Source organism: Camelina sativa, chromosome 3 (assembly GCF_030686135.1).
Source record: "Camelina sativa cultivar CO46 ecotype springtype chromosome 3, ASM3068613v1".
Classification (NCBI taxonomy): Eukaryota; Viridiplantae; Streptophyta; class Magnoliopsida; order Brassicales; family Brassicaceae; genus Camelina; species Camelina sativa.
In genome coordinates, this window is record NC_141882.1 from 23,544,990 (window position 1) to 23,615,580 (window position 70,591).

The 70,591-nt window shown below is 37.3% G+C and overlaps 8 protein-coding genes and 2 pseudogenes across 9 annotated transcripts; 4 read left to right on the plus strand and 6 right to left on the minus strand.

Moving 5' to 3' along the window:
• Positions 1-17,881: 17,881 nt before the first annotated feature.
• On the minus strand, positions 17,882-22,408 carry LOC147947600 (uncharacterized; annotated as a pseudogene).
• Positions 22,409-23,982: 1,574 nt separating this feature from the next.
• LOC104777562 (uncharacterized) lies at positions 23,983-25,971 on the minus strand. Its single transcript, XM_010501835.3, has 4 exons — positions 25,034-25,971; positions 24,808-24,945; positions 24,329-24,568; positions 23,983-24,238 (listed from the first exon to the last, which is right to left on the minus strand). The coding sequence occupies exons 1-4, from the start codon at positions 25,886-25,888 to the stop codon at positions 24,137-24,139; spliced, it is 1,335 nt and encodes a 444-aa protein (XP_010500137.1). The 5' UTR covers positions 25,889-25,971; the 3' UTR covers positions 23,983-24,136.
• Positions 25,972-30,162: 4,191 nt separating this feature from the next.
• On the minus strand, positions 30,163-31,388 carry LOC104777563 (uncharacterized). Its single transcript, XM_010501836.2, has one exon. It carries the CDS (start codon positions 31,279-31,281, stop codon positions 30,301-30,303), a length of 981 nt encoding a protein of 326 aa, XP_010500138.1. The 5' UTR covers positions 31,282-31,388; the 3' UTR covers positions 30,163-30,300.
• Positions 31,389-33,656: 2,268 nt separating this feature from the next.
• On the minus strand, positions 33,657-34,641 carry LOC104777564 (uncharacterized). The gene has a single exon (XM_010501837.2). It carries the CDS (start codon positions 34,565-34,567, stop codon positions 33,866-33,868), a length of 702 nt encoding a protein of 233 aa, XP_010500139.1. The 5' UTR covers positions 34,568-34,641; the 3' UTR covers positions 33,657-33,865.
• A 2,203-nt stretch (positions 34,642-36,844) lies between these two features.
• On the plus strand, positions 36,845-37,684 carry LOC147947601 (uncharacterized). The gene has a single exon (XM_087507358.1). It carries the CDS (start codon positions 36,845-36,847, stop codon positions 37,682-37,684), a length of 840 nt encoding a protein of 279 aa, XP_087363484.1.
• A 6,280-nt stretch (positions 37,685-43,964) lies between these two features.
• Positions 43,965-46,430, plus strand: LOC104777565 (putative delta-aminolevulinic acid dehydratase 2, chloroplastic). Its single transcript, XM_010501838.3, has 10 exons — positions 43,965-44,277; positions 44,368-44,479; positions 44,633-44,703; positions 44,938-45,006; positions 45,091-45,174; positions 45,260-45,329; positions 45,411-45,466; positions 45,537-45,658; positions 45,743-45,796; positions 45,992-46,430. The coding sequence occupies exons 1-10, from the start codon at positions 44,041-44,043 to the stop codon at positions 46,332-46,334; spliced, it is 1,218 nt and encodes a 405-aa protein (XP_010500140.1). The 5' UTR covers positions 43,965-44,040; the 3' UTR covers positions 46,335-46,430.
• A 1,019-nt stretch (positions 46,431-47,449) lies between these two features.
• LOC104777567 (IAA-amino acid hydrolase ILR1-like 6) lies at positions 47,450-51,217 on the minus strand. The gene is made up of 5 exons (XM_010501839.3): positions 50,510-51,217; positions 49,674-49,799; positions 49,016-49,315; positions 48,802-48,930; positions 47,450-48,088 (listed from the first exon to the last, which is right to left on the minus strand). Exons 1-5 carry the CDS (start codon positions 50,984-50,986, stop codon positions 47,720-47,722), a joined length of 1,401 nt encoding a protein of 466 aa, XP_010500141.1. The 5' UTR covers positions 50,987-51,217; the 3' UTR covers positions 47,450-47,719.
• An 8,398-nt stretch (positions 51,218-59,615) lies between these two features.
• On the plus strand, positions 59,616-60,193 carry LOC104777568 (uncharacterized). The gene has a single exon (XM_010501840.3). The coding sequence runs from the start codon at positions 59,768-59,770 to the stop codon at positions 60,077-60,079; it is 312 nt and encodes a 103-aa protein (XP_010500142.1). The 5' UTR covers positions 59,616-59,767; the 3' UTR covers positions 60,080-60,193.
• A 103-nt stretch (positions 60,194-60,296) lies between these two features.
• On the minus strand, positions 60,297-63,477 carry LOC104777569 (chlorophyllide a oxygenase, chloroplastic). Of its 2 annotated transcripts, XM_010501841.3 has the most exons (9): positions 63,008-63,477; positions 62,620-62,856; positions 62,300-62,404; positions 61,934-62,209; positions 61,707-61,854; positions 61,443-61,627; positions 61,243-61,355; positions 60,856-61,150; positions 60,297-60,778 (listed from the first exon to the last, which is right to left on the minus strand). In XM_010501841.3, exons 1-9 carry the CDS (start codon positions 63,092-63,094, stop codon positions 60,614-60,616), a joined length of 1,611 nt encoding a protein of 536 aa, XP_010500143.1. In that variant the 5' UTR covers positions 63,095-63,477; the 3' UTR covers positions 60,297-60,613. The 2 variants fall into 2 exon arrangements, with proteins under 2 accessions (XP_010500143.1, XP_087362814.1); XM_087506688.1 differs by having other exon boundaries at positions 60,550-61,150; positions 63,008-63,386.
• Positions 63,478-64,326: 849 nt separating this feature from the next.
• Positions 64,327-65,686, plus strand: LOC109130644 (uncharacterized; annotated as a pseudogene).
• The last annotated feature ends 4,905 nt before the right edge of the window (positions 65,687-70,591 follow it).

The following is a 70,591-nucleotide window of genomic DNA, read 5'->3' on the forward strand; positions in this document are numbered from 1 at the left end:
TAATTTAAATTTTAATTAGTTTTATTTTTTATAAACAAATAAAAAGATAAAAAATAAATTAGTGTTCATTTTCATTGTAGACAAAAAATTTATGATGTTATTCTTTAATAAACACATCTTCACTGGGTTTTGATTCAAATTGATTGACTTCTCATTGGAAACCAATGAATCTTCTAAATATATTATCGTCTTCAATTTTACAATTGTCAAATATTTTAACCTTACCTCTGATTCTTCATTTTTTTTCTTTGATGTATTTTTTTTTTATTAATCGTCATAAATAATGAAATAAAATAAAATAAATAAATAAGTATTTAAATCGAACCAGCATAGTTTAACTATTTCACGTTGACGTATATGACTGTTCCGTCACTTTTCGTGGCGATACAAATAGGAAAGTGAGTTTTAAGGTTTAAAGTGTTATCGAAATTATTTTAAAGGTTTATAGTGTTAGTGAAAATATCTTAAGGTTTAAAGTGTTATTTAACAACACTTTTGAAGGTTTAAAATGTAAATTTCTCTAATAATTTATCTTACCCAAAATTATCTTAATCCGAGAAAATTTGAACTAAATTATATCTGAAATCGTTCCTGTGTATACACTGGAAAAACGCTGAAAAGTCCTTAATTAACAAACTGTAACAAAAATCAAGAGAAAAATAGGAAAAATGCTGGAGGAGAAGGATGTGTCTTCCTATATTCAAACTTGGTATAAACTTTTATGCGATTACTTATTTTGTTTATTTGGTTGTGATACATAGCAACACAAATTCAAGAAACAATGTTAAATATGCTGCAAGGAAGTTCTATGACAGATTCCAATTAGGAAAGGTCTATTATATATATCATGGGAATCACTTAAACATGCTAACAAGCAGTTCAAGACGGTTCATAATGATTATTAGATGACACTGAATGAAAATTTAGAGGTTGAGATCACATCTGAATGATGGTATACATAAATCTAGTTACAGAATGCATATTGCAATTGTGCTACTTTTGACTTCAATGAGTTAACCTAGGATACAATAACTCCTATCAATGAATACATAACTCTTTCTTTGTTTTGGTTACTGAGCAAAGAAACTGAAAATGAACACATCCATCAGTTAAGAAAGCAATGACAAAAATCTGTTACCTACCTTTCTTGATGGAACTGATTTCACATTTCCCCTTTTTCCAGGCAAACCCTTTTTTTACAGGAATGGTGGACCTCTCTTTTTTTTTTGTCAAACACACACTCCATTAACTTAAGTTACAAGGTTTTTGGTACTCCACTCTAAGAAGAGTATAATACAACCAACTAACTTATACAGGAGGAAAAAAAACCATAGTACTTGCGAGCAATTACAGTAGAAAGAACGAAAGGTACAATAAATACTAAAACTAAGATAAAGAGGTCTTAAGACCCTATAGATAGTGAGAACCACCAGAAAGATAGGCCACATGAAGTGACAGTAGGCTGCCCAAGACCAATTCATTGGCCGCGAAACGACGATATACCACAGTGGAATGCTGAGATTCCATATTTGCTTCTCCACCACAGTGGAATCGTGGACCTCTCTATAGATACCATATTTGCTTCTCCACTCTTTTCTCTTCTGTTTTTAAAGCTGTGGTAAAGCAAGCAACCAGAGCCGACATTGAGATTGAGGCCAAGCAAGCAAGTCATGTACATTCGGCCTTGTCTTGTATTAGTCAATTTTCGGCTTTCTATTTTGATAAATATTCTTCAAATTGGTTGGTAGGGTGTATAATTATGAATGTTGGGTTGTCAAGTTCGAATCATCTTGTGATCTCTTTTAACATTTTTTTTTTTTTTTTAATTTCATTAATTTGTAGGCCCAATTTTTTTTAGCTTGAGGCATTGATGATCGTGACCTCTATTAACGTTTTTTGATATTTTGATATTTTCATTAATTTTTAGGCCAAATTTTTTTTAACTTGCGGTATTGATGCTCTGGACCGGCTCTGGTCACAACATATTGTAAACTCTTTTGTGGGTCACAACAAATTTCAGACTGTAAATTTTGGAACCACGGAGTCTTCGTAAAATTTTTGATGGGTCTTTTTGGAATTAAATTGGTTCGGATCGTAGTGTGAGACATCTTTAGAGGAGACCCGTTTGTGCGTGCAAGAATATAATTGTGCATGAGAATATTACTTCGTTGTTCTCTTTCCCGGCTTTGTGAGGTTAAAAAAAGCAAAGAAAGTTTTCTTTGCTTCTTCTGATACAACGCTGGACTGAAACTGACTTATTGAATGTCAGCTTTGATCTTTTACATGCATGCCATATAATTCCTCTATTAAGAGGGATTGCATCATCAGCAGGACTGGTCCTATAGTTTATGTGGCTAAAGCAAATTTATAGAAGTTTAATTATTAAAACTTGTAAAATTTTAACATAATTAATAAAAAATATTTTTGTTTCAGTAATATTTTTCAAGTTGTATATGTGATTAATAAAATAATGAAAAAAGGGAAAAAAAACACTAAATTTGTGGAGGGAGAAGATTTTGGAAAATAAGAGGCGAAAAGAAAGAAAAAAACAAAACAAAATAGAAGATGGAAACCATGTGGAATGGAAACTGGGTGAATTAAAAGCTGCGCGTAATGGTAATAATATCACTAGACCAATAACATATTCAACATTGTGGTATAAATTTTTTACTTAATAATATGTGGTCTAAAGCATAGGTTTTGCCTGCCTTATGGTAGGGCCGGGCCTGATAATCAATATCAGGTCCATGATGTAGTTTATGTAGTAAGTCTGTCAAGTCTTTTAGGGATGACATAAGCATCATGATGATTGGTTGTTTTTTTGGTGAAAGCACTTCCCATTTGGAAAAAAAACAAATATATAGGTATTATAAATTATGACAAACAAAGAAAGATTCATAATATCATCCATACGCCAACAAAGGATATAGTTTCTTCTTCTCTTGAAAATCACCAAAGATAACGTAAGAAAATATTTTACAACTTCCTTCGTTTTGCCCACTATGTTTAGTGCTTCGACTATGAATATACCAAAAAAATATTCAAGTAAAATTATATCGCCAGTCATAGGCAAACGAACATGGCCAAGTGTTTGAGAATTTGATATGATATTGGTGGCAAAATCTACTTACCGGGGGAGAGAATTTTCTGATTTCTTGAAACCATCAGAATTTTTAGAGCGGACGCTGACAATTAATGGGCCGCAAGCCCAAAAAAAAATTAGGCAAAAAAGAAGCAAAAATAAGTGACATTAAGATTCGAACCCATTACCTCAGCATCAATGTTTACCCCTTTTACCAACTGAACTGAAGGAAATTTTAAAAAGTTTAGGGCCGAAATATTAGTTATTCTAAAAACGGCCGCAAAGCCGGCTCTGCTTGAAATGTAACCATCAGATTCTTGCGTAAGAAGATCCCAACTAGCTGACTCAGGTAGTAGTTTCTTCTGCCATTGATTTAGTAACTTCGTCAGAAAGAATCTGCCTATACAGAACAACAGCTCTTGAAATGTACTTAGGGGGAGGTATTGGTTTAGGATTTAGAAAGAATTTTAATGACTTGATGTTCTTGCTGATTGTTAGAATCATAGAAAATTGAAAGTTAAAAATGAAGGATTCTGAGAGATTGTTTAGGAAGTTTTTTAAAATCTTGATGATTTGTTTTTTCTAATCTTGTAAAATCTTTCTATTTGATGAAAGAGTTTTTATGACTTTTGTTATTAAGGAAATGATATAAAATCCTAAACCAATAACATAAAATTTGAATTCATTAACAATCCAAGATTCTTTTGTTTTACTTGAATAACATAAAACTTTTAATGACTTTATAAAACTCTTAATCCAATAACACTAGATTTATCAAAATTTTAGATAACTTTTTACAAATCCACAACCAATAACACCAAATTTTTAAAGAGTTTTTAAAAGTCTTGATTGAATAACAACATATTTTACCTAACTTTTAAAGTCATTAAAATTCTTTCTAAATCTTAAACCAATACCTCCCCCTTAGCCTCAATTTGCCACCGTCCGTCCATCCATGTTGCTTGAAGAACACGTGAGCACGGTTGTTGCCACCTAAAATCATTGTCCATGAGTTGTGAAACAACCCATTTTTTTTTTAAATAATAAATACTAGATATAATTAAGCATCCCATACTACTTAACTAAACCAACCAAATCACAACTCATCATTAAACCAGCAACAAACATTATGCACAACGGAAACATACTAATAATACCTAAACAATATATCATCAATACAATATCACTCCTAACCATCCTATCCAACAACCTATCATAACTCTATCCAAGGTTCCAACATAAACAATATAACCAACAACACACAAACAAGACCCTAGATCATCCTCCTCCTCATTGCCATGATTCCACATCACATACCTGCACACCACAAAACAACAATTGAGATGCGTAAGTATTATCAAAAATACTTAGTGAGGCAATCCTCACATCTACTTGGCTATACACACAAGCAATTGAGATTCCAATATTTAACAAACAACAAACAATTCCAATATTTAATAAACAACAAACAAACACAACAAACCAGGAAATCACGAATCAAACAAGTTGGTGTCGACCGATACCAGGTAGGTGTCGACCGACACCCACTTGGTGTCGATCGTCACCGACCCCGCAGACACGTTCCGCTCGAAGCCGATCGTTGAATCTCCGTTTCCAATCATCTCCAATCCGTTCCAAACTCACCCAAAAGCTTCAGGAACCTATAAGAACTATAACACAACCACCACAAACAAGAACAACACCACAAAACACAACAAATCAAGCAAACAAAGGATTCTCAAGCTTAGATAAGCCATGGTCATGCACTCACCTCTTTTGCAGGAAGTATCTGACCCAACAACGACGAACCCAACCCTTAGAAGCCTTCTCCTTTGTTCCTAGCACAAGATCTCCAATCCACAACAACAGATCTCACCAAACAAGCCAATGATCTCTCCAAAAGCCTCCAAACTCTCAAGAACACCTTTCTTCTCTCTTTTCTCTTAGAGCGGCCAAGACAAGCTCTTTACACGACCTAGGTCGAGTTTTTCCTTATATACATGGTCTAGATAACCCAATTAAATCAAACCAAACCAGAATCGACAATTAAAACAAACCGGTCGAACCATAATTCATTGGTGTCGATCAACACCCACTCCCAAAATCCCCAATTTGGTTTGCGGATGTTACAATTCTCTCCCTCTACCAAAAGATTCGTCCTTGAATCTGCAACACACTGCCGCTACACCGCAAAACACATCCAACCACCGCCGCCACGGTTCGCACCATCCAACCATCTGGTCTGCCACAACCATCACACCACTGGTCCACACACTCTTAACCCCACCGGTCAACAAAGTCCTGACCCCACCGGTAGAGCCAAACAATACTCTCCCAATCATCACCACTCTGGTCCCTCCGACCAGCATACACCTGACCCTCCCGGTCAACACATAGAATAACCCGAGATTAAACCCCATCAACCCCGAGATCCGCATCCGATCTCTACCCTAACCCTGAGATTGAACCCCCATCAATCTCATAAATCCACATCTGGTTACCATGCTTATCCCCATGTCCTTCACACTTTTGCCGCCAACTCATCTGCTCTTAGGTCGCAACCTTCAAGCCATACCGATCACACTCTCAGACCCCCCGTCTTCGAGCCATACCGTCTCACCCTCGGGTCGTCACTCTCATGATCTCGGTACCAAGAGAACCCCCATCTCCTCTACCACCCTCAGGACCGCAGTCCTATGAGCTATCGGTATCTAGGGAACCCCCCATCCCCTTAGGAGAACCCCCATCTCCTCATGAGTTGTTCAGGACCCCCCCGTCCCTATAGCAAATGGTCATAACGTCTATAAGCATTTCTCCAACCGGGACCACCCCCATGATCCGCGTAGAACATTTCAATGTCCTACTAACACCATATTCTCTCCAAGAATATTACCACCGCTAAACACCCTTTCTACTAATAGTTTTTCCGCTTGGCAATTATCCACAACAAATCATCAATACGAGCATAATAAACAAACAAGTACCATATGTTCGCATATTCTGATTCACCGCATCAACTGCTTTGCAAGCCGCAACTCCAGCATTTCACATCCTCTTTAAAAAAATAGACAAGTTCTAACTATTCATAGAACTTTCTATTTTTAGAAACTTTCCATTTATGGAACTTTCCATTTATAGAACTCCCGAGCAATTTCCATTTTCACAAGATCCACAATTACAAAAACCAAATAACTCCACTTTATTAAAACCTCAAGTGCAATAAACGTTTACAACTCCAAAAGAAGAATACTTAGCTGAAATAAAAACAAAGAGAAGTCAAACTAAACTCCGGGTTGAGCACCCCGTCCTCCCTTCAGTTGTGCTGCACCCTCCATCATCTGCCTCCACTTAGGACATAAAGGCCTGATGTGCCCCTCCTCCCCACAATGGTAACAAGATCGACGATATTCCTGTGGATCACCTTTCTTGGGACAGTTTGCCAACCTGTGGTTCTTGCTTCCACATCCGAAGCACCCTCGCCCACCTTGCTGCATACATAACGTGTCTTCCCGCTTCCTCTTATGCCTTTGCTCTGATTTGTTACTCTTGCTCGGATTGTTTTGCTCCAAAGTCTCCTCTGTCCGAATTGCTGGACTGACCACCACTACCTGTGACCTCAAGTCATCCTCTATCTTCGCTGCAGTCTACACCAGCTCCACCCTCGTAGCATAACTCCTCCCTCTGCAGTGGACCCTCAAGTCCTCACAAAGCGCCCTCATGAACCTCCTGATCTGAGCCACCTCGGACTCCATCGCCTGACCCCCATAAGACAGAAGTCGACTGAACTCTAAGTCCAGCTCCCGAACTGACCGAGTCATTCTCTGGAAATATATGCGGTTGAACTCCTCCACAAAGTCTGCCCAAGTCATCTCCCTCTGCACTCTCCTAGCAGCCACTGATCTCCACCACACCTGAGCATCACCAATCAAGTGGTGGACCCCTATGTCCACCCAAAACTCCTGAGGACATCTCAGAGTCTGGAAATTACGTTCCACACTGGTCCTCCACGCATCTGCAGCAGTAGGATCTATACCACCCGAAAACCACGCAGTAGCCAGGTTATGCATCTGCTTCAGCATAGACAAAAAATGAGCATGAGCTCTCACATTCGCAGCCATTAGCTGCTGCTCCCCCGCCGCCGCTGGCGGTACTGCATGTGCCTGTGCTGGTACCACACCTGGTATCCGCGCTAACAATTGTGTCAATAAACCCGCAAGGTCAACGCCTCCCCCAGGGGCTCCACCTGCTGAGACTCCCGCACCCGGAACCCTAGCATCACTGGCCACTCTGGCACCGACACTGTAACATCCGCGAACCAGAATTTGCTTTTTGGTCTGAGTGTCGATCGATAGCATGGGTGTGTCAATCGACACCATCATTTCCAATTTCGACTGATTTGTTTTAATTGATGTTTGGTTCGGTTTGGTTCAATTGGAAATCCCTAAACCAAGTATATAAGAGGAGAAGCGACGAATTAATGGTTTGAGGTTGTCTTGTTTTGTCGCCGTTGAGAGAGAAAAAGAGAGAAAATGAGAGAAAGTGTTGGAGAGCCTTTGAGAGTGTTCTTGAGAGATTTTTGTCTTGTTCTTGGTGTTTTTGAGGGATCTGTGGCTGTGGAAGGGAGAGGTGTTATTGGGAACGAAGGAGAAGCTTCCTAAGGTGTTTCGGTCCACTGTTTCTTATTCAAATCTTCCTGTAAAAGAGGTGAGTGCTTGACCATGGCTGATCTAAGTCTGAGATCTCTTTTGTTTGGGTGTTCTTTGTCTATTTGTGGTGTTTGCTTGCTTGAGTTTGTTGTTTTAGTGATTCTCGTAGGTTCTTGAGGCGATTGGGAGAGTTTGAGACGGTTTCGTAGTGATTTGGAATGGAGGTTCGACGTTCGGATTTGTGCAGATCGCGTCTGCAGAGTCAGTGTCGATCAACACAAGTGTGGTGTCGGTCGACACCCTTTTGTGCTATCGTCGATCGACACCAGGTTGTGTTAGCGTCGATCGACACCAATCTGGTGTCGGTCGACACCACGTTTAACCGTTTGTGAGGTGCTTGTTTGATGTGTTGATTGTGTTTGTTGGTTCAACTTAACAATAGAATCTCAGTTGCTTGTGTGTATAGCCCAATAGATGGGAGGATGGCCTCACTGTGTATTTTTAATAATACTCATGCATCTCAATATGTGTTTTTGGTGCAGGTAAAGGCAAGTGTGATCGTGGAATCAGGGCGATGAGGAGGAGGATGTTCGAGAGGCTTGAATGATTGTGGTTTAGCTATCGTTAGGTTGCTAGTGTTGAGTTGATAGAACATTGTAGGATGTTGGAACTTGGTTATTGCATTATTGGTTTAATGGAATTGTTTTGTTATCCGCTGTTGTGATTGTTGCTAGGTTGTTAGTGGGTATGGGACCACTAGTGAATTAATATTTAAAAAAAAAAATGGGAACGGTTGTTTCATTTTGGTATCAGAGCCCTTACGGTTCTAGGACTAGGGTTCACTGTGCTTTTACTGTTGCTGTTCGGGATTTCATGCTAGAGTTGATTATGTGATTTAGTCAATTGTGTTTGGCATGAGATCCTAGAACATCCCCCTCGAGCCTATTTCGTGATTCCACGGTGAGTTGTGTTCTTGTGTGATTATAATTATTTGTTGTTTAGCCTTCTGTTCTTGGTGATACAGATGGTTAGAGGTGAGGTTGCTGTTGGTCGTGGTAGTGGTCGTGGTCGTGGTTGTGGTCGGGGACGAGGTCAGGTTCCCGAGACCAGTGAGAGTGTGATCCAGAGCATGGCCAGTGAGAAGTTAGCGGAGTCTCAGGTTCATCCTAATGTGTCTGGAGACCAGGATGGTTTGGGTGACGGCAGGGCGGATGGGCTGGTGTCGGTCACGGTGTTGCCCCGGGTGTGAGGGTTCCAGCAGAGGGTGCTCCAGGCAGGGAGGATGTCTTGGTGGGCTTGCTAACTCAGGTTTTAGCGCGGCTTCCAGCAGCAGTGCCACCAGTGGGTGGTGGGCAGGTTCCAGTAGTGCCGCCAGTGGTTGGTGGGCAGGTTCCAGCGGTGCAGCCGGTGGAGGGTTTGTAGGCAGGTGTGCAGCCGGGAGCCAAGATAGTGGACGCTCAGTATGTGCAGATGATGGTACAGCTGCAGCGAGTGGAAGCGGGGTCTTTCTCGGGAGGTACGGATCCGAGTGTAGTGGATAAGTGGAGGGAGCGGATGGAGGATCTTTTCCGGTTGCTTCGATGTCCCGATAAGTTTAGGGTGGATTTGGCAGTGCATTACTTGTCAGGTGATGCACATGTGTGGTGGAGGTCGGTGGCAGCACGTAGGGTGCAGCGGGATATGTCTTGGGAGGATTTTGTGAGGGAGTTTAACTCCAAGTATTTTCCACAGGAGGCTCTTGACCGAATGGAGGCACGGTTCTTGGGGTTGACTCAGGGGGACCATACAGTGCGGGAGCTGGATGCTGAGTTCAGTCGACTTGGCAGCCAGAGTCGGCTCATGTGCGGAGGTTCTTATTGGCTCTACGAGATGATCTGAGGATTCGGTGTAGAGTGATGAGCTATGCTACGAGAGCAGAGTTGGTTGAGGTTGCAGCTGGGCTAGAGGACGACTTGAGGTCCAAGCGGTAGTCTCTAGCTGGAGCGGGTTGATGGATTGGATTGTGGAATCTTATTTTTCTTATGTATTTTCGTTGGGATTGAAACGATTATGACATTTTTAAGATTAATAAGATGAGTATTTTTCTTTATGTTTGACGGTTGTTGTCATGGGAAAAAGAGAAATAGCTCGGGTTTCTATTTTTGGAAAGTTTCCACAAAAAAGAAGTTTCCAGAGTTAGAAACTTTCTAAAAAGGGAAATTTTTGTGGAAAGTGTTGAGGTAGATCTAGTCGGGAGATACTCGATGACATCAGGCTTGTTTTCTCAAGGCCGTGAGGGTCCAACTCATGTGATACCGATAGCTCGATGGACTTTGTGGTCAGAGAGTGGGAGTGGTATGTTGCTTCGGATGACGATCCGAGAGCGCGCTTTAGGATGACGACCTAAGAGCGGGATTTTTGAGACTCCCTGGATACCGTAGCTGTGAGCCGCGGCTTGGTAGTGAGCTGGTATGTCTCGAGGGTTGCGACCCGAGAGCGGGGGAAGTGGGTGTGAACGACTCCCTGGATACCGTAGCTGTAGGCGGTGGCCTGGCAGTGAGTCGGTATGTCTTGAGGATTGCGACCCGAGAGCGGGGAGAGCGTTTGTGTGTGACTTCCTGGATGTCGTAGCTTAAGGCGGTTGGCCTGATAGCGAGCCGGCATGATTCGTTGGTTGCGACCACGGACGGGGGAAGCACTGAGTTGCGAGCAAATAGGGTCTTGGATGTGAGTATACTGACTAGAGGGAGACCTTGGGGTTTAGTCGGAGGTGTGCGGGCTGTTGCGACAGTTGCGAAGGAAACATTGGTTGACGGTATTTAAGTCCAGTCGGGGGATATGTGGGCCGTGTTGACGGTGGCACGGTGGTCCTTGACGGATGGACGGTGCTGCGGGATTCGAGGACGAATCCTTATTGGTGGGGGAGAATTGTAACATCCGCGAACCAGAATTTGCATTTTTGGTCTGAGTGTCGATCGACACCATGGTTGTGTTGATCGACACCATCATTTCCGATTTTGATTGGTTTGTTTTAATTGCTGTTTGGTTCGGTTTGGTTCAGTTGGAAATCCCTAAACCAAGTATATAAGAGGAGAAGCGACAAATTAAGGGTTTGAGGTTGTCTTGTTTTGTCGCCGTTGAGAGAGAAAAAGAGAGAAAAGGAGAGAAAGTGTTGGAGAGCCTTTGAGAGTGTTCTTGAGAGATTTTTGTCTTGTTCTTGGTGTTTTGGAGGGATCTGTGGCTGTGGAAGGGAGAGCTGTTATTGGGAACAAAGGAGAAGCTTCCTAAGGTGTTTCGGTCCACCGTTTCTTATTCAAATCTTCCTGTAAAAGAGGTGAGTACTTGACCATGGCTGATCTAAGTCTGAGATCTCTTTTGTTTGGGTGTTCTTTGTCTATTTGTGGTGTTTGCTTGCTTGGGTTTGTTGTTTTAGTGATTCACGTAGGTTCCTGAGGCGATTGGGAGAGTTTGAGACGGTTTGTAGTGATTTGTAACAGAGGTTCAACGTTCGGATTCGTGCAGATCGCGTCTGCAGAGTCAGTGTCGATCAACACCAGTGTGGTGTCGACCGACACCAGGTTGTGTTAGCGTCGATCGGTCGACACCACTTTTAACCGTTTGTGAGTTGCTTGTTTGATGTGTTGATTCTGTTTGTTGGTTCAACTTAACAATAGAATCTCAGTTGCTTGTGTGTATAGCCCAATAGATGGGAGGATGACCTCACTGTGTATTTTTAATAATACTCATGCATCTCAATATGTGTTTGTGGTGCAGGTAAAGACAAGTGTGATCGTGGAATCAGGGCGATGAGGAGGAGGATGTTCTAGAGGCTTGAATGATTGTGGTCTAGCTATCGTTAGGTTGCTAGTGTTGAGTTGATAGATCATTGTAGGATGTTGGAACTTGGTTATTGCATTATTGGTTTAATGGAATTGTTTTGTTATCCGCTGTTGTGATTGTTGATAGGTTGTTAGTGGGTATGGGACCACTAGTGAATTAATATTTGAAAAAGAAAACGGGAACGGTTGTTTCAGACACCGCCCACACCGACCCCCTTAGCACCGTATACGCTCTGATACCAAATTAAAACAACCCGTTTTTTTGTTAATAAGAAATACTAGATATAATTAAGCATCTCATACTACTTAACTAAACCAACCAAACCACAACTCATCATTAAACCAACAACAAACATTATGCACAGCGGAAACATACTAATAATACCTAAACAATTTATCATCAATACAATATCACTCCTAACCATCCTATCCAACAACCTAGCATAACTCTATCCAAGGTTCCAACATAAACAATATAACCAACAACACACAAACGAGACGCTAGATCATCCTCCTCCCATTGCCATGATTCCACATCACATACCTACAACACCACAAACAACAATTGAGATGCGTAAGTATTATCACAAAAACTTAGTGAAGCAATCCTCCCATCTATCGGGCTATACACACAAGCAACTGAGATTCCAATTTTTAACAAACAACAAACAAACACAACAAACCAGGAAATCATGAATCAAACAAGTTGGTGTCGACCGAAACCAGGTAGGTGTCGATCGACACTGGCCCAAACATGGTGTCGACCGACACCCACTTGGTGTCGATCGTCACCGACCCCGCATACACGTTATGCTCGAAGCCGATCGTTGAATCTCCGTTTCCAATCATCTCCAATCCGTTCCAAACTCACCCAAAAGCTTCAGGAACCTATAAGAACCATAACACAACGACCACAAACAAGAACAACACCACAAAACATAACAAATCAAGCAAACAAAGGATTCTCAAGCTTAGATAAGCCATGGTCATGCACTCACCTCTTTTGCAGGAAGTATCTGACCCAACAACGACGAACCTAACCCTTAGAAGCCTTCTCATTTTTTCCCAACACAAGATCTCCACTCCACAGCAACAGATCTCACCAAACAAGCCAATGATCTCTCCAAAAGCCTCCAAACTCTCAAGAACGCCTTTCTTCTCTCTTTTCTCTTAGAACGGCCAGGACATCCTCTTTACACGACCTAGGTCGAGTTTTTCCTTATATACATGGTCTAGATAACCCAATTAAATCAAACCAAACCAGAATCGACAATTAAAACAAACCGATCGAACCTGAATTCATTGGTGTCGATCGACACCCACTCCCCAAATCCCCAATTTGGTTCGCGGATGTTACAAGTTGAAACTCGTTGGCCTACCAAAAAAAATATAGCTTTCTTTAATGATCATTTATCTCGCAAGAATCTATTGTGTATTTACCTTTTTTATATCATTGTTTCTTTGTTGGTTTGGCATTGGGGAATGCCCTTCTCGTTTGTGTTTTAAACATTAGATTTTAATAATCCTCGTCTTGTCTTGTTGTACATATATATACATTTTTGAAGTACATCTTGGGTTCTATCCTTTTATTTGTACTTATTTACAAAGTTAATACCTAAAAAATTTCCAAAAATAACATTATTTCAGATCCACAAGATGTTCTCTTTATGAATCTCTAGTAAGAAAAAAAAAGAGATCATCTCAGAGATAAAACACAGCTTTACAAACCTGAGGGAAGAAGTCAGTACTCTGTGAATTGATTGTTCTTAGGAGAAGAAATCAAGATGAAATTTGCTTAGAGAGTTCTGATTTGTGAGAAGAAAAGTGAAGGTGGATTAAAGCTTCTTCTTCACATTAAGTTTGAGTATCTTTGTCCTCTATTGAGATTAAGTTTTTACGGGAAGACATATGTTTCACGGAGGAGAAATTGTCGGAATAGGTTGAGTGTGAATTCTGGTTTTCCAATTTCAACAAGATTGGAACATTATAGATTGCTTATCACACGAATCTGAAGCAATTAAAGGCATATGTTAATCCTTGGGATTTTTTTGTTGGTCTCCTCTTAAGTGTGAATGAATTTGAAGCAGGTTATTTTGTAAGAAGAAAACAAAGAGTGTGTTGAAAGCGAAGAGAAAAGTATGTGTTATTAGTGCAATCACCAATGTTTTTTTCTGCTGGGAAAGAAAGAAGCATCAAATATGGAGTCTATAGAATATGGTTCTTAAAGACAACCCTGGTAATTGCAGAGAAGTCAAAGAATGATGAGAAGCAGGTTTCAGCTTTCAAGAACAGTTTTACTTTCTCGGGTTGCTACTTTCTTCTTCAGTTACTATGGTTATAGAGCTCGGATTTGAGCTACGAAAGGTGTTATGGAAACTTGAGAAGGATATCTTTTTAGTGATATAAAACTCGACGTCTGAATCCATGTGATTTGATCTGAAATCCCGCTCAAAGATTCCTGTTTGCAGGATTGTGTTTTTCCGGAGCTGTTTTACGACTTTGATCATAACTCGCAAATCGTAAACCCAAATCGTGATCTGTTTTTTCCTGTGAATTCATATGACTGTTGTCAATATTCCCACAAAATTTCATAATTTTATGGTTTGGTTTGCTATTTCATTGTGCTCATCATCAAAACTGATGAAAAATGCAGAATTTTGGTTGTCTCACAACAAGAAGTTGTGAAGAATTATATTGAAGGTTAGATTGGAGAGCATAATTTCAGAAGAGATGATCATCTTGTCAGCTTGTAAACAGGTATGTGTGATTAACAAAGTTCTTAAAGAAGATTGTGTGGTTGAAGAGATTAAAAGAGATGACATAAAAATAGAGCTGATGAAAAAAGGAAGGGAGAAGTGAGATATGATCCCAATTATGAAGGTTGAAGTATTTGAAAGTTTATTTTCTTGGATGAGAAGGCGAAGAGGTTCTTCTCAGTGATTATCATAAGTTCAATCATAAGTTTCCAAAGGAAAATTGCAAGGGGATATCAAGCTCATTGGAAAAGAAAATCCTACTTAAGATTTATTCTCTATGAGAAGTTGCTTGGGATCAATCTATGATGTGTCCACTGCAGTCACAAAGACTAGAAAGGATAAGGGGAAGTCTGTAGACAGTAAGGATCTTAGATTGTCAAAGATCTTCCTCATCAACACGTTTCCACTTGCAGCTGAAACAAGCGGAGAAGATGGGACCAACGAAATCAGCCACGAGAAAGTTAATAAGATATGATTTTTGGCATCCTTTGATCCTGGAGGAACTTGTGCTGAAAAGTGAGTTCGTCAAAGAGCTCTGGCGAGATATTAGAGCTGTGAAGGGAAAGAAGTTTAAGAAGAGGAAGAAACTGGAACCTAGCTTGCCAGCTTTGGAACCCCATAATTTATGTTTTTGTGGAATGAACATGATGCTTGTGGGTATTAAAGATTGTTCAGAAGGTGAATCTTGTTTGATATAAGCATGGGAGAATGAAGGCGATGAAGATAGTCTTCGAAGACATCAAAAGGAGGATCAATCAAAGATGAAATAAAATGAGATTTTTGCAGAGATATAAGAGAATGGGTAAGTGCAAGTCAAGCATGTTCCCGAAAGTGAGGGTAAGGTAGATATCTTGATTAAATCGCTCAGAAGAAACGAGTTTAAAGAAATGGGGATCTCATTGGCATGAGAGATTTGGAAGAAAAGGATTGCAAGCTTAAGAGGAAGAATGTTGGCATAAGCTTGAAGATAGCTTGAGGTGCAAGCTATACTAATCCTACCGAGTTATGGAATTAGGATTAATTATATTTAGGAGTTATCTAAATATGTTAGTTTACCGGTTTAGAATAGGAAAGTTGTCAACTCTAGGGTTACAATTGTTATAAATACTAAGAGAGAGTTTTATGAAGAGGTGCGCGTCTTAGGTATTATTGAGAGATACACACAAGGTGTGTTGCATTCTCCCATCAATAAGATAGAGAGATCTGTTGATGGTGTTGTTGAAGTACTACTTCTAATTAATGAAGGCTGGACATGGTCCCGGGGATGTAGGTTATCCGAACCCCGTTAACAAAGCTTGTGTCTTGTTTACTTTTCACTACAAGAAAACAAGCCTATTGCAATGGCAAAATTTGTCGCTCATCCCTCGCAAAATGGTATTAGTGACAGATTTGCGAGGATCGTCGATTCCTCGCTAATCGTGTCTCGCAAATTATTACACGTAGCACTTCCCTCGCAAAATTTGCAACGAATGTAACTCCGTCGCAAAACAAACGCAAATTTCAATGAACAATATTCCTCGCAAATATCTTGTAAAATCTGTCGAAGTATTATTTCCATCGCAAAATATTAATGTTATTATAAACCCAGAAATGAGTTTCGTCGCAAATCCGTAGCAATTTTGTATTCCTCGCAAATCCGTAGCATAAATTTGCTACGGATTTTGGCTTTTTTTCATTTTAATATTTATTTTTTTTGATTTTGAAATTTATAAATTTATATTTTGACAATAGTTTATAAGAAATAGAAAATATAATCAAAATATAAAATATAATTCAAACATATATTAACCGAGACAATTTTTGTTTCTAGACAAAAAATTAAGAAACAAAAATTGTCATATAATCCATGTCCAAAAAACAAATGAAACCTTAAAACTTAATATCAAATTGTCTTAAAAAGATGGTGATAGAGAGGGAACTCCGGTTCCGGTTCCTGTGTCTGTGCCATTGCCAGTGCCAGTGCCAGTGTCGGTGTCGTCCCCTGTCTCAGCTATGGTTGGATTGCAGCCATGTTCAATCCTGCTTCCAAACTTAGCAGCAAACTCAGGATCCTTCTCGGCAAGGTAGTCAAAGTATGCATCATAGCTATGCATCTTTTGTGCATTGTCCCTAAGTTGAGTGGCTTGAGTTTGGAGTGTAGTGGCTTGATTTGCGAGAGTAGCTTCAGCGACAGCAAGCTTCTGAGCAAGAACAACTGGATCCTCAGTAGGCGGAAGCGATGGTCCAAAATGGGCTGAAGATGCTTCATTTTGCAAAGAACCAACTCCATAAAGTCTATTTTTCTTCTTCGCAGCAACCTACGAGCAATACAATCAAAAAATTACTTTCATAGTCATATGAAAGAAAGAACCAACAAGCAACATACAAGATTCGGATCCTAGAACAGACACAACAACACAAATGTAGCATATCCTACAAATGCACATTACAATCAGACAAATCTAAGCATATCATATGACAAACTAAAAACAACAACACAAACTCATACTAGACAAACTTAAGAGATTTCAAAAACCACACAAGAAGTTTAACTCGGCATAAATTTTGTTCTTGGTATGAACAGACAACCCACCAGAAGCAGAACTCTCCGTGTTATCCCCTGAACAGAGCTGAGACTGAACCTCTTGTATCTTTGATGACACTTCATTGAAGATGGACTCTGACTTTCCATCGACAAAACTCCCATCGGGTTTTTTGTGAGTGACTTCTAGGACACGTAGATAATCCGGAGTGCTTTCACTAGTCAGCTCAGACTAACACAAAGTAAAACAAAATACAAAGGTTATTAGTAAGAAAAGACAGTATTATAGAAGTAACACGAAGAATCTAGAAACTTACAAGTTTTCTGGCACGAGCTTTAAAAGAGGTCTGGCCTGAGCGGTGTTTATGTATGCCAGTGCCATTAGGATCATGATATCGAGCATTACGATCGTTGATATTCTTTACTTCTGATTTGGGATCACGCCAATACTTAACTAGTCCAGCCCATACTTTAGGATCAATCCATCGCGGCCTTGCATTATCACCATTATCCCTCCACTTTCCCTTCCACCGGCTCACTTGATCACACATCCGCTCCTTCAACTTCTTCTCAAACTCATGTCTAACTCTACCGTTTATAGAACGGTCCCAGTTATATGTTTGCTTGTAAAAAAGAAAACAAAATATATGAGTATTGCTACATAAGTTTCATACCATTGATTAAACTAAACTACATATGCATAAGGCTCAAAACTAAACTAAACTATTACTTACCGCAAAAGTTTCATACCAACGATCTACGACCAGTTGTGGCGTCTGTGTCCAATTGGCATGAGGCTCTTTGAAATCTCTTTCAAAGATGCTGCGGACAGTGGCTGCAACCCTCCCATCATCAGAAAACCTAGGGATAACATAATTGTTTTGATTTAATAAGTGTAAAATTGATCCTAGAATTAAAAATGCAAATTCAAAATTAAAATCAGTTAAATCATTCTCTTACCAGAGAGTTCTACGGGGGCGGTTTGGATCTAATCGTGTTAGATGTTGACGGCCAGGACTCTCGAGTAACTCCTCCAACGTCATATTGTTTAAACGTTGCTACAAATATGTGGTTAGAGATGTAGGTGTGGCCGCAACGGGATCAATCGATTGATATGCAGCAGCGGTTGGAGGCACACTAATGGGTGGAGATGAAGCAGGTGTCGGAGGACTATGCTGTGAGGTTGCATGTCGAGAATCTTGAACCCCCGATGACGACCCTCGAGAACCACCACTGCATGGACTTGGAGCATTAGTCTGCGAGAGGAATCGTGTGTAGTCGTTTCCAGAAAACATCTACAAGAAAAAAAAAGTATGAGATCGAAATCGAAAAACTTAGGGTTCTAAATCAGAAAACGGATGACAGATCGATTGAAAAAACTTAGGAAGATAGATCGATTGAAAAAACCGTAAATCGAATAAAACAACACCTAAATCGAATGATTTAAGAGATGTTTATACCTTAAATTGAATGAAAAAAAACATAAATCGAATGAAAAAAACATAAATCGATTGAAGATGAAACTATTGAAAGATAACTGTCAGATTTACCTTTGTAGATCCGGTAGAATAGATCGACGATGAACCGGAGATGAAGGAGAAGCAGAATCGAAGAAGAAGAAGAAGAAGAAGAAGAAGAAGAAGAAGAAGAAGAAGAAGAAGGTCGAAGGAAGAACTTAGGGAAAGAAGAAGATTTAACCGGAAAACGGCGAGAGGTTAAATGGAGAAGAAGGAAGAAGAACAGAGATTTTAGGGTTTTGGATGCGGCGTGGTTTGAGCAAGCTCAAACTAGGCTGTGGTGTATATATAAATTTTTTGAAGCCTCGCAATTCTGTAGCAAATATTGCAACGGTTTTGCGACGTTTCCCCGCAAATACGTCGCAATATGAAGCCCTAAATATTGCGACGACTTTGCTAGTATTCCTCGCAAATACGTCGCAAAACAAAATAAAACAATAAATATGTATATAATTGGAAAAACCAACAAAAAACTATAGATAAAATGGAAGAACCAAATTATTAATTTTTACTTTACATTAGTACTTTGTATTTGGCCTAATATTTTTTGTTTTGGAAATAATATTATGGAATATTATTGCGAGGCATTTGCAAGGGAGGCTTTGCTAATCCATCGTAAATTGCGAGGGAAGTGCAAGGAAATGTAACACATCCCTCGCAAGTCCCTCGCAAATCCCTCGCAAATCTATACACTATGTTTAACCAAATTCATAAACCATGGATGAAAATTTTCATAAACTCAAGAACATACAAAGAGAAAAGGTAAGTAATAGTCATCACATCTCCTCATTCAAATTTACTCAATCAAAATCTCAAAAGAAATCCCTAAACATATATATCTTATAAACCCTAGCTATACCCTAAACAACATTTATCAATCCTATACCCTAAACAACAGTTATCAATAATCAATCAAAAGTTGTTTGTCTCTTGATTTTGGTTAGTGATGCTCTCCTTTAGTTTGAAAATGTTAATGATCATTACTAACCATATTAACATGTTTATTAAAATGAATATCTACATTTGCGAGGGAACCGTGAGGCAGTAGCAAGGGATTAACAAGTACACATCGCACATCCATCGCAATTTGCGAGGGATCTGCAAGGACATGTCAGTAAATGACGTTTAGGGTATAGGTTTTTGAAAGTTAATAACGACGATATTGCGAGGGAAGGCAATAATCCCCTCACAATTCCAACGCAAATCCCTCGCAAATTTCTAAATATTTTCTTTAAAAAAAACAACAAAAATTATAATTAGTCAATCAGATTCATTTTCTGAACTACTAGATTTTACATTATCATCATTAGAATCCTCTCCATCATCGGACTCTTCGAATTCGTCTAATTCACCCTCTTCTTCAGAAACATCATCAACATCTTCAACTCGCCTGTTTTGTGGATCAATGTGGATAACATCTTCTGTTGACATGTTTGGAATGGAAATTTCACCGACTCTATCTTGTTGCAACACGAATTGATCATCAACTAACCCGAATATAAGGCCTTGAGGATTAACTTTAATGACTGATAACCACATTTCACGTCTTGGCCTTAAACGAGGATATGGCAGAAAGCTCACTTGTTGTGCTTGTGATGCTAGGATGAAAGGATCAAATTTGGGGTATGATCTGTTCGCCTTCACATCGACAACTCCCCAATTATTTACTCGCATGCCTCGGACCGATGGATCGTACCAGTTACACTTGAAAAGTACGCATCTTAGATTCAAAAGGCCTGGATAATCAACTTCTAATATTTGTTCCAAAACCCCATAGAAATCGCTATCACCAGCTTGTACATAGATTCCATAATTTGTTGTAGCTTTGCGACTTCCGTGTGCGTACGTATGAAAAGTATAACCGCGAGTAAAGTACATTGGAGCAGTAGTGATCTTCGCTCTTGGTTCTTGAACGAGCTCATGCAACCAAAGAGGCAAGGGTTCATTTCCACATCCATTCTGAACCTATATATAAACAAATAAGATATTTAAACCATAAGCTTATTTAAATTTGAAACTATAATACATATATAGTTGAAATTTATTTCATATATATACTTACATAGTATTTTAACCAATTAGCGAAATCCCGCTCTTTGTCGGCCTCATATTCAGATTCTTCTAAATTAGGATATGCTTCCCGAATCTGCATTTCATAAAGTCTAGAAAAATAGAGATCGATTTGTTAGTTCGTTGTGTTAGAAAATAAAATTAATTTTAGTTTTTAAAAAATAATACCTTTCAAAAGGTTGAACATATTCTAGATTCCTCAAGATGTAATTGTGAGCTGCTCGACAATAGCTATGATCTTCCCACCAAACTTCCTTTAACTTTCCAGCAAGTCTTCCTATCTGAGCAAAGACATCTGGAACATCAGGAACATTCCATCATCATATCGTCGAGTACGTGTTTTCTTGGTTCTCACGGTCGGGTTAAAGTAGTATGATGTGAAGTGAGACGTTTCCTCGGTTAAACTCCCGGCGACTATCAACCCCTCAACTCTGGCAAGATTTTTGGCCTTTCCTTTAAGAGCTTTCATAAACCGCTCAAAAGAATAGATCCAGCGAAATTGAACTGGTGGATGTATTGGAAGATGTTCCATCACGTCAAAAAAAGCAGGGGGAAAGATTTTCTCCAAGTTACAAATTAACACTGGAATATTTTCTCGTAACTGCTCTATGATTTCACTGGTCAATGTTCTAGTGCACAAGTCCCGAAAAAAAACTCCGATACCTACGAACCAATGTATAATAAATTCATGGGTGAATTAATTAAATAAGTATATATATATATATATATATCAATATATAAATATATATATATCATTATATACTTATATACCTGCAATAGCTTCATGAACGTGTGTTGGCAAGAGCTCAAGAAATACAAATGGTAGTAGTCGTTGCATGAAGACATGACAATCATGGCTCTTCATACCTGAGAATTTTTGGCCTTGCTCTACACATCTTGAATATTTTGAAACAAATCCATCTGGAAACTTCACTTTGGATTTAATCCACTCGAACAACACCTTCTTAGCCTCATTTGACAATCGAAGTTGGGGTACTGGTAATTTCCCATTTCTTGTAAGATGTAACTCGATCCTTGCGCATATTTCCGCCAAATCCAACCTAGAACTCCTGCTATCTTTTGTTTTACCCTGCACATTCAGAAGCGTAACGATGAAATTATCGAAAAAGTTTTTCTCGATGAGCATCACGTCAAGGTTGTGCCGCAATAGAAGATCTTTCCAATATGGAAGCTCCCAAAAAATACTTTGCTTGTGCCAATTGTGAGCGCTTCCATATCCATCTGGCATGTTTGCTGGTGTGTGATAGTTACCCCCACGTTTACATGTTTCTTGAGCGCCATATTAATCAATCTGCTCAAACAAATCATTTCCAGAGACATAAGTTGGTGGAGGAACACGCATAACTTTATTCTTTCTAAACAACTTCTTGTTCTTCCGGTACGGATGATGCAACGGAAGAAATCGACGATGACAATCAAACCAGCAAGGTTTTCGCCCATACTTTAACTGAATAGCCTCGGTACGATCCATACAATAAGGACATGATAATCTTCCGTGTGTTGTCCACTTAGATAACATTCCGTACGCAGGGAAGTCACTAATCGTCCACATTAGCATTGCCCGCATATTGAAATTCTGTTTTCGCGACGAATCGAATGTCTGAACACCTTCATACCACAACTGCTTCAACTCATGAATCAGAGGTTGCAAGAAGATATCTAGAGCTCGCTTCGGATGTTTTGGACCTGGTACCAAAATACTCAAGAACAGAAATTCGCTTTGCATACACATATCTGGAGGAAGATTGTATGGCGTCAATATAACAGGTCATAAAGAATATTGCCTCCCTGACATACCAAATGGACTAAAACCATCTGTACACAACCCAAGATAAACATTCCTACACTCTTGAGCAAAGTCAGGATATACCGATTGAAAATGTTTCCACGTCTTTGCATCAGATGGGTGTGTAATTTGTCCTTCTTCAGTAGAATGTTCTGCATGCCATCTCATTGTCGCTGCAGTCCGTTTTGATTAGTATAGGCGTTTATATCTATCAGCAATAGGCAAGTACCACATACGCTTATATGGCACTCGCGTCCTTCCTTCAGTAGGCTGATATCTCGGCTTCCCGCAAAACCGACATTCCTGCAACTTATCATCATCTTTCTAGAAAATCATGCAATAGTCAACGCACACATCAATCATTTCAGATGGTAATCTAAGACTCGCAACCAACTTCTGTATTTCCTAGTAGTTCTAAGCCGACACATTATCAGCTGGCAAATACTTTTTAATGAGTTCAGCCCAAGAATCTATGCAATTCTCACTTAAGTTATTATCAGCTTTAATTGTCATCTTCCTAGATGCCAATGATTTAGAATGCCCTTCTCTACATCCATCGTAGATAGGTTGATTTGCAGCATCTAACATAGTATTAAAACGTTGTGCATCTACGTTGGGTTCTTCTGTAATATTCTCACGAAATGCAGCAGTAGTTTCATGAAATGCATCATTAACCATATCATGAAATCTATTTTCCTCATTATACCCATAAAAATCAAATTGATCAGATTCTTGATGTCCATAATTACTAGGTTGATCAACAGCATAATTCATACTACTACTTCCAACATTACTGCTACAACCCTCTCCATGACGAAATCATACATAGTAATTTGGCATAAATCATCTATTATAAAGATGCTTCTTCACTAGATTAAAATTCCAAATACTTATCGTTGAAGCACTTAGGACATGGACAAAATATTATACTGTTTTGACGAGCAAAGTCTTGGTTTGTCGCCTGGTACATGAAAGCACGCAACCCATCACAAAACTCTCTCGTCACATCACCGGTCTCTGGATCTCTGTGATTGTACATCCACCGTCGCATTGTGTATATCTCATGTTGCCCGCCTCCAAACATTATTATAGAATTTAAAAGTTTTTAGGCCTTTTTTTGTAGCCTTTTTTCTCTCACAATATTTTATTTTGGTGGTAAAAATGTTTTTGTTGGAAGTTTTTTGTGTTGTGGTTTCCATGGATCATGAAATTGCTATTTATAGGCTTACTAAAAATAGTTGCTATGGATTTTCTAGGAAAATTTGCAAGGGATTTGCGAGGGATGTTTAAAATTTTATTATCTTGCAAGGGATTTGCGAGGCTTTTACTGTTTTGCGGCCATAACAGTTTACTTGGGGAAAACGTGGTTGCCGACATCATCGTCCCTTGCAACTCCCTCGCAAATTTGCTACAGATTTCCTCATCGCTAACTCGTCGCAATATTGCGAGGGAGTTGCGAGGGAGTTGCGAGTGTTTGCGAGGCTTTTACTGTTTTGCCGACATAACAGTTACACTCGGGGAAAACGTGGTTGCCTACATCATCGTCCCTTGCAACTCCCTCGCAAATTTGCTACAGATTTCGTCATCGCTAACTCGTCGCAATATTACGAGGGAGTTGCGAGTGTTTTGCGAGGAACTTTAGCGGAGTCGCAAAACCGTAGTAACTTTCTCGCAAATTTGCGAGGGACTTCGCCATCGCAAATTTTGCGAGGGAATTACAAGTACCCTCGCCTTCCTAGCAAACTACTCGCAACTCCGTCGTAAATTTGCGTCGCAAATCAACTGTTTTCTTGTAGTGTTTATGCTCTTACATACCGTTCTCGTACTTCAACATATATATGTGCTTTAACTTAACTATTAGCAGCCACTTAGAATATCACAAGGCTAGAGTGAATGTATTGCTTGCATCCATACATGTTTCAGATCACTTGACCAGCAGATACTCCCTTAAACGAACTTAGTGCGCTGATAACCGTTTCGTATACCTCTATACCTTTCACGAACACAGTATCTTTGAGGAACTGAGGCCAAGAGAAAATGTTTATATCAGTATTTTGATTATATATATAACTCAAAGATATCAATATACATAATATTATCATGCCAAATACCTCGTTATGGTCATGCACTAAAACAGGAGTATTACTCATTGGAGAGAAACCCAAAACCGGAATTCCCAAAGGGCGAATATAGCGTGAATCCGTTGTTGAAAGCAAAACTTCAGGCTTTGCGAGTTTTCCTCCGGTTGCTTCAACAGCTTGCTTGAAGATAGACCACCAAGGATTGGTATCATCTATTGGAGTCATTATAGCTCGTCCTAAATGGTCTCTTAAATTTCCTTTTAGTTTTATCTGGTGGCAAGAAAAATACAGCAAAATGATTATACTACCTAATGAAGAGCCAAGAACAGTTGAGATTTGCATAGCCACAAAATGTGATTTTTCTCCTTTGCTGCATTTGTTGCTAAATTCTTAACCGAGGAAGACCATAGAAGGATCACTCCTTAGACAGATTAAATAACAAGGAGCTCAAGAATATTCTATAACCAACACAAACAACATCTAGTTTAGTTAGGTGCATGTTCACTTACTATGTAGGTCATGTTTCTAATAGAAGGAGCCCATTCTTCAGCAATTCTTTTTTCCATAAGATCTGGATCTGCCGTAGGAGGCAACCTTAGATCATACCCAGCTTCTGCTTCTGAGGGCTGCATGTTCATCACAAACCCCTAAAAACACACACACACACACACACTTAAAACAAAATCTCATACACATCAAAAAAGAAAAAATGCAAAACTGAAATCATCAACTCACAGTAGTAGAAGGAGTTCCAGCTTTAAGATAAACTGGATTCACAGAGATGACTTCTGAAGTTAGAGCTTTACCAGCTTTGACCAAATCAAACTGCGTCTCTCTAAACTTAGATATCAACTCAACACTCTTCATCAAATTCTCCATAGCTGAATTATCATACAACTTAGCACCATGCCCTGGGATGCCTTCTGCTCGTATATAAAGATGCCATGGAGTACGTTCAGCGTAAAACACTCTGAACTCATCTGCAGGACTCGCTTGCCCTTCATCCATGACAAATCCTAAATTCAACTCTGTAAACTCCAAAGATGCCGCGAACTTCATCATCCCGTCAAATCCACCATTCTCTTCTTCAGGAACGTATGAGACATGAACAGTGCGAAGAGGAGAGAAGCCTCTTGATTTCAAGTTCTTGATTGCTTCAAGATACTGAACACCGACACACTTGTCATCTTGCGCGCCACGAGCGTAGATATGACCATCCACGGTTCTGTGAGCTGAGAACGGTGGATGAATCCATTTCTCGGATTCAGCGGGAACAGAATCGAGGTGAGAGTTAAAGAGAATCGAAGGAAGGTTAGAGTTTGAGCCTAGCCATGTGAGGAGAAGAACTGGCTTACCAGGAACAAACTCGATGGTTCGAGAAGTTAGACCTATTGATCTAGCTTGATCAAGAAGAAACGAGACTGCTGCGGTGTAGTTAGGGTTTGGATGAGCAGTGTTGATTCTTAAGTATTGCTGGAATCGTGTGATTGGTGTATCCTCTTCTTGGCTGTTTGATTGAAGTGAGAAGATGACGGAGATGAGGAAGAGAGTCCAGAGAAGAGAAGACACCGCCACGGAATCTTTCGCCATGGATTTCTAATTAGAGGAGTGATCACCGATCTGAGGATGAAGAAGAAGAAGAGATTTTACTATTTTTATTGTGACTTGAGCTTGATCGACGAAGTATGGATGGAAATGGTCTTTTAAAAAATTATTAAACAAGAGACCAAGTCATATATTCAAATCATTTATATCGTGCCACCATGCTATGCCATGCGGGGGATATTTTAAATATTTAGTCTTTAAAAATGTTTCCGTTTAAGATTAGTAGATACTATTATTATCTTACATCTCTTAATGTAAACTTATTCGACCTCACAATCCTTACTTAAAAAACTAAAAAAAGATAGAATATAAGTTAATTCTCTTAAAACTAAGTATACGAAGGTGGACTTTGCTATTGGTTTGATAATTTATGATGTAAAAGCACTTGTGATTTCAAAATCTTCAGCTCTCATTTATTGTAAAACTAGAAATAGGATCAGGCGATGCGCGAGATATATTTAATTGTTTATTAATTTTAATATATATTAAATTTATAAATATATTTTTGAATTGGTTTTTTTATGAAAATATTATTTTAAAATTTTTTAATATGTGTTCCTTTATATATATGGTTTTTAATGTTTTAACGCAAAATAAAATAACAATATCAGATATATTTTTGATTAAAGTAATTAAATCCCTCAAAGTTATGTTGTTTTGGATTTTACTAGGTTTTATCCCGTGGTGTAGGTTTTACCCCGTGGTACACCACGGGTCTATTATTTTGTTGATATGATATTGTAATAGTTTAGTGGTGGTTGTAGTCGATGGTGAATTGCATCTCTATATATATTGTTAACGGTTGTAGATAGGTTTTGTATAAACTCTTGATTCGCAAGTTGAGAATATACATTTTATTATTTGGTTAGCTATGATTGAGGATGAATGATATGGTATATTCTTATTTTGATTCTCAATTGATATTATTGGATTAATAGTGTACATTTAAAGCTAATAAGAACTTAGCAAATATGTAATCGTTTATTAAACGCAAATTATATTTCCTAAGATGTATTCATCTTGAATTAGTTGCTATATTATATGGATGTGATTACATAATTTGTGTTATCAATTCTTTTTGTCAAACTCAGCCCTAAAAATTTGGCATGTAAATTAGATCTTTTCTAAGATATAATAAGCATTAATTGACATTAATTGGATGTAAATAACTACGCTATGGATTAGAAACCGGTCCAAAATATTCGGTAATCTTAAGGAGGATCCGGATAATTGAATCGGTTATAATTTTAGTTAAAAATCTGACCCGAAGTTGGCAAAAAGCCAAAAAGTAATGGCACCCTATTGTACTTTAAAAAGTATTTCAAGCTCTATATGTGGATATACTTGTTTGGTTATAAATATCCTAAGAAAAATTTTAAAATATATATCTGTTTATAAAAACTCAAATCACATCATATGCAGAAAAAAATCTAAAATTTTATTAATTTTATGAATTAAATATTAATTAAAATAATTAAATATAAGATTAAATAAAAGTGCAAGGAGAATTATATTTTAATTTAACATATTGATTTAAATTAGGTAGATAGTTTTTAGGAAATTAATATCATCAAATAAGGAAATGATTGTGTTTGGTTGGAAGGATTGTAGATAATTTAGTTGAGACTTGTTTGGATAAAAAGATAAGAGAGGATGACACAAAAATGTACTTCAAAAATGTTAAGATAGATTGTTTTGCGATTAATTATTAGGTTCTTAGAGCATCTCCAACCCCACTCTATTTTAAAGTCATACTCTATTATAGAAGTAACATTTAATTTGCTCCAACACTACTATATATCTTACTCTAAATTAGAGTAAATGCTAGGATTACTCTATATTTAACTTTATTTATTTACACTAACTCTATTTTAGAGTAAAAAAATAGAATATATATTAGAGATAGTCTTAGCACACATGAGGTTTATGTAGAGACCAGATAAAACGAAAATATTTTACTCAAATATTACCAGATAAATCTTATCTTTCCCTATATCTTTTCCAAAGCTTTAATATATGGATGCGATCAAGACTTATATGATGATTCGTTAGATCTCTATAACCAGAAAATTATTATGAAATCAGTAACCATAAAAATAAATAAATAAAAATTACGTTTTAGTCTCAATCGTAAAGAAAATAATTGATAAATATTGATCTTTTTGCAAGTGATTTTACAATTTTATATATTCTTTAACTCAATCTTAATATTTGATTTTCTTTTGACTCCACAATATGTTGCTACGGTTTGATTTTCTTCAATTAGCCTCCTAACAAATTTCTTGTGAATTAGAAAATCTACATGAATGCTGAAAATGTGTCATACTTCTATGATGATGGGTTATTTCTCGGTCCTTGACTCTATTCTTATTCATTATGTTCTTTTAATTATAAAAAAATGAACTCTCCAACCAATCAATAAGCTAAACTTCTGAGACTTGAATTTTGTATTATACTTATGAGATTATGAATCTAGACAATATGTTTTACACAAAGGAATCACCAATGATTATTTTGAATAATTAATAGGAATATTCCCGATTTATTTGGAATATTTTTTTGCTCATTTCTAAAATATGGCTCATGTCATAAAACTTTAAGAAATATTTCATACTATATTTTGAATTTAATTATGAATAAAATTCATGAGAAGAAAAGTGTGTCAAATTTAATGTTTTTTAGATTCGATATATTATCTCTATTTCTAATCATTTAAAAATAAATAGTATAATTACCTTTAAATTATTTTTGGATGAATAAAATTCATGAGAAGAAAAGTGTGTCATAACTGGCCTCGGTTTTGCTTCATGTTGCAGAAAATACAACAGATTGTTGAGGGCTTTGAGTCGTGGGAATGTGATAATGTGGGACGGTCAGCGAATCAAATGGCTTTGGCTATAGCTAAGAGCGTGACGCGAGAGGGTAGGTTCCAGTCGTATTTGGCTTTAGGAGGCCCCTCGTGGCTACATGACCTTATCTCTGCAGAAGAATAATGTGCTTACTGGGATGTTTCACTGGAGTTCACAATGGTTGGAGAGCGAATTCGCTTCATCAGCAACCATTTGCAGTACTTCCATTTTTCTCTTTTTTCCTTTTGGATTTTCCTTTTCCTTGCTATCGTTGTAATATCATACGACAAAAAAAAAAAAAATGTGTCAAATTTAATGTTTTTTAGATTCAATATATTATCTCTAGTTCTAATCATTTAAAAATAAATAGTATAATTACCTTTAAATTATTTTTGGAAACTATTGTTTTCTGTTATTCCATGCCTTCATGTGATGATTAAGCAATTATATTCTGATGCCATTATATTATTATTATTATTTTTAGTACAATCAAAGAGTAACTTATAGAATATTAAAAACACATTTAATTTTATCTGAGTTTGTCTTTAATACAGTAAATGTGATTATTAAATACAACATAATTTTAAAAATTTATTAGAATATATTTGGTTTCAGTTTTTACTTTAAAAGTATAAAAACTTTTTTTGTTTTAATTGGTTTGATCAATAGTTTTATTTTAGGTTATATGGTATACGCTTTCATTAGGAAATATTTTATATGTTAAAACTAAATGTTGGTAGAAAAATATTTTTGTAACAATGTGAAAAAAAAAATTTTAAGCAAACTATACACCATATAAAATAAAATAAAAACGAAGGTGATTTAAAAACATTTAATTTATAATTAGTAAAAAAGACATGTGTCACAAATTTAGAGCGCCAAGTGTCGCACTGGCAGGGAAAATTAGAAAAAACCTTCTCATATTATATAAGTGAGAAAGACATGTACCATAAATTTAAAGCGCTAAGTGTTGCATTGGCAGTGTTGCATTGGCAGAGAAACTTAGAAAAAACCTTTTGAATAGTTTTAGATAGTATATAGTTTAGTGACTGTGGTTCAAAAATCATTTAATTCAGGGTTTCATTTTGAAAAATCTATATAGAGCACGTCAATAATTTTTTTGTTTTTTTATAACTAATTCTTGTTGCTACTCGAACAAAGGTGGCAGAACTTTTCTCGATTTCTCACGAGATCGCTCTGATAAAGTTGACAGTTCCCACCATATATAATTGCCACTTGATCAGCTAGTTCGGATTTAAGATTTACATTCTTTCGAAAGAAAAGTAACATTAATAAGTCAAACTAATTCAACCGTCTTAATCTAATTTTATTCAAGTAATTAAATCAGATTGCATTTCGATGAGAGACTTTTATACATCTTTTCTTTTCTCCGTATTGGCAAAAATAATATAATCTAAAGAAGGAAAAAAAAACTTATTATTCGTGAAATGTAGCAAAAGAGTGGTCCATAAGAAATGGACAACAACAAAAAATTGCATGACTACCCAAGATGAAAAAAAAAAAATGAAAAAAAACCCCAAACAAAAGCTAGATATTAACGTGGCAAGTACAACGAATAAGAGGTACGAAGAAAGGATCGGTGAAGTAGCCAAGAATCACATTGGTGCATTCATGTCTCATGTTGACAATAAGATTGCAGCAATAGTCACTAACACGAAACCTCCCAGTGTAGTAACTCACTTCCATCTGTTGTTTACATATTGCCGAGGGCCCAAAATCACTTATGCAGCTGATGAAATGAACCCATGGATTCTGATATGGATGGGCTGGAGTTGTTGGCATTGTTGGCGTGGGAGTGGACACAGGTTGTGGCGGTGGTGGAGCCTTCTTGGGAGTTGGAGGAGATGGTGGTGAAACCTTGGGAGTTGGTGGAGGCGTTGATGGTTTTGGAGTCGGAGGAGATGGTTTACGACGTGGAGGAGATGGTCTGGGAGGTGGCGGGGACTTTTTAGGAGCTGGTGGAGGTGTTGATGGTTTAGGAGACGGCGGGGACTTTTTAGGAGTTGGTGGAGGCATTGATGGTTTGGGAGGAGACGGAGATGGCTTAGGAGGCGGTGGAGACTTTTTGGGAGTTGGTGGTGGTGATAACTGTTTAGGAGGAGACGGTGATGGCTTAGGAGGCGGCGGAGACTTTTTGGGAGTTGGTGGCGGTGATAATGGCTTAGGAGGCGGCGGAGACTTTTTAGGAGGTCGTGACGGCGGTGGAGATATTTTGGGAGGTCGTGACGGCGGTGATGGTTTAGGCGATGGTGGAGATGGCTTACGCGACGGAGGAGGTGGAGGTGCAGGGTAGGAGATAGAGACGGCGGCTCCAGATCCGTTGCTATAAGTACATTTCCAAATTTTGGAATCTTGGAAACTCAAATCCACACCAAAGTAATGGTTCTGGTCGGTATTTATCAGCGTAACCTCATTGGAGACTTCCAAAGGTTTTGGCCAAGTTGCGATCGTTGTTGTTGGTGAAAAGATGAAACATATGAGAGGTACGAGAACGATGAGGCTCTTCATTGTTGAATGCAATTTTATGGATAATGAAACTATAGTTATATAGATGAGCTTTCGTTTTACCTTTTTTCTTTCTTTCTTCTTTTGTTTAATTATTTGTTTTGATTTAATGTATAATTAATGAAGAAGATTAAACTTGCATGACCTTTATTTATGGATAAAAACACGGACATATAGAATTTTATGATATTCTTTAGGAGGATCTTATCAGATACCTAACTGAACTCATCCTATTATATTTTCTCGGATTGAAATTGTCAAATATGTGGTTTTCTTTAAGATATGTTGCAGATTTCATCATATTAACGTAAATCTAAAGTTGAAGACAAAAAAATGTGTATACGTTAAGTACGGTCAATTGATCATTGGGTGGAATTTAAACTAAGAAAAGGCAGCATTTGTCTTTCATTGTGTATAGCTTATTCACATAGAAAAATAAAATTAATTTAAAATTGAAATACTGCGTGCATGCAAAAGTTAACGATTATTTTCTCTCTATCATAGGATCCAGTCAAGAATATTTGGTTTGCATATCATTTGTCTTGGGGACAATGACTAGTATTTTTTTTTCTTGTAAAAATCCATATTCATTTTGAATTCTGTGCCCTTAATAATCATATAATATATCATGATTTTTTTTGGAAATCTGGAAAATTGATGTTTTATTTTCTTGGATTAAAAATTTATTGTTTGAGTGGTTATTGTTATAAATTGATCAAAAGTATATGTTTAATTAATTGGAATTGAATTGTAATTATTTAGTTAGAGGCTTGAAATCATTTTCATTGTTTTGAAAATATGCATTCAAGGTTTCTTTTCCTAGCTAGGAGGGTTATTGTTGGTTAGTGCTTAATCAGGTATAAGGCCCTCAAAACAATTAAACACTTCAAATAATTAACATATTAACTGTTTTTAGTTATATTTTTTCACATTTAATTACTTGTTTGCAATATTGAACCAATTTCAATTTTCTTTCATATTCTTTTCCGTTTTTTAATTATTATTTTTGTAGTTTTTGGTTAATTTTGGCTATATTCAGTTAATTTTGAGAAAAAATCGAACCTTAATAAAATTTTGGTTAGTTACATGTTTTTTTTGTGTGCACCTAATTCTTTAAGATGAAACTAGAAAGATACAAGATAGTTGATGAGCACATTCAGACATACCTGAATTGAAAGCTTTAAAATTAAAGCAGTTTGAACAACACAAGACAAAGATAGAGACACAAGCTTGAAGAAACTTGATAGGGCACACGAGAAGTATCAAACCTAACTAACATAAGCTCAACTGTGAAAAAGATAGAATTCAACATCAAATCACCGACTGGGGAGGAGATAGTTACCATACATTGTGAAGTTAAAACAAGAATGCTCTTAAATGATTCTCCCACGAAGGGGAAAGATTTGAGCAAGGTCGCTCTACCTCAAATGCAATCAGAGAAATACCAGAGAAGTATCCAGTGAACAAAAAATCTAAATCCTAATCATCTTATTTATAAATCCAAACCGACACATAATTTTGTTCTAATTGTAAAATCTAAACCAAGCTAATATTTAACTTTCCTTAATTAAAAGTATACAAAATTTGTTTCCTTAATTTGTTTTGCTTTTTAATTTAATTTTGATTTATTTATTAAATGAAATAATATATAGAAAGATTTTTTGTTGGTTGAAAATGAGGAAGTGAACAACAAGGTTCACCCTAGGAGTGAACCTAAATATTTTTCTTATTTTATTATTTCTTTTTTAGATGAGAGACTATAGGGAGAGACTCCCATTGCACATGTTCTTATATTACTATATGAGAATTCAGAACTAATCAAAACCACGAGCAACCAAACCGAAACCAAATGGACATGCCTTACTAAGGGTTTAGGTGTGGGAGCTTGATTTTGAGAGACTAAAAAAAATAAAAGAATAGATGAGATGGAAACTAAAGAGGGAAATAAATTAGAAAATGAGATTTTGATCATTAGAAAGGAAAACAAAAAAAAAATCTCTAGGTGTTTCATATGATATAATAATTTTTTAGTATCTTAATATCAACTTGTTAGAAAATAGTTTTAGGTTTCGCATAAAAGACAAGAAAGAAGAAAACTTAGCATTGAATTTGAGTATAGGAATTAAGCTATGGGTTTGATAAAAAAGGGAAGTTCGGTTTGGTTCGGATATTTCTTTTGTTGTCTTTGTGAAATGCTGTACATATACGTAAACCATACAAAGCCGATGCAGAATGACTGACACCATTTGTGAATGAATGTTAAAAAAAGATTCTACTGCTATATAGTTTTTTTTCTTTAAAGTTGTAATTATAGTGTTGACAAAAAAAAAAGTTAGAAAAAAGTTAAATACAATGAAAACCCATAATATCGTTGACAATACTTGAAAATATGAAGTTTATTTCTGCAATCGGATTCTTCAGATTCAGTTTAAGTTATATATTTTTTAATAGCCACCTTTTACTCAACGTGTAGAACATACAATAAAAAGTCCATGAGATGATCACGATAGGAAACTAGGCAGAGAACTATGGAAATTACACTTGAACGGCAAAAGTATAAAACTAAATATCCATTGGAGGCACTCGCTTAGTATTTGGTGTGCTTGATGTGGCATGAGTATCGAAGAAGAGGAACGAAGAAGGGGCTCTTGAACAACATGTGAATGTGGCTTTTGCACTTCTTGTCCAATTTTACAACGATCTCACAGCACTCATTGTCCAATAATGCAAAATCTTTCCTTGACCAGCTCGACGATATCTGCGAAAAGCATTTCTCTGATGTCTTTGATCTATCTGTCCTCAAGCATTTCTCCACTTCAGCCGATTGCAACACAACTTGTGACCGGACTGGCGGTAGAGGAGGCAGTTCCGGGAGTCTAGGAAGGCCCGGGAGGCTAGGGAGGCCCGGGAGGTTAGGGAGGCTCGGAATGTTAGGAAGCCTCGGGATGTTTGGTAGTTGTGGGATACTAGGAATCCTCGGAATGTTTGGTATTTGCGGGATGTTGGGAAGTCCTGGAATCATGGGAGTTTCCGGGATGTTAGGAATTCCTGGGATGTTGGGAAACCCCGGTAACAATCCTGGACGGGACAGGGGTGCGTTAGACTCTGATAAAGAAGAGCTAACCTTCGAGTCTCCAAGGTGGCCAGAGCCTTTGTGATAGTGGCGGCCGGCCATTAGTTTCAACGGCTTACGCCACGGTTCCTTTGGTAAACCAACTGTTGAAATCGGGAGATAGAAGAAGCATAGCAGTGCTACAAGGAATGTTGTGGTTAAAATGAAGCTCCTCATGATAAGAGCAAACACAAAAGATTAGTGAGAGTAAATAGTAAAGTAAGTGCACTGATACAATTTTTATTCTATAATTTTTTAGACAAAGTTATATAGATATACGAGTATACCATTATCTATTTAAAAACATATTTTCGCAATTTTTTCCTAATCACGTCGTTTACATTTCACTAAATATCAGGTCATGGAGTTAATGTGATATATGTTAAGTTGCCAATATGCAAGAAATTTCTTTTTGAAATCGACCGATGTTAAGATATGCATACATTATTTTAGTCGGGGATATTAGGACATCTCTGCTACATACCCTAAACAAAGAGCTAAAATTGGATGAAAAATAACAAACGAAATTTCTATTTATTCATGAGTCATTAAAACAAATGATGTAAAAGGTATGTCATGTGATAAAATAGGAGTTAACGTCTCAAAAGTCCCTAAAATAATTTGACAAATCTCCTATTTCCCTTTCCATTCTTCATACCCTCACCTTTTCTAATAAAAGGTGGTGAGACGATTTTAGCCTTACAATATAATTGATTTAGATTAAATTTTTTAAATAAATAAACGAACCCAGCTCTCTTTTGACCCGAGAGAAACTCGACCTGTGAGTTCCTCTCAACCCAGCCACCGGCGATTCTTCTGACGTCGGAGCTCCTACTGCTGTCGTTATTAACCAACTCGAGTTGAATCAAGTTGTTCGTCGGAGCTCTCTTTCGAGCCGAGAAACCCGACCTGGTTACTCACCTCTCAACCCAGCCGCTAGCGATTCTTCCGTCGTCGGAGCTCCTACTGCTGTCGTTCTTCACCAACTCGACTTGAATCAAGTTGTTCTTCAAAATGCAGGTGCGTTACTTCACATTAGAGTAACTTTTGGTTGAATTTGTTTTTTATTTGTAAATTTATAAATTCAATTGGATTTAGATCGAAGAAAGCTTAGCACATTGGGTGTTTTACAAAGGTTTATGGGTCGATTGAGCTATCTATTAGATAGGAAAGGGATTTGGCTTTCGATTTCAGTGTGTTAAGGAGATTAGAACTCGTTTACCATTCGATTCGATTTTGATAGGAGAGAGAGAAGGTGAAACTGGTAATACTGGTATATTTAGTAAAACTAGTAAAACTAGTTGTAGTACTAATTATGATTTTTTTATATTGGTTGGTTTGGCAGGATACAATATGCGAGAACTCTGGTAGAAACAATGGAGCATTGTGAGCTTAATGATGATGAGGATGTTAATGTTTATCTAGACTCCGTTAATTATGAGAAACAAAGATGTATGTTGTTTGTGAATGTCATCCATTCCGAGCCTCAGCCTGAGCAAGTTCCCATAGTGCCCACAGTGCCCACAGTGCCCATAGTGGACCAAAGTTCTGTTGGTATGAACTTTGAAAACCAACATGCAAAGGATGGTGAAATCGGACCTAACGTCATTGTTGTCTACGTAGGCAAAGAAAAGGCTGTAGAGGGATGACGGTGATGAATATACTGAGCCACGACCTATTGTAGAACCGTGTAAGTATATTGAACCATGGGATGACGGTTTGGATCTAACTAAACTTCAAGAATTTCCAAACAAGAAGGCATTGCAAGATGTGGTGGATAGAGCTTCATTCGCTAACTGTTTTATTTTTGAAATAGAAAAGTCGGACAAGATGCGTTATGTGGTCAAATGTCCTAAAGAAGGATGTATCTGGGGTTTATGAGGTGGTAGGATTTGAGGTACATATATTTTCTCGATTAGAAGGCACAACAAGATGCATACATGCTCTTGGGCTAGTCAAAGTTCAAGCAACAGTAAGAGACAAGGCACTCCACAATTAGTTGCTTCTCTTTTACATGGTGATTACCCAGGGCAAATGGAAACTACACCTCCGAAAATTATCATGGATCTTGTCAAGACAAAATTAGATGTTGATATATCATATTCCACGGCTTTGAGAGGGAATAAACAAGTTGTTACTGATTTGAAAGGTATCCCGGAAGAAAGCTACAAGCTGCTGCGATGTTATCTGCACATGTTAGAGAAGGTTAATCATGGTACAAGATCATATGTGCATTGCAATGAGAATAATAAATTCATGTACTTGTTCATAGCTTTGGGAGCTAGCGTTGAAGGATTCAAAGTCATGAGGAAAGTTATAACTATGGATGCAACTTTTCTAAAGAACGGATACGCTGTTCATAGCTTTGGGAGCTAGCGTTGAAAGATTTAAAGTCATGAGGAAAGTTATAACTATGGATGCAACTTTTCTAAAGACGTTGTTGCATGGAGATTCATGGAGTGTAGTAGGTTTTACACAGTGGTTGAGTTCAACATTGCTTACGCTTCTTTTACGACAAGATATCCTTCTGCTGCCAAGTATCTTGAAGAATCTACCCAGAAAGAAAGATGGGCAAGATGTGTTTGTCCAGGTGATAGGTACAACCTAGACACAAGCAACTGTGTTGAATCGATGAACAGCGTATTTAAAGATGCAAGGAGGTACTCCTTGATACCCATGCTTGATGCAATACTTAAAAAATTCTATGAATGGTTTAATGAACATCGGAAATATGTTGTGTCTGGATCAGTCGCAAATAAATTGGTGCCTTTAGTGGAGAACTACTTACGTGATTTATGGGCAACTGCTGAGAAACTAAAGGTGACAGAGCTAAATGATTTCAAACTTGAATACAATGTCATTGACAGTGACGGAAAGCCTTATTTGGTGAAGTTGCGATTGAGAAGTTGCAGTTGCAGGTTTTTCGATATACAAAAGTATCCTTGTGTACATGCATTGACGTCTTTCATTACATTCCAAAAATATGGAGGTAAGGATATCGAGTTACATGAGTTGTGTTCTAAGTATTATTGGACGGAGCTGTGGGCAATTGCATATTGCAGGACAATTTATTTAGTACCTGATAAGTCTCGATGGGATGTCCTAGATGAAGTCCAAGATATGCAGATCATTCCTCCGGATCGGAAAATAAAAGGGGGAAGAAAGAAAACAAAAAGGTATGCATCTGCTGGGGGAAAACGACCAAAAACTCGACCTAGGACGCAGAATAAAAGGCGCCGGAGACAAAGACTCCAATGGTTGTTATTTGGAGATTCTTGTAATGTTCATGTTTGATTCACCTCTTCATGTATCAATTGTGTTTGTTTTGATGAATCTCTACTTTTTATGGCATAACTCCCTCTTGAAACTTAATTTGAAGTCTATTAATGTTTTCTTCTTTCAAAATATGTGTATATAAGATAGTAGAACTGGCACAACTAAGATAAAACTGGTAAAAATGGTAAAATTGGTACTACAGAAAATAAGAAAATTGGTGCTACTACCTAAAACCAGTGTTGATAATGAGTTGACAATACATATTGTATAAATGTTCTACAAAAGTTTCTACTATAAATGAATAATTTTCCAAAATATACTAATTTTAATTTATTTATGAAAAAATCTCAACAAGTGTTTTCTTACACTTTTAATGTCACTTTGTAAATAATAACAAAGTAAGCATGAAAAAGTTATAGAATTATAAGTTTTAACTTATGAAGTTGCAAAAAGCTTGTAATTGTATGTTAGTTAAGTTTAATCAACTGTAAAACTAAAAAAAATCCTGCTAAGGTTTAGTATAACTAATAAAACTTAGAAAGCTCTAAAGTACAACTATTTGTAAGTTTAGTGCAACTGCATTAATCGGTAAAACTGTGTGTGAACATGCAGTGTGAACGCACACAATTTTTACACGTGGCCAGGCTTTCGTTTTTTCTTTCTTTCACCGAAGATTTTTCTTAAAGTAGAGAAGCTTCTCCTCATTCATTCATTCATTTTATTCGAAACTGAAAGTCTTCTTCTCTTCTCTCATCTTCAAAGTCGAATTCTAGATCTATAATTTCTCTCCTTCTCAAACTATGGAACAATTTGAGGCCGACCCATACTATGCTGATCAGAAGAGGGCGAGGAAGTTAGAAGCGTTGCGAGAAGCCATAGCCGATGGTGATTTGGGCATGCCTCGAATATGCCCATGTGGTGAACAAATCGTCGAAGAAATCTCTCCAACAGAAACAGAGAAAAAGAGATGGTTTACTTGCGTTAAGTATAAGGTAAATTAAACTAAATCAAATACAATTGAGAGATCTGAGTATGATGTCTGTTCGTTGATATATATTGCAGGATGATGGTTTGCACAAGCGTAAAATTTGGGCTGATGCAATTGAAGAAGAAACCCAAACCTTAAGGAAGGATGTTGAAAACCATTGGGAGAGATTGAAGGAATTCGACCCCCATCATACTCAGATCTATAATTTGCAGATGCAACTTAAGGAGAAGAGTGACGAGATTGCCAAACTAAGGGAGGAGGTGGCGTTGCTTTCCACTCGAGTCGATCTCCTGGATAGATTGTGTTTCGATTGTCTTATCTTTTAAATGAATTCTCTTGTTGGTTCAGTTTCTTAGCCTTTATGTGACTTCTCTTGTTGAATCATGATGTTACTCTATTTTTCTATGAATTCTCTTGTTTTGTTTAGTTTTACGTAGGTTTACCAAAAATACGAATGACAAATCCAAGAAAATAACGTAGTTTTACATAGTCTTACTATTAATACCAATCCCAAATCCAACAAAATAACGAAGTTTTACATAGTTTTACTAGTATTACCAATCCCAAATCCAACAAAATAACGAAGTTTTACATAGTTTTACTAGTACTACGATGACAAATCAAAGAAAATAACATAGTTTTACCACTTCTTAGACCTTTTTCTTTTTGCCCCTCTTCCTCCTTGCGAGCTACTCGGATGCTCATCATCTCCAGCCGCCTGACATGAAAGCAAATATTGTTTAACACCTTCTAGTATTACCAAGTATTACTATAGTATTACGAAGTATTACCTTTGATTTCTCTTGCTCTTTCACAAATACTTCCAACGGTTTGATCCTTTTTTCAAGCCCATCAATCTTCGCCGAAATGTTATCGAACTGGGTTTTCATCTCCTCCTTCATGGTCCTTAGAAGATCCACCAACTCAACAGTATCTTCTCTCGGTTGTTCATTGGCGTCTATTTCCTCATTCCCATCGTTTTGTCCTGAACGAGAAGCCACATCTGCTGTGTACATCTCCTCCAAAAGTACAGGTAGTCCTCTACGAAGGCGACACATCCAATTGGCAACTACGACATCATGGGTATCGTCTTCCTTAGATTCTTCCATGATTAAATCAAGAAGAGGAATTTCTTCATCAATATGAGGGATCACACTAGCAATTGCCTGTGTAAACGACCTACTTTAGATACATTACAAACCAATTTATTCAAATGATTAATAATTTCAGTTGTTTGGATAACTAATCGTTGTTGTACCAAGTGTTTCACCTAAATCCTTTAGAGGAAAACCTTTCTGACCGGTACTCTTAGATTTCCTCCTGCACATCCTAGGACAACTTTCATCCGCCTCAGGAATTTCGTCAATGTAAGTGTTCCCCAAAATTAGAACTGCCTCAAATAGTAAAAACTACACAACACAAATAAAAACTAAAATCAGCTTATCTTTTAAGAAATATAAACAATTAAAAGACTTCAAATTTTAAAATGCCTCATTGTATCCTCTTTCTTCACGACCCCTTTAAAATGCCTCATTGTGTGGGAAATCTCTTCTAGCATGTTATCTAATGATAATCTCCCCCAAGGAAAAGACACACAAAAATCTAGATCATCCACTGCTCTTACAACAAACTCATCGACACCCGCAGCTTTTTCTCCCGAGTCTTTTGTATGGCCTACAATGATGCTTCCTAAAAAGTAGAGAACCGCCATCTTCAACCTATCACGAGTACGACCTGGTTGCATTACCTTTAGCTTTTCCCTCACATCTTGAAGTCTAACCTTTTTTTCGTAAAAAATACTTCCTTCGAAACTCGTTACTGCTGGCTTCCTTGTAATTAAGTGGATAGCACCGACAATCTAATCCAGATATCAACGCGTGTTCTCTCAAACCATAACAGATTGGCACACCATTCACAATAAACCATGCTTCCTTCTTTTCTTCAATTTCTGCTGTTCGAAGTAAGAGCAACCACATTCCCATAAGCTTGTGGTTTGGGTCCCTTTGCATGTGGAAAATGTGCTTGAATTGTGGATGTTTCTCAAACCAATCCCTTTCAAAACTAGTTAGTGAATGCTCTAATTTATCAAGCGTTGTCAAGGTTTCAAAAATATGACACCTTGTCGATAGCTTGATTCTCTTGTTGTACTGACTAGGCTTGAAGTGCATTCCTAAAGGTTGCATCGCTTCTGTTTCCTCCTCCGATTCCTGCAACAATATCAGTTTTACATGAGTTCTACCAGTTATACACCAACTAGTTGTACCAGTTCTACTAGTTCTACACCACCTAGTTGTACCAGTTCTACTAGTTCTACACCACCTAGTTGTACCAGTTCTACTAGTTCTACAACACCTAGATGTACCAGTTCTACTAGTTATACACCCAATAGTTGCACCAGTTCTACTAGTTCTACTAGATCGATTTCAAATTCCAATTCACTTCTGAATGACACAGATTAGTTGTACTTACATTTGCATCGTTGTGCTCCTCGTGCTCCCTCTCACTTTTGCTTGTACTCCTTCTCGAGTTACCTGCCGAGTTCGAACTTCCCTCCTTATCTTCTTCTTCTTCTTCTCCTTCATCGTTTTCTTCTTCCCCTTCATCGTCTTTTTCTTCCCCTTCTTCACCTTCTTCTCCTTCATCGTTTTCTTCTTCCCCTTCATTGTTTCCTTCTTCTTCTCCATTGCTTGATTCCACAGAAGTAGATCTCTCGTTATCTCCTCCTTCTTCATCATCTTCTTCTCGATTACTTGATTTCGGAGTACCGGATTTTGCTTTCTCTCCTTCCTTCTCATTTTCTCCTTCGACCACCAGATTGGGTTCCTCCGAAACTCGAGTTTCACTTTCTCCTTCGACCACCGGATTGGGTTCCTCCGAAACTCGAGTTTCACTTTCTTCCGCCACCGGATTGGGTTCCTCCGAAACTCGAGTTTCAATTTCTTCTGCCACCGTACTCAAAGCTCTCTCTCCTCCTACTGTCGCCGGACTCAAACCCGACACACCTACTTCCGGCGAATCGGATTTTGCTTTCGAACCACCATCTCCTTGTGAGATCTTTTTTTCTTTCAAACGATCACTCCTCCTAACACGAGCCCCCCTTGTTTTCACCATCTTCTTACTCGATTTTTGGTTGATTGAAAGAAAACGAGAAAACCATAGTTCTACAGTTTTATCCAAATCGATTCGAGTTTCCTGAATAAAGAGAGAGAGGTTTTAAACACATAAATTTTACAGTTTTTTTTAAAAGATTCAGTTTTTCGGGTTTTAGATCCGATTTCGTTTGGTTGGGTGGATACTACCCAGGTATTTTTTGTAAATATCTTAGTTTTTTTTGGACAATAGAGTAAAACACCACTATGTCGATTTAAAAAAAACAAAAATAAAAGCCAAAAAGAAGAGGGAGTTTTGAGATTATCAGAACTCTTTTAGGGCTGTTCAGACGAAAACTCGACAAAATAGTAAAGTACGAATAAAATATAAATAAATTAGGTATAAAAAAAACACATGCAAGAAACAACTAACTTATTTACGATTTTCTTATTTGTAAGCATATATATTTATGAATAAAGTATGAATAAATTAGAGAGCAGCTTTTCTAATTAATTGATCTGGTTTATGCGCCTGATCTAATGACCTTCGGACACTTAAGTCTGAAAAGCCGCGCTCCAAAAGAAGTTGGATGGGGTAGCAAAGGGATGAGATATGTTTTGCACTATGCAGGTAATGTTAATTAGACTTAGGATACTTAGTGTTTTTATTTATAATGCACGTTCTCTCTCAAGAATATTAGAAAAAACTACATTCTTTTTTTTTTCTATATTGGTGCTTAGTGCTGACAAGCTAACTTTACTAGGTTTGATTATCAGTACCAAAATTGTAAGTTGGTAGGTTTAGATCTTGGGTAGGTTAGATTGATGATTGGAGTATTGCTATGTGATGTTTAAATATAGAATCTTGATAGATCTACTAACTGTACCCAATACTAAATCAGGAGTATTTAACCCAATATTATTACTATGTGTTTTTATGCATGTAAGCGTGTTTGATGAAAATACTGAGTGAATTATGAACTATGCGATTTCTTCGTTAGTGCCACGAAAGTGGGTTATAGCGGATTGCGAACCTACTGAACTTAATCTTGATACTTGCTGTTTACTTGATTTGTCAAACGGCATTTTCACACTATTTACTGCTCAGCAAAGTTGATTAATTAGCACAACTAAAGTGGGGTAATATTTGTTTTTTTTTTCCGGCAAATCAAATATATCGATATCATAAAGAGTTTACAAGATACATAAACATTTCAAAACAACTCTTTACGCAAAGATAAGAAATTGTTACAATTTTGATGAAAAAATGGAGATTGACCATGGTATCTTTAGACTTATAGGCTTCACACACTTTTTATTGGCTATTAGCTTATAACTGAGACTCCAAGATGCTTTTGATAAATGATTTTAAGTGAGTCATATTCTAAGTGATTCATGTTTTAGATAAGCTCTTTATCAGTTTCCTTGCATCATTGTTTGCCGTAGTCGTCCACGAACCACTGATCCAGTGTTTTTATCTATATGAGTTTAACTAGTTGAAGACAATATTTTTTTTTTCCTTTTTAACGTTATAATTTTGTAAAGTACTTTGTTATAGTTATACACTTAAAAGTGTCCTTAGAGGGATGGAGCTAGTATGTAATGGACTCAGAGTGTCAGTTAAAAACTGCGCTATATACCTACGATGTCATTGTGTTTTGATGTGAAAAGTAATGGATGTAAAAGTGTGTGCGTGAACACTCACATAGTCACATGCAGTAGCAGTACCCGTAACAAAATTGTAAAACACGATCACTTTACTCTCTCTATATAAAATAAGATTTTTTTAATTATTTAGATTTAAACTAGAAGATCTGAGTTCACGTAGGAATTTTTTTTTCTTTTTTTCTTTTTTTTTAATTTCTCGCTATTTAAAACGTATAAAATAAAGTTCCGTTTTGTAAACTACAAGATTTGATGGAGGTGATCGGTATTTGTTCTACTTACGATATCATATATGATTCATATCACATTTTTGTCAACTACAAGATTTGTTGATACCTAGGTCACTTTTACACCAAAAGAAAAATATATTTATCGGATCACCTAAGATATGCTTATACGATTTTCCTCGCAATGAAATTTGAATATAATAATTTATCATGTTACATGTATGGTTCTGCACGTTAATTTAATCGAGATTTGCGAACCTATAAATAAAAGTTATTTTAACATTTAAATTTTCTCTCTCTCACTGGGACAAAAAGGACTATAAAACAAGAGGTCTCACTCTCTAAGTTTTACATATTGGTTTCATTTACAAGTTTTTCATTATTCCCCGATTTCAGCATATTTGCATGGCGTCATCCATGTTTAGATCTCCTTGTAAGATTCCGGGGATGAAAGGGTTTGAGCAGAAGAGCTACGTTGGACGTAAAGCAACGTCGTGTAACATCAGAACTAATCCTTTTCGAAGCACAGAAGTTGCTTGTCAATTGCAAAAGATCGACTCCACTTTGATTTGGCCGGTACATGCTCCCGAGGTGCCTCCAGTTCCGAGTAAACCAGCCGCACCTGTGATTGATCAGCCGCTTGTAAGTAAACTTACTCTTAGAAAACATTTTTTTTTTTGGGTTTAAACTTCATTTTTATATATCCAATCTAATGTGAATTAAGTGTCTCAGCTGCTAAGCCGACGTGCACGTCGTAACCGCAAGTGCCCTATCCAGAGAGATGCGTTTCAAGAGACTAATATCTCTCCTCCCAATTTCATTTACCCTCTCTTCATTCACGAAGGTACGTTAGTTGGAGGTTTGACATAAACCCCGTTATATATGAAAAATGACAAATAGGTTTTTTTTTTCTTATTTTTTGTTTTATTTTGCATTCATCCAGTGTGTTTCTTTTCTTTTCTTACATGACTGACACATGGGACCGTTAACGTTGTAGGTGAGGTAGACATTCCGATAAGAACGATGCCTGGACGTTACATGCTTGGGAGAGATGGCCTCATCGAAGAGGTGAGTGTTGTTGTATCTTTATGAAAACTTAGGGATGAGAAATTTGTTGTCTTTTCTTCTTGTTGTACTTGTAATTAAGTAACTAATCTTGTTTAATTTACGGTTTTTTTCTAACAAGGACCTAAAATGAAAACTTATAGTTATATAGTATTGATTTCAAAAAAGCCTCCACTGTAAAAGAATGAAATATTTTTCCTGGCTAAATCACTTTTGTGTGTTTTGAGCGGAGAACAGGTAGCAAGCGCCCGAGACGTTGGTGTGAATAGTATAATGTTGTATCCTAAAGTTCCTGAGGCGTTAAAGGTTTTCATCCTTTCCTACTCAAAAGTATTATGAACTCATATATAATGAAGTTTCCATACATCAATGATGAACTTTTTTGTTTAGTCTCCAACAGGGGAAGAGGCGTTAAACGACAACGGTCTAGTTCCTAGAACAGTTCGTCTTCTCAAGGAGAGATTCCCTGATCTCGTAAGATTCAATATATGTCCTCTTTGCTCACTAGCTCGAAGTGGTCTCAAATATGATAACGACACTTTCTTTATAATTTCACAAGGTTATCTACACTGATGTCAATTTTGATGAGTACTCATCAAGTGGGCATGGCGGGATCGTACGTGAAGATGGTAAGAAATTTAATTTTTGTATATTTGTAAAGAAAACAAGTCACACTATCAATTTTTAAACTAACCATGTATGTTGTATAGGCGTGATACTGAATGATGAAACAATTCACCAATTGCGGAAGCAAGCAGTTTCTCAGGTATATATAAACCCTTCCTCAATCAAAGACACAAAATGTTTAAAATTCTAATAAGAACGGATGCACACAGGCACGAGCTGGAGCAGATGTTGTTTGTACGAGTGAGATGTTGGATGGTCGGGTAGGCGCGGTTCGTGCAGCTCTAGATGCTGAGGGCTTTCAGCATGTGTCCATCATGTCTTATTCTGTCAAGTAAACTACTACTTACTATCTCATCATCTTGCTTTATTTTCTATCCTGTCCAACCTAATTAATTGTAACTAACTCCACCAACAGGTATACAAGTTCGTTATATGGCCGTTTTCGCAAAGTGGAATTAGACAAGAAAACGTAAGACAACCTCAGTGATCTTTACATTTGTGCTTAGTTTTGCATTTACGTATTATGATCGTTTTTTTTTTGCATGAAACCAACATAATTACAGTATGTGTAATTATTAATTATGTGTACATATGCATTTATAAGGTTTCTTAGCTTACACCATCTAATTAACTTGGTGTTGTTAAATGGTTGGTAAATAAAAAGTTATCAGATAAACCCCGCAAATTCAAGAGAGGCATTGCTCGAAGCCCGAGAAGACGAATCTGAAGGAGCTGATATCCTTATGGTGAAGCCAGCACTCGCATCTCTTGATATCATACGTTTATTGAAGGACCAAACTCTGTTGCCCATTGGAGCTTGCCAAGTCTCTGGTGAGTACTCCATGATCAAAGCTGCTGGACATCTCAAGATGATCGATGAGGAAAAAGTTATGATGGAGTCACTGATTTGCATGCGCAGAGCTGGTGCTGATCTCATTCTTACATACTTTGCTCTTCAAGCTGCTACAATATTATGCGGCGAGAATAGAAAATTTGTATTCAAATAGTCATTGGTTTTTATTTTTCTTGCGTTTGGGTTCATTTCATGTTTAAAATTCATAAAACTTTATTTCATATAAATTCATAACATTTATATTTTTGTATGAATGTGCAAATTAAAATTTATCCAACAAAAAAGATATATATTTATATCATGTGCAACTTAATTTGAGAAAGAAAAAAAATCCAAAAAACAAAGATAATCTAGAATATATTAAGTTACACCAAAAGATAATCTCATGTAGTTAACCGATTATGAGATGCTAGCCAGGCAAGAAATGAGTATTTCGGAGTGACATGAGAGAACCAAACCCACTGTAACAAATGTTAATGTCCCAAACTTGTCAAACTTGGTGCCATGTCTCTTTAGTCGATATTTTTTTTTTTTTGAATAATTTACCTTCTTTACAACCATAACATTTATAATTTGAACCAAAACTAACCTTTATATTTACTCTCGTAGAGAAAATGATAACAACGAAAAAAATTTAACTTACATACGAAAATGTTTTACACATACAAGTACATGTCGAAATTGGTTCGTGCGAAAATCAAGATTTCTTTGACAATTCTATTTTTTTTTCCATTCATCTATATTTCTCTTTTACCCATATACATCCCAATGCCAAGCATTTAAAATGATAAAATCAATTCCTCGTCTTTACGTAAAGCTGGCAGCACTTGCATCCTAGTGAAATTCTGTTTTTGTTTTTTCTTGGATTTTTTATAGCCTTTTGTAAATTTATTTTCTTCTCTAAAATATTAATTAATCAAGCATTTCAACCCTTAAACGAATCTTCACTCGACGCTACTTACTATGGATTGTCTCACTTGCAAGCTAATCAATATTAGATCAATCCTTAAAACTACGAAAAGTGATTCTGTATTATATAGTTAACTAATCCTTACAAAGTACCCAAAAATTTTGGAAATCTTCCTCGTATGTATGTTTTCGAATTCCGTGATTTTCTTCTTGAACTTTGGGTATTGTCAACCTTGCAGTTAACTTTAGTTGACGTTACTGTTCTTTGTTTCACTTGCAAGCAAAGAATCAAATATGAATCCTCTCATGTTGTGAATAAATATTAAACAATCACAGTGAGTTTAAGTTACAAGTTTCGTAGCATAATACTCTTTAAATTCCCATGATAATAAAATCAAGGCGAAATTACATCATTAAGATTACAATATTTTGTACCGTTATCTCTTACTCTAACAGCTCCTGCTTAAAAAAAAAAAACATACTGCTATATAGATTATATGCGGTTTACGTACACAATTAAAAGACAAAAATAAAACTACTCTTCACAAACATTACCAAGCAAAGAGAGATTAATAACACCTAAAATATAACCACCCTAAAAAAAAACTGCCCCGGAGATTGTTTTTGTTCTTATAAATGTTTATCATTTAAGTATCTCTCAGCCACAGCGGCATGAACCGCGGCTCCAACCGGTAAACTATCTTCATCGATCATGAAATGTGGTGAATGGGCAATGTGGACTGATCCAAGTTCTTCATTTCTTATTCCAATGAAGTAGAATGCGGCCGGGATGATCTCGGAGTAGAAGGCGAAATCTTCAGCTCCCATCATCTGTGGAGCCAGCGTAAAGTGACTATCTCCGAGCAAATCGACGGTGACTTTCTTTAAGTGATTGTATGTTGCGTCGTTGTTCGTGGTTGGTGGGTAGATCGCGTTCTGCTTCTCAAAGAAGTTCACTGTCGCTGTGCAACCGAAAACCCCGACTTGATCCACGAGTACCTGCCGTTACAAATGAAGCATATTTTTAGTTTGGTTATGCTATACCCGTAGAGCTATATTAAACGCTTGTAATACATATCTATTTTGGTCCATTGTGTGTCATGTGGAATAGTTACGACCTATACTAGCTAATACACGATTTGGACTGGATGAGACCAACCACCATATTTGTAATGTACTAATATGGATATTTGGACCATTTGGTACCGAATTAAAGATAGAGGAGTAGAAAATGTTGTTTACAATTTTTTTTTCTGTTTTCATTTCATCAGCCTTATTGAAAGTAAACATTATTTGTAATTTAGTTTAGTTTGTAATTATCAAAAATAATAAATTTAAAGGTATATTTATATAAAAAATTAAACTAATGTATGTTTAGAATATAATTTTATTACATTTATTTGTGTACATATAACTAAAACCCCAATTATAATCAACTTTGGCTTATTCAGTTGGTAAATTCAGTTTTGCTGTTGTTTTTGTTTCTTATAGTTCTTTAGAGTAAAACAAGAAAACCAATTAAGTAAACACATTTTTAATCGATTGAATTCAATTCTGTTTGGGTTGGCCAAATTGGTTTTGTTTGCCACTTTGAGTATTACTTATTGGGTCTAAATTTTCTTGGGCCCTGTTTCTGGACTTGTTGAATTATTAAGTTTACGTAGTACGAACATATAGCAAGAAAACTCCAAGTGGTTATTTATGGTTCGTACCTCTTGAATACGCTTCATAAGGTAGTAGAAGCTTGAGTTAGAAAAAGCTCTGTAAGTACCACCGAGGACCACCGTGTCTGGCAGCACATCTAGACTATGACCGCCATCATATGAAGTTACCGACACAACCTACATTTTGAGAAAATGCAAATCAGAAATCAGCTTTTAATTTAGAAATATCTTGTTATTTTTTTTTAGGATTTTAAGAAAGCACCTGAGAGTCAAGAGGACTAGCTTCACGTGATACAATGCCTTGAAGGCTAATGACGGCAGAAGAAGCTGCAAGAATAAGATTAGCGGCGCCACCACTATCTTCCGCAGTAATAACCGCCCGGAAAATTCCACATCCAGCGAGCAAAGGACCACTTCTAGATCCAATCACGCCTGTTGGATGGATGTGTGACACATGGACCGCGAAGATAGCCTCTACGTCCTCCAAGGCTCCATCTTCTATCATATTTTTTGCACCATTTCCAGCTTCTTCGGCCGGTTGGAATAACAAAACCACTGTTCCCTGTAAAAGGTACACAAATGTATTAATGTATGTTTTTACCGGAAACAAGAAAGGGACTAATCTATCTGGCTTTGATTTCTCGTCCAACGAAACTATGGACCTAATGACTATAACTCCTCTGTTGCCAATAATTCTTTTTTAAAAATGGATGTTATCCCTTATCTTTAAATGCATATCTTTAGTTCACATCACTTTGTCATTATAGCACAGCAAGCAAACAGTGACCCAGCAAGAAATATAGTTTATAAATCTTCAACAGTATTTGAAAAGACACATTCACTTTATAAGAAATCAAATAATGTAAGAATAAAAAAAAAAAAAAAAAAAAAAAAAAAAGCAAAGAGTTTGATGAAAGTACCTTGAGAAGATGTTCACGAGACTTAAGAATATGGGCAGCGCCAAGAAGCATAGTCACATGTGCGTCATGACCACATGCATGCATTTTGCCTGCAACTTTGCTTTTGTGTTCCCATTCAACTGCTTCCTATTTTGCATGACCACAACTAAATATTATGTCAATATATAAAAATAAATTCCTAAGAAATCTCTATACGTTAGCTATAACCATATCACCTCAACCACACAATCTATCATTATCATCATATCTGGTACATCATCATGTGTGACACAGCCTCTGTGTCAGCGAGTAACTACTACCAATATAAGTACAATAATATTTCCTAAAATGGAATATTTCACATGGTCACATGGACCAAATAATATAATGCACTAGTTTAAAGTCTAAACGTACTGTAATGTCAAGATAATTGATAACACAACAAACAGTACACTGATCAACCCAAACAATTTGCATAATTTCTGAATCTTTCGACTTTCCTTTTGAAAAATATATTTTAAATCTGAAGTCTTAACAAAGATTAAACATATCCAAAAGTCTTTCTGTTTCATACAACACAAATAGGGCACGTGAAAATCATGTAGTGTTTTGCTACAAATTTTAATGTTCACATGGACCATAGTCCCACATTTTATACTGTACAATTTTGGCGGCCCAAATAATATGAGCCACACATGTCTATAATAGTTTGTTTGTATCAATTAAGGCTATTAAGCTATGTATATACGAAGATAACTAAGATATGTATGTACGTACTCATATCTAAATATATCCTAACAAGAAAAAAGTAAATACTTTAAATTAAGAAACACTTTTTTTGTTCCGGTTTGGTTTACCTGAATTGGTAGTGCGTCCATATCAGCCCGAACCGCCACAAAAGGCGGTCCACCGGATCCGATCCAAGCCCGAATACCCGTTTTCGCTAACGGGTATCTATACATGATACCCATACGATCCAGCTCGGACCTCACGAGCCTACTCGTCTCAACCTCCTCAAACGCAAGCTCCGGGTTCTCATGGATCGTCCTCCTAACGCGTTTGAGCCACGCCACGTTATCAGGCTCATAGGTCAGCCTAAGAATCTCATCTGAACAGGCTTTGCTCCAAACCAAGCACTCATCTGACCCGACTGGAGCCGGTTGACCCGATGATTGGTTCTTGGTCGGTGTCGGCCGTAGCAACATACCAAAAGGGTTGTTGTGGTTATTGGGATATTTCACTTCAAGGAAGGGTAAGTTGGTCGCTATGGTAAGGGAGACAAAGATTATGGTTAAAGAGACAGAGAGGAGATTAAGTTTCCGGAGGTTGTCCATAACTTATCTGAGATTCTTGTTCTTGGTTGAGACAGAGAGAGAGAGAGATAAAGTTTTGTTTTGGTTTTAAAAGGAACTTGAGTGAAGAGAGAGAGAAGAGAGAAAGAATTGGGCATGTGGGCATAAAAGGGGTAAAGAGAGAGACAGAGAGATATAGAGAGAGTGAATTAGTCACGTGGGTTAATTGAGCGTCGAATCGTAACGGCTGGAGTGGACAACACCACTTTCCACGGAGACTTGTTCACTCTTGACACGTCTCTTTATATTGTTCATTTCATCCATTCTTTTTTTTGTTTTCCACGGCCGGTGGTTTTGTTTTTTTTCGACTGTCTCTTTATTTTTTCTCTGCCGGTGAAAAGTTTTTTTGAAAAACGTTTTTGTATAGAAGTGAATAAAAGACAGAAGTAACTCAAATCCAACTGAAATTTTACTATTGAAAGATAAAACTTATTTTTTTTTGGTACTTAAAACACTAGTAAAAGCTACATCCAACATAGAGAAAAGTATACGAAAACAAAACAACAAATACCAAAATTTGGTATAAAAAATTTATATGGAATTATTTGAACTAATTAAGTCCACATCTAATCTATATTTTCTGCAAAAATCAAAGTACAGTTATTAAAAATCAATATATCAATATTTTAATCAAACTACATTCAATTACATGATTACATAGTATTTTTAGTGTGCTGTTTTATAAAATCGAAACCGAATCCAAACAAAATTTTTCAACTCAAAACCACAACAAATATCAAAATTTTATTCTTTTATTTTCAAACTGAACCTTTTAGGGTCGAATAAATCAACTACTGAGTTTTTCGAACAGAACTGAACCATATATACTTTCATCTCTATTTTGTTTTTTGTTTTTTATACATCTGTAAAGTTAGAGTTTTGGTTTTGTTGGTCTTACAATATACTAATGAGTAATGGTAGATCGATTATATAATATTTTTCGTAGACCATTCGCGAAGTTGTAATATTATTGTCCGTATTCCAAAGGAATAGTTTTGAGACTTAGAAAATACTATTGTTAGTGTTGGTTGGGGGACCATTATGAAGTAGTAAAACAAAAGGAAAATTATTCCAAAAAGAGAAATACTATTATTAAAAAACATCATCTCTATCCATTTTTTGTTTGTTGTAATTGTAATTTAATAATAGAGATAGGCTTAATCTCATACATAGTGATTTAATCAGGACTGCCTTACATATCTATTTACCCATTTACTATAGGGTAACACACACTACACTCTAATATATAGAATTTAGAACACAACTTAGTTTACAAAGAATTGCTCTCTTTATTGATGTTTAGAAAATATCTCTCTCAAAACTAAACACTCTCAAACTTTCAATATTCTCTCTTACAATTGTCACACCTCAACAATTGTATTTATAGAGTTAGCACATCTTTGCTATTCCTACTCACATTAAAACTTAGAACTAGATAACTGCTAATACTTATTAAGCCTATCTCTTATCCTAATCTTAACTTGATAAGGATCTCTAAGGCTTCAAGGAATGTTGAAGCTTATCCAATATTCACCCCCTTAAGTTTCAACTTGGTCTTGGACATGTCTTCAACTCCTATCAAGCTTTTCATTTCGCAAAACTTGATCTTCGCCAATGCCTTGGTCAGGATATCCGCCTCTTGATCCTCTTCAGGTACATGTTTTACATTGACAAGCTCTATCTCAACACACTCTCATATAAAATGGTAGCGCTTGTATATGTGTTTGGTTCTACCATGAAATACATGATTCTTGGAGAGATGTATTGTAGACTTGTTGTCGATCCAGATGGTGATCTTCTCCATCTCTTTCCCGGTGATCTCACTCAAAAGTGTCTTGAAGCCAAATGGCTTGTTTAGCTGCCTTCGTTGCAGCCATGTACTCTGCTTCACATGACAAAAGAGAAACTGTCCCCTGTTTTTGTGAACACCAACTGATTGGTGTCAATCCAAAGTAAAACATTTGACCCATAGTGCTTCTCCCATCATTTGGATCAATGTTGTGACTACTGTCACTGTAACCATGGATCTTCTTTGATCCTCCTCGACCATATTTTAAACCATAAGACACAGATCCACTATCTGCTTCATTATAACACCATGTGAGTGTCGAGGACTCTGCATATACCGACTAGTGACACTGATCGAGAAAGTTAAGTCTGGTCGAGTGTGTAGCAAGTATCTTAGGCATACCACATCCCTTTTGTAACATTTAGGATCTATCTCTTCTTCCTTTTCAGCCTTTGAAACCGTTAGCCCAAACTCCATAGGAATCTTTGTTGAATTACATCCTTTGAAGCCAACTTCTCTTAAAATCCTTCTTCCATAAGCTTCATGCTTGATTTCGATTCCATTTTCTCCTTGATGAACTTTGATGCCGAGATAGTAAGTGAGTTTTCCAAGGTCTGACATCTCAAACTTAGATGACATCCCCATCTTGAATTCTTTTATGGCTTTAAGAGTATTTCCTGTTATGAAAAGATAATCAACATAAATTGCAACTATTAGAAGTGATTCTCCATCTTCTTTTCAATAAACGGAGGTCTCCTTAGAGCACTTCTTGAACTCCATTGCTTTCAAGATCTGATCTAACTTGGTGTTCCATGCTCTTGGAGCTTGTTTCAAACCATACAATGCTTTTGTAAGTTTGTAAACCTTGTGTTCCTTCCCTTTCACTTCAAATCCCTCAGTCTGTTCTACATAAACATCTTCCTTTAGTTCTCCATGTAGAAACGCGGTTTTCACAGCTAAGTGATGAATCTCCCAACCATGTGATGCTGCTAATGCAATTAGTAACCGAATGGTTTCAAGTCGTGCAACCGATGCAAAAACCTCATCAAAATCTATGTCAGATTCTTGTGCATATCCTTTTGCTACAAGCCTCGCCTTGTATTTATTGATAGTGTCATCTACATTCTTCTTGATTTTGAATATCGACTTGAGACCAATCACTTTTGTCTCATCGGTTTGTCAACTAGAACCCAAGTGTTGTTCTTGTGAATAGATTCAATTTCTTCTTTGCAAGCTTGTATCCATTCTTTTATGCCCTTTGTTTCTCTGAAACTTCTCGGTTCTTCGTTAAGTGATAGTAGCAGCTTCTCACATTCTTCCTCAGCTTGAAGAACGTAATCATTAAGGTATCTTGGTCTAACACTTTGACGAGCTGAATGTCGAAGAACTGGTTGAACTTCTTGACCTGCATCATTCACTCCTTCTTCGTTGTTCTGTGCACCATGGTTACCCGTGTTGTCATCAATCTCCTGTTCTTGATCATTATCCTCACCATTCTCAACCTGATTGTTGACTACTACAGGTCCATCTCCTGCATCTTTAACTTCTCCCCACCTCATGTGAAACATCTCTGGATTCCCACCTTATCCGCTTGTTGTTTCATTCCAGTTCCAGCTTGTTGCTTTGTTAAACACTACATCACGGCTCACCATAACTCTTCCTATAGTTGGATTATACAACCTATAGGCTTTGGATCCAGGCTCGATTCCAAGATGCATTAGAGGCTGTGACCTATTATCCAATTTCTTTAGATTTGTAGCTTTAATCTTTGAGTAGGCTCGACAACCGAACACCCTTAGATGCTCTAAGTTTGGTTTCTTCTCACACAAGCTTTCGTAAGGAGTTTTATTCTCAAGTGCTCTCGTTGGTACCCTTTTAATTATGTATGTGGAGTTTCTAATCGCTTCCCCCCACAAATAATTAGGTACCTTCATTGCCTTGACAGTGCTCCTCGTCATCTCCATTAGTGTTTGATTCCTTCTTTCCACAACTCTGTTTTGTTGTGGTGTGTATGGTGTCGTTAGGTGCCTCTTAATTCCACTTGTTTCACAATAATCATGAAACTTCTTGGAGTTAAACTCTCCTCCTCTATCAGTTCTGAGTATCATGATTTGCTTCCCTAGATCCTTCTCCACTAGATTTTTAAATGCCTTGAACATGCTGAATGCATCGCTCTTCTCCTTCATCAAGATAGACCACATGTATCTTGAAAAATTGTCAACTATAACAAATACATACCTGTTATGAGCAAGGTTTGGTGGTGTAATCGGACCACAAAGGTCAGCATGTAAGAGTTCTAACGGTTTGGAAGCTCGAAAAGTGGTTTTCCTTGGAAAAATTTGGCGATCTGTTTTCCCACTAAGCATGACTCGCATATCCGAGTCTCATCACTGATTTTGGGCAACCCTTGAACCATCTCTTGTTGTGACATAGTTTTAGTTGTTTTAAAACTTACATGTCCTAGGCTCGCATGCCATTTCCATGTCTCATCCTCAAGTCTTGAGTTTAGGCATATAGGCTTATCAATTTTCAGGTTTATTTTGTAAAGCCTATTCTGAGTTCGATTGACTCTTACTAGCAATCTCCCACTTGGATCATGAACCATCAAGTAGTATTATCTCATCCTGACATCACAGCCGACTTCCGTAGCTTGTCCTAAACGTAGGATGTTGCTCTTGAGGCTGGGAATAAAATAAATGTTTGTGACAATCCTTTGTTCACCTGTTTTACCTTAAAAGAGGATTGAATTTTTTCCTTCTATATTGACATAAGAGCCATCTCCAAACTTCACCTTGCCTTTTATTTTCTCATTTAGTTCTGTGAAATAATAGACTTGTTAGGTAATTTTTCAACTTGGAGAAGGTTGTTTCGCATCGCTCATCCTATTTAAAGTCCTTGTTCCCTTTCAGTAGTTAATAAAATAGCAAACACTTTGGTCGACCTAGCGATGACACGCAGCTACCCGTCCCATAAGACACTGGACTTATTTCTTATTTCTGGGAGAATGTAGCTCGAGAATTGCCGCGATCTATTTTAGATTTGCTTCGATGCATCGTTTGGTGATCGCGAAAAATTCTCCAGATTTCACTGCGAATGTACATTTGGCTGGATAACATGATCTGTCTCGACAAGAGAGTTGATGTAACACCCGTGTCCCAAAAAATATGAAATATTGGAGTTTATATCGGGAATTAGAGTGAATTTGGTCTAATTTCTGGTTGGTTTACTAAGCTAGTTGAGTTATTAATTAAACCAAAGGGTGGTTAATTAGTTTTGGTTTAGATAAACCTGGTTTAATCTAATTAAACCAAAAAGCCCTATTTTTTCTTCATGAGAATGACGCCTCTTTTTCTTTTGTGATTGTCGTTGTTGGTCTGTAAGAAAAAGAGGCCTCTTGGTCGATTTGGTGTGAAAGAGAAGAAGGAGATCAACAAAGCTTTGTTTTAGAGAGAAGAAAAAGAAACAGAACTATTAGGGTTTGGGAGAGGGAGGGTTCGACTGTTGAAATTGTTTCCTAAGGTAATGATTTTTTTGGTACAGTTGTACCTAAGCCTTTTTCGTAGCTTCTCCTTTTTACAGAAGTTAATTTGGGTTTAAAATCTGTGAGTTATTGGCAGTTTGTGGGACACGTTTTCTCAGACGCGAGTTGAGACCATTGGAGACTGTAACTGAGATCGTGGTCTCGTCAGGTTTCTGATCGGCACAAGATTTTGTTGGAAGCTTCGTGACGTCTAGGGCTAGCTTTTCAACGAAGGGATATGATACTTAACAGTTAGTTTTTATTTTAAGGTTTCGTCTTTGAGACTGTTTCTGATGTTTCTGTCCAGTTTGCTTCAAGGTTGCTTTTGGTTGTAGGGCGTTTCTGGATAGTTTAAGATGCGAGGAGAGTCTCTCCTGGTTTTATTTTTTGTTAGAATTAGCTTGTTAAGGTGAGTGCATGACCATGAACTTATCTAAGCGATTGGGTTGTATGACTTGTGTTATTAGGTATTCTATTTAATGAATGGTTTGTTATATTTTATTTGTATTTGTACTTTTGATTTGCTTGTGTGTATAACTCATAGATGGGAGGATCGCCTCACTGGATATTTCTGTGAATACTCACGCATCTCATTGTGTAGAGTGGAATCATGGCGATGAGGTGGATGATGATCTAGTGTCTTGGTTGTTGTTATGTGTTTATGTTATTTTGTTGTTGGAACCTTGTTAGAAGTATGCTAGGTTGCTGGTTTATATTGGTTATGATTGGTATTGTATATTAATATATTGGAGTTGGTTTGATATGTCTTCCATTCTGTATGTTGGGTTGTTGTTGGTTTATTAGTTGGTTTATAATTAAATATTACGGGATATTTAACTATATTATTATATTTTTTTAAAACAGGTCTGATTGTTTCATTTGACAAGCATATCGTCGATATATACCTCCATGGTAGTTCCTTGGAGATCGGCAAACATTTGATTGACGATTCATTGGTAGGTCGCTCCTACGTTCTTTAATCTGAATGACATTACCTTGCAACAGTAGGTGACTCGATTGGTTATGATGGCTGCCTTTTCTCGGTCATCGGGATGCATGACGATTTGGTTGTAAACTGAGAAGGCATCCATAAAGGAAAGGAGTTGGTGCCCCGCAGTTGCTTCCATGAGTCTATCAATATGAGGCAAAGGAAAGATCCACAAGCTTTATTAAGGTCAGTGAACTCTACGCACGCTACTTACCATTTTTCTTTTTGAAGACTACCGGGTTGGCGAGCTAATCTGGATACTAGACTTCGATGATCTGCTTAGCTTAACAATCATTCCCCTCGTCGTTAACGGCCTGTGCTTGTTCTGGTCCTAGCTTCCTTCTCTTCAGCCAGATTGGTTTGAAGGTGGGATCAACATTAAGCATGTGGCTCGTTACGTCCTTACTGATGCCCACCATATCCGATAATGACCACACGAAGATTGATGAGTGTTCCTTGAGGAGTTTAATGAGGTCAGCTTTATAATTTGTTTAAGTCTTTTCCTGATCGCTACGCAGCGAGTAGGGTCCAACTCGTTGATGGAAACTTGCAATGTTTTTTTACAATTGCTAGCATATATCTTTTGAGTGGCTCATGCGTCATATCTCTCGACTCCAATTGTTCCTTGCTCATTCGGTGTTTATTTTCAATTGCAAAGCATGTCTTGCCTCCCGCTGGCTTCCGTATAAGGTGTAAATATTTTTGCTAGACACTGAGAATTTTACGCAATGGTGGTAAGTCGATCAAACTGCTCGTGCGGTGTTCAACTAAGGAGTACCAAGGATCACGCTATAGATTGGTGGTGTGTCTACGACTAGAAATTTAGTTAAGCGGGATAAATCTCAAGCTTCTACTACCCACTTGATCTTTCTGACCTTTAGCTCGGCCTTTAAGTTGAAGCTGGTTAGGGGTCTGGTGTTAGGCTTAATCTCACCCTCGTTGATTTGCATTTGCTCTAATGTTTTTTGGAATATTAAATTAACCGAGCTTCCGATATCAATGAGTACCTTTCCCAAATCAAAACTTTCGATATTGATCTGGACGACTAGAGTATCATTGTGTGGATGTTGTATTCCTTGGTAATCATGGCCAGTGAAAGAGATTGTGACATCTTCCTCTCGCTCGTTAATTGGGCAGTTTTGGATGTGAAAAACTTGTCGCTTTTGCTTCCAAATTGATCTGAGCAAGTCGTTGCAGTCTTGAAGTCCTCCCATAATCATGTTAATTTGCCTTTTTTGCCGCAGGCTGCTCCTGATTAAGTCGGCTTTTGTGGTTCCTCCATTGTGGGCTAGTTGGATCTGGATTTTTTTGCTCAGCATTTGGCCCCGCAGGCTGGTCCTCCATCAGATTATACTGTTCTTCGATGATGCGAAAGATGTGCTTCCTTTGATTTTGGAAATTTCGTCGATTCCTTCCCCTCATTGGCCCTTTAGGACGGAACTCAACCTCTACTTCCCTTTTTTAAAATTCTCGAGGAAATCTCCTTGAGATGCCTACATTGCTCCGTTGAATGTCCGACCACTTTGTGAAATGTGCAGTAGAGGTTTCGGTCTGGATCCTACAATCTTATCTCCAGGATGTGTTTTTTGTTCAGAATTAATCTAATCATGCGGTAATTAGTAGAAAATTGAAATAATTTGAAAGGAGAGAGAGAGAAGATGATGGATGACGAAAGAGAATCGCACAAGTGGTGTTCCACTGCAACGTGGTCATCTGAGACGACTTCTGCAATTGGTGACAATTTTGAATCTTATACCATCTTCGATCTTCAAATTCTTCGATTTTGCAAAATCTCTCAACTCTTCAAATTCTAAATCTTATGCATCAGAGGAAGATAAAGGTGAACAACGTCATAAACACAAGATGAAGCACCAAAAATGATGGAACACCAAAGACGATGGAACACCGTAGACGATAAAGCACCGAGGATGATAGATCATCAGACACAATGAAACACCGCAGACAATAGAGTACCAGAAGTGATGAATCATTGGAGAGTATGGAACATGATGAGATTAAGTACTAGTTTTGCTATTTCTCAATAATAATTTTTATATTTAGAAATGGTATTTTTTAGAACATTTGAATGAATGTATGTTTGAACTTTGGAAGAAAACTTTAAATTAATGTTATTAAAAATATTTTTCACTAAAATATATATATATAGATTATTGTTAATATTTAAAACATAAAATAATATCAAATTCTGTTTTACAAAAAGAAAATGAAATTCTTATTTTTCCAAAACAAAATTTTGCACTATTGTCGGAACTCAGAAAATGTAAGAGTAAAACCATTAAATAATAAAAAAAAAAGGGTAAAAGAATTTTATATTCATCGTGCCTCGACTAGAAACCACTAGAACAACAACAACAAAGGCAAAATAAAAACTCGTGTTATCACCTTTGATTCGAAATCATAAACCGACAATTTTGGTGAGAACCCTTAAGAGCTGATTAAAAAAATATGTTCTTCTTCTTCGTTGGTGGGTTAGGGCAACAAGTGAGACAGGTGCTTAAATCCAGCGCCGGAACATGCATAAGATGCGGCTCTGAAGCCGATTTGGTCGATTACGACAAAGTCTTGAAACTCTTCTTCGTTCCTGTCTGGCGATGGCCTGGCAAAGATCCTCTACTTCATTGTAAAGACTGCGATCTGTTCTTCCCTCAGTCACTGTCTTCACCGCCACCAGTGTCTTCTCTAGCTATGTGCCGCTTCTGTGATCGTGTCGTGGAGCCTGATTTCCGTTTCTGCCCCTTTTGTGGCTCTGCTCTGTAACTTTGTTCTGTTTAAAATACTTGTACTTACCTTTTATCTCTCAAGATGTCTTGGTAACTTTACATGCATGTTTAATTTGCTAAGTCTATGAGAGTTGTGTTCTGTTCTTTAAAATCATAACCACTACATACATGTAACTTTTTGTCTTTCGTATATACAAATTTAGATAGTTACAAATTAAGCAAATGATTCTTGGAAGTTGGAAGGCATGAGAGTGTTTATGGGAAAAACTTGATATTCAATTTCTCATAAGAGAGTGAGCTGTACACAGGGAAAAATAAATAACAATATTATTTCCTTTGGATTTACAGTGCATGTTTTTTACTTTTCTTATCTAACCAAAAGTTGTTTGTTTCATCAACTTCTTCTAGATGAATCCACAGACCCCGGGTACTTGGTTAAGCTTTCTCTGCGGCGAGAACGAACCAGATAACAACCTGAACTTTTCTTGAGAGGTTTGCTGGTGAATGTGAAGTTGCTAAAACTTCCAACGTTTGCTAAAACATTAGAATTTTTTTTTTCCTTCAGTATCAGTTAGTCAGAGAACGGTAGTTTCTCGTCGCCACGATCTACCGCGTTCCTCCATAGTCTATACCGAACTCCTAGCTTGTCATAAGCAACTGGTAAGTTCCATATGTTTGCACCATTCAACATCCGTTCTTGCTGTCCTAGAACCAGCCGTAGATCTTCGTTTAAGACCTGGAAACATAGAAATGGTAACTTAAGATACAGGAATGCCACGATGAGATGATCGATTCATTTGCGCTGTATTTTACCTGTTCAGCGAAATGTCTCCAGAGGTGTTCCATGAATGGAAGATTCTTCAAAATAGGAGCAAAGTCCAGTGACATTCGGTATAGAAGTCTTGTCTTGTTTTTGGAAGAAGGTAAACAGACATGGAGTTGATGAAGATGTGTTGCACACTGCTTTGTACTTTTCCCTTCTAGTTTCCCTGGTTTGGAGATCCCTATTGTCGATAGCACAATACAAGGCGGTTTAAATTCCATATCGATTGGATACGGATCCCAGTACCCTTGGAGACCCGAGGAAGGCGTTAAGAACTTCACCAAACTGCAGGTGCAGAAACAAAAAGCTTAAAACGAGTACACAGTTAAAACAGATTTATCTTAATGCTGAAAAGAGTAATAAGAGTTAAAACAAACCTTGGGACACTCCAGCCTTTAGCAAAAGTGGATGTGTGAGTGAATGGGGCATGCGCAAGATCCAATAGATTATCTAAGAGCAACCCGTGTTCCACCGGAAGTTCCATTACAAGCTGGGAGTTTATCAGAGATCAAATGAGAAAATGACACATAGATATGAGTTGATTGGATTGGAGAGATGCTTAAAATGTAAGAATTACCTCAGCATGGATTACAAACCCTGATGGAGGTTGTAAAGAAGGAATTGTAGGTGTAGGTGGATCACTGCCAGGCCAGATCCATATCATACCTTCTTGTTCAAGACAAGGCAACGACTTGATCTTCACCTTCAGTAGCTTTGTAGATGGCATCTTCTTACATTCTCCATCGGTTGAGTATTCCCATCCTACAAGGTCACATCTAATAAGATACTACATGTGGTTTTTCACTTGTTGTCAACCATGTGTAGAGAATGAGTTACTAACCATGGTAAGGACATTGAATACGCCCTTCGTTTACTGTGCCAAGATCAAGCGGACACGCTCTATGTGCACATGTATTCCGTACACATCCTGGTTTCCCATCTTCACCTCTAAAGATAACCCATGGTTGCTCAAAGCATTCAATTGGCACCTTGAGACATAAACAATAGCATTTGTCAGAAGCTTGTAAATAAATAAAGACAGAAATCAGGCAAGAACTAGCATTATACCATTGTGTCATGCTTGAGATCTGCAGTGAAAGCGACCGGATACCAAAAATTCTTCAAGTTTGGACTATAAGGCGGAACCGGACCAGAAACATTCAAGCTCTTAGCACCAGTGTTTGTCTTTTCCCTGTCTAACTCGATAGTAGAAGTAGAGGTTGAAGAGGAGGGTTTATCTAAATCCGTTACAACTCTGCCAGGTAACAACCTATCATTTACCAGTTCTTCCATGTGAGCTAACTTGTCTAAAGCAGTTGAAACCCTTGCTTCAGATATATGAACCTGTTTCGTTTTGAAAAAAGAGTTCGAAATAAGCCTGAAGAGGAGCCCTCACTAAAAAGCTAATTTTCAGAGAATAGCATTCTTAAGAACCTGTTGGTGTGCTTTTGATAGTTCTTCCTGCAATCCAGCTAGTTCTTTCTTCACAGTACCGATGGACTTGTACTCACGAGCTAGGGGATTTAGTACATCTACCACCTGACACAAACATAGCATCAAATCCCATAAAGCAATAATGAGCTAGTCTTAGCTAAACGCCAACTATATCTAGCCTAGGACTAAATGTAGCAAACTACAGCTATTTCATAGCTCTATTCTTATCATAAGCTCAAGAAACGCAACTTTACAAACTAGATAGACCTAAGTAAGCTCAAAAGAGGTCAATGCAGAAGAAGTTCAAGGAAGAAACAAACCTTGTCATGAAGAATCATAATGGTAAGAAGATCTTGACGAGCACGCCAATCCAAGTATTGAATATCGAATCTAGCAACTTCAATCGCTTGGTTAACATCCAAGAACTTGCCTTTATAAGGAGGAGCTTTTGATCTAGGATCCTCAACATCAAACAAAGGTCTCCACTGACTCTTCTTCTCAACTAATCCACTCTCATCACCAAACACAGCATAAACCCTGAACTCTCCTTTCACTCCCTGTAACCAAAAAAATCACTTAACCAATTAAAGATCAAACCTTTTCTATCAAACAATCACTCTACCGTCAAATATAACTAAACCCAATTCCCAAAATTCCAGAATTTGACAATGATTTCACAACCCAAGTGGAGAAGAAGAGTAAAGTTACCTTCTTTCTAGAGAGATAAGATGATCTGGTTTTAGAGAAGGAGATAGGAAGAGATAAAGCAGAAGCACTAAACACGGCGGCGTTCATGGCGTCACCGGAGAGAGAAGGAAGAAGACAATAGATTAGAGAAACGCTATGAGAATTTTATCTTTTTATTAAATTGAGATTTTTTTGATGATAAGAGTTTGGATTTTGCCCGCGATCTGAGAATGCCTTCGGACAGATGACACGTGGATAAGTAATTGTATACGTGGCAGTACTATCATCCACATGATGGTGCCGAGGGATTTGCCAGCTCGGATTCTCTAAGATAGCTTTGCCTTTTGTGAATTTTCTTTGCTTTGGTTTTGTTATTTTCCTGCTTTGGTTTCTCCATCACAAGTTTTTTTTTTTTTTTGAATGGTCAAAATATTAACTTTTTTTTTTGGCTCCCCAAATAAAGTATTGTTCGGACAAAAATGTTGAACTGCAGATAGATTTGGAAAAGTATCGAGAGATATATGTGTCCATATAATTTTTATATTAGGTAAAACTCCACACATAGTACCGAATAAATATATGCAGATAAAATTAGAATTATGTTTAAATTTATTTTTTTAGTATCTAAATTATGTAAAAATATATATATAACCCTTGAAAATATGTTTAAATCAAATTATTATATATCAGTTAAATATATGTATAACCTCTTTCTTAATCTATGCATGATTTTTTATTTTTTAAAAAATTTCTTTTATTTTGTGTAAGAATATGTTTCACCCGTGAAATATTCTACCAATGATATTAAATAAGTCAATTCCCTGTAATAATGATTATTGTGATAATTTTATTTTGGATACTTTAAATATGTGAATAGTAATCAATTTTTTTAATAGGTGAATAAATTCCGGTTTTGAAAACGTTTTAGATCTAATGATTTTATATTTTAATAATTAATTATGTTATAAAAATGATTAAAATTAATTTTAAATTGAATTTTTTTAATTAATTGTAAAAGAATATTCCTTAATCATTCAATAGCAATTATGTGTAAATATCTATAAAAATGAAGACAATAAATTCATTGGTGTTCCGAGCTCTCTAACGACGACACATCAACATTTTCTTGAGAATGCTTCTCTATTAATATATAGGGGATTGACTAAGTCTAGTTATGCAATATCTGTAAGTACTTAGGTTTAATTGTCTGCATATGTATATTATGGTTCTACCCGCTGATGAATAGAGTAAGAAAACCTTTTACACCAAACTAGTTTTCTTGACATGGTATGAGAGCAATATCTAAAATTTTAGGTTTTACAATCTTTAGCTCTTTTATATCTTTGCTCTGTTTTTCTATCTTTCTTTGCCCTAAGTATCTCGATCTATTCTAATCGATATACTCTCTATATTCTCTCGAAGATGACAGAAGAATCTGTTACTAAACCTACCTCAACCATGACATCTACTCGTCCTGAATCTACACGTCGGAGAATTGATCCTTATGATCTCTCATTTGGGGATAACCCCGGATCTATCATCTCGCAGCCACAATTGCGAGGACCCAACTATGATGAATGGGTGTTGAATCTACGTCTTTCCCTTCAAGCAAGAAAGAATTTTGGTTTTGCGGATGGATCGATTCTCAAACCGAGTGATGACTCGGATGATCTTGAGGAATGGTGGGCAAATAACGCCATGGTGGTTTCGTGGATCAAGCTTACGGTGGCGCCGGATTTGAGCATTTCGTTGTCTCACCATGAAATCGCTTGTGATCTGTGGATGCATATACAAAAGCGTTTCTCAGTGTTGATCGGGCAAAGGGTTCAGCAACTCAAAACAGAGCTAGCCAATTGTCAGCAGAAAGGTACAGCTGTGGAAGCATATTATGGGAAGCTTACCAAACTGTGGACGAGTCTTGCGGATTTTCAGAGAGCTAAGACCGTGGAAGAGATTGCAAAGGAGCGTGAGGAGGATAAAATTCACCAGTTTCTTATGGGTTTGGATGAATCCTTGTTTGATGCGGTGAAATCCTCTCTCCTATCTCGTGATCCATTGCCTTCTCTTGATGAGGCATATCAGGTTGTGACTCAGGATGAGGAGTCTAAGAGAGGGAGCCGTGTGCTGGAAGAACGAAACGAAGGTGCGAGTTTTGCGGTACAGACTTTGGTTCGTTCTCGTCAACAGAGTGTGCTTCGTGATCCAGCTGCGGTTTGTACTAGTTGTGGACGAACTGGACATTTTGCTGCCAAATGTTTTCGGAAGATTGGCTATCCTTGGTGGTGGGGTGATCGTCCTCGGTCGAATGGCTCGAAGCTCCCAACCACACAATCGGGAAGCTCGAGTAGTTCTCCTGTTGAACGACGTAGAGCTCTGTCTTTGCCATCCAAGAGCGTCAAACCAGCTCATGCCAACCAGGTGGTACTTGCTAAACCATCTGCAGTTGCTAATTTGGTTATCACAGAGGCTGATCGTTCGGAAGCATTGGCTTAAGTGACCAAGAATGGGAATCTTTGAAGAAGCTTAACGAACGAAAGTCAGACACACGTGAACGAATCTCAGGTAAGTATTTTATCGAATCATGGGTTATTGATACAGAGGCTTCTAATCACATGAGACTAGTTACAATGGTCTGTTGTAAACTATATTACAACTGTTGAAAAAATATTTCCACTACAATGGTTTGTGGTAAACGAAAAGTGACTGATGTGGCAAATTTTGTGTTGATAATTATCAACACCCGTGAAAGTAGAAGGAAGAAAATAAATGTGACAAGTGTTGTATTTTAATTGGGTGGATTGATTTTTATGTTTTTTTTTCATCTCAATTATATAACTTCAATTATTTCATAAAATTTATAAATAAATATATCAAAATTTATATCAAAATTTATTATTTTCATTCTCTATAAATTGAGACTACTTCCATTTGACTTGGACATAGAAAAAAAACTCGTCCTTAGATAAAAAAGAAAAAGAAAAATTAGTCTCCAATAAACTTTTGTTTTAGCTATAAATATCCATTTATCTAAATGGATCCAAACAATAACCCTTTCAACACCCAAAATTCTTCTAATTAACCTTTCAACTACCCAAATCCCAACAGTTATCAGTTTCAAAATCAATCTCCCAACCAATCCCAACACCCAAATTATGGTTATCCACCAAATTTCTTCATGCCGTCAGCTGTTCCAAACTATCATCCATATCATGGATCGATGATGTCTTATCCATCTCAAGCACCTCCTTATTCTTCTAATCCAACGGGTAATGAAACTGATTCGAATGTTGGAGCAGCTGATTTTCCCGTGTTTTCTACACAAATGGCTCTTGGTGGTATTAGCGGTATTCATGAAGCCATTCCAGATGCAGAAGATTCAACTCCTGCTCGTCGGAGAAGTCCCAAATAGACAACTGAGCAAAATTATGTTCACTGTATGTGTTTTAGTAATGATTATTTCTATTTCTCGTTTTTATTATTTGTAAAAAATTTAATATATCAAATAACAAAAATTATTAAAACAATTTTTTTTTTAATTATTTAATTTTTACTAACTTAATTTTAGTTTGATATTAACGGTGATTAATAATATGTAATTACAAAATATATAAACATATCTAAAATGAAAAATATGAAATAAAAATAGTGGGGTAAGGTGTTGTAATTTTATTAAACAAAACCATTGTAGAGAGTAGAAGTTATGTGGATTTGAATAATGATGTGGAATAGAGAGAAGATGATGTGGAGTGTTAAAAGAGAAAAAGTGGGTGTTGTAAATAAGTAACCATTGTAGATAGTCTACGAGAAGCATTGAGTTCCTTGTTGAAGTTTGTGATATGCTCTCGGTTTATATCAAGTTACCGGACGGACGGTTTACTGTGGCAACTATAAAGGGAAATGTGTGTTTGGGCTCTCAATTGCAATTGTCGAATGTGTTCTTTGTGGATAGTCTTCAATGCCATCTTATTTCAGTTTCTCAAGTCACTAGCGAGAGGGGATGTATCTTTCAGATCTCTGATAGACTTTGTGTTGTTCAGGACCGCATCACACATATGCTGATTGGAGTCGGTGAGCTCGTGAATGGACTCTATTTCTTTCGAGGAGTGGAAGTAGCGGTGGTGACACAAATCTTGGACCAGAAAACTGATGATTTGTGGCATCGACGTTTGGGACACCCCTCATCTAAAGCAATGGAGATGTTGAAATTATCTAATAATAATTCTAGTAGTTGTGGTTTTGATTCAAAGTCTTGTGACGTTTGTATACGCGCTAAGCAAAATCGTGATTCTTTCCCTTTGAATATTAATAAGACATCAACGGTTTTTGAATTGATTCACTGTGATCTATGGGGTCCTTACCATACTACAACAATTTGTGGGTCAAGATTTTTTCTCACCATAGTTGACGATTACTCACAGGCCGTATGGCTTTATTTGTTGCAATCTAAATCACATACAACTTCTACACTATGTGACTTTGTCTCTCTTGTTGAGCGGCAATTTGATAAGAAGATTAAGACAATTCAGAGTGATAATGGATGAGAGTTTCTTTCTCTTAGTGGTTTCTTTCATGAAAAAGGAATCATTCATGAGACTTCTTGTGTTGGGACACCCCAACAGAACGGTCGCGTAGAGCGCAAGCATCGGCATATACTAAACGTTGTGTGGGCTTTATGTTTCCAAGCTGCTCTGCCCGTGGAATTTTGGAGTTTTTGTGCATTAACTGCGGGTTACTTGATTAACCGCACACCGATTGCGGTTCTCAATGGGAAGACTCCCTTCGAGATGTTATATGATCGACCACCACCAATGACTCACATTTGGGTGTTTGGCTGCTTATGTTACGTCCATGATCAACGCCGGGATGGTGAAAAGTTTGCATGTAGAAGCAATAAGTCGATTTTTCTTGGTTATCTTTTTGGGAAAAAGGGTTGGAAGGTTTATAATCTGGCTAGTGGTATGATTTTTGTTTCTTGCGATGTCATATTCATGGAAACAGAGTTCCCATATTTTGTCACACCTTCTAAGAGTACTGACCCGCCTCCGTTGGTATCTTCTTCTCCTATGACCTTTCAACCCGACGAGGATACTTATTGTTGTGATGAGTTTTTCTATTTAATTCGTCGAGTTCGTTCCTCTCCCACTCTACCCTCGGCTATGGTTCCAGTGAACTGGGTGCGGATTTGGTTGCACGACATACGGATACTGTTGTAGAGTCTACTCCGCAACCAACTTTGTCTCCATCCTCTGTTCCGGGCTCTCCGTCTCCGACCGAGTCGGAGTCGGATAATGTTGAAGACGTGATTCCCATGGGCAGAGGTTGCCGACAAAAGTTTGTCCCCACTAAACTTCATGATTATGTCATTAACACGGCACAGGTTGAATCTGATGGTGATTTCCATTGATTCTTATGTGGATTGTTCTTAGTTTTCATAGCACCATCGCACCTTTCTCGCGGCTATAACTGCCGGTGTTATTCCAAAAACACATGCTGAAGCGTTTCTTGATGAAAATTGGCAAAATGCGGTCCGTGTGGAGGTTGATGCACTTAAGGATCAGGGCACTTGGACTGTCGAGACTCTTCCTCCGGGAAAGAAAGCTTTGGGTTGTAAATGGGTTTTTACTTTGAAATATCGGTCGGACGGGGCGCTTGAACGGTATAAGGCCCAATTGGTCGTTCTTGGAAATAATCAAACAGAGGGTTTGAATTATAATGAGACATTTGCACATGTTTGCAAGATGACTACAGTTCATTCTTTTCTTGAAGTTGTTGTTTCTCGTGCTTGGGAGGTTCATCAAATGGATGTACACAATGCCTTCTTACATGGGGACTTAGACGAAGAAGTGTATATTCGGTTTCCTCCGGGGTTTCAAACTGATGATAAGACACAGGTTTGTCGTGTACATAAGTCTCTTTATGGTCTACGTCAGGCGCCCTGATGTTGGTTCGCCAAGCTCTCTACGGCTTTGAAAGACTATGGTTTTCGACAATGTGTGAAGGACTACTCTTTTTTCACTTTTGCAGATGCGGATACACGGATTCATGTTCTTGTATACGTTGATGATCTCATTGTTACTGGCAGTTCTCCACAGATTATCGCTGGTTTCAAGACATATTTAAGTTCATGTTTTCATATGAGATCTTGGTCGAAATACTTCTTAGGCATTGAAGTGACTTGAAATTCTGAAGGCATGTACTTGTGTCAATGGAAGTATACGCTTGATATCATTTGTGACTCGGGTTTGCTTGGTGCCAGACCGGTATCTCATCCTCTTGAGCAAGACCATCACCTCGCGCAAGCTGGTGGGACAGTTCTTCCAGATCCTTTGATGTATCGTCGATTAGTGGGCAGACTTATTTATCTAAGTGTGACGCGCCCAGATATCTCTTATGCTATTCATATGCTATCACAATTTATGCATGCTCCCCAGGAGCTTCATTGGGAAGTTGCGCTTCGTGTGGTTCGTTATTTGAAGAATAATCCAGGACAAGGCATTCTCTTGCGTGCTGGTGCAGATATTCGTATTACGACCTGGTGTGATGCCGACTATGCTGGTTTTTCACTTAGTCGTCGCTCGCTAACGGCTTGGTTTATTCAGCTCGGTGGCTCTCCGGTTTCTTGGCGCACACGGAAACAGGATGTGGTTTTGCGGTCTTTGGCGGAGGCTGAATATCGTTCGATGGCGGAAAAGTGTGTGAACTTCTCTGGTTACGGGAGCTTCTTATTCCTTGTTGTTGATTCTTCATATCCGATCCCACTTCATTGTGACAATCAGTCGGCTATTCATATTAGTAAGAATCCGGTTTTTCACGAACGAACGAAGTATATTGAGACTGATTGTCATTTTATTCGTGATGAGATCCTCCATGGTGTTATTGCCCCTCAATATGTTGGCACTAAAGAAAAGCTTGCTGATATTCTTACTAAAGCACTTGGTCGCAAAGAGTTTGATGAGTTTCATGGCAAGTCGGGTATTTGTGATCTTCATACTCCAACATGGCAAGAGTTTGATGGTCCAAATTGAGAGATATATGTGTGTCTATGTAATATTTATATTGTCTAAGTCTAGTTATGCAATATCTGTAAGTATTTAGGTTTATATGTATGTATATGTATATAAAGGGTTCTACCCGCCGATGAATAGAGCAAGAAAACCTTTACACCAAACTAGTTTTCTTGACAAAAAGTTCAGTGATTTCTTTTTTTCCTGATTGGTAGAAAAGTGTTTTTTTTTTGGTGCAAAGCGGTAGAAAAGTGTAAAAGCTTTTGTTTCATATGACAAAACTTGGTACACAACTGTTACTACGGTATTTTATAGAGGAAATATATAGATTTGCTAATCTTTTGTTGACAAAAAAAAAGAATATATAGATTTGAAAGATTGATTAACGAAAAAAGTGTAGAAAGATGAGAATTAAAACATATATTTTAGACAAATAATTTTTTATATAATAATATATATGTATTTTAGACCGATAAAAGTTAAAATGGCGAAGTTTATAAATAAACTGTTCATTTTGAATTGAATTTTAGTATCTTACATTAAGGTATTTTTGATAAGTTTTTTGTATTATATTTTGGTTACTTTTTTTTTTTATATATGT

Coding starts and splice junctions, on each gene's coding strand:
- LOC104777564 (XM_010501837.2), bottom strand. CDS start 34,567: ATGAGGAGCTTCATTTTAACCACAACATTCCTTGTAGCACTGCTATGC.
- LOC104777569 (XM_010501841.3), bottom strand. CDS start 63,094: ATGAACGCCGCCGTGTTTAGTGCTTCTGCTTTATCTCTTCCTATCTCC. Junction 62,210..62,299: donor TATCAAAAGCACACCAACAG/GTTCTTAAGAAT, acceptor AAAACGAAACAG/GTTCATATATCTGAAGCAAG. Junction 60,779..60,855: donor GGAGACATTTCGCTGAACAG/GTAAAATACAGC, acceptor CTATGTTTCCAG/GTCTTAAACGAAGATCTACG.
- LOC104777568 (XM_010501840.3), top strand. CDS start 59,768: ATGTTCTTCTTCTTCGTTGGTGGGTTAGGGCAACAAGTGAGACAGGTG.
- LOC104777563 (XM_010501836.2), bottom strand. CDS start 31,281: ATGAAGAGCCTCATCGTTCTCGTACCTCTCATATGTTTCATCTTTTCA.
- LOC147947601 (XM_087507358.1), top strand. CDS start 36,845: ATGGAGTGTAGTAGGTTTTACACAGTGGTTGAGTTCAACATTGCTTAC.
- LOC104777562 (XM_010501835.3), bottom strand. CDS start 25,888: ATGGCGAAAGATTCCGTGGCGGTGTCTTCTCTTCTCTGGACTCTCTTC. Junction 24,569..24,807: donor TTAGAAACATGACCTACATA/GTAAGTGAACAT, acceptor TCTTGCCACCAG/ATAAAACTAAAAGGAAATTT. Junction 24,239..24,328: donor TAGTGCATGACCATAACGAG/GTATTTGGCATG, acceptor TCTTGGCCTCAG/TTCCTCAAAGATACTGTGTT.
- LOC104777565 (XM_010501838.3), top strand. CDS start 44,041: ATGGCGTCATCCATGTTTAGATCTCCTTGTAAGATTCCGGGGATGAAA. Junction 44,704..44,937: donor GAGATGGCCTCATCGAAGAG/GTGAGTGTTGTT, acceptor AGCGGAGAACAG/GTAGCAAGCGCCCGAGACGT. Junction 45,467..45,536: donor GGAAGCAAGCAGTTTCTCAG/GTATATATAAAC, acceptor GGATGCACACAG/GCACGAGCTGGAGCAGATGT.
- LOC104777567 (XM_010501839.3), bottom strand. CDS start 50,986: ATGGACAACCTCCGGAAACTTAATCTCCTCTCTGTCTCTTTAACCATA. Junction 49,316..49,673: donor CTCGTGAACATCTTCTCAAG/GTACTTTCATCA, acceptor TACCTTTTACAG/GGAACAGTGGTTTTGTTATT. Junction 48,931..49,015: donor CTAGTCCTCTTGACTCTCAG/GTGCTTTCTTAA, acceptor CTCAAAATGTAG/GTTGTGTCGGTAACTTCATA.